This window comes from Tyto alba, unplaced genomic scaffold, assembly GCF_018691265.1.
Source record: "Tyto alba isolate M040663 unplaced genomic scaffold, T.alba_DEE_v4.0 Super-Scaffold_45, whole genome shotgun sequence".
Lineage (NCBI taxonomy): Eukaryota > Metazoa > Chordata > Aves > Strigiformes > Tytonidae > Tyto > Tyto alba.
In genome coordinates, this window is record NW_024881321.1 from 24543672 (window position 1) to 24615760 (window position 72089).

The 72089-nt window shown below is 37.6% G+C and overlaps 1 long non-coding RNA gene across 1 annotated transcript; it reads right to left on the bottom strand.

Moving 5' to 3' along the window:
- Window positions 1-19366: 19366 nt before the first annotated feature.
- On the bottom strand, window positions 19367-39100 carry LOC116963268. The gene is made up of 3 exons (XR_004408057.2): window positions 39089-39100; window positions 37002-37010; window positions 19367-19480 (listed from the first exon to the last, which is right to left on the bottom strand). It is a non-coding gene; the product is annotated as an uncharacterized LOC116963268 (long non-coding RNA).
- Between the last annotated feature and the right edge of the window lie 32989 nt (window positions 39101-72089).

A 72089-nucleotide genomic window follows, 5' to 3' on the forward strand; every position in this document is an offset into this window, starting at 1 on the left:
TAAGAGATAGAAATTCCCACTTTAAGATGTTTCATCTATTGCACAAATTTTACCATTCTCAGTTCCCCTCAGTTTTTCAACATACATTTTTAAACATAAAAATAAAAATATTGCATTCAGAATTTGAAATGTAACAGTGTCTACACCATAGTACATAGATAAAATCTCTGCACTGATTATGGTTGTTTCCTATCTTACATTCAAGGGTAGCGCTAGCCAGAGATTTCTTAAGACTTCTCAGCTGTATAGCTGAAATTGATTTTTTTTTTATTATTTTTTTTTTCATCCCAACAATTATTTTGATGTTTCTGTAAGTCTCAGGAAAGTTTTAGAAATCATGGATGAGAGTGAGGGTCTGCCTCCTTTTGTCTTTCACTTAACTTTAGTCTTTCACTCTTAGATGTAGATCCCCATAGTGCCCTACAGACCAGTCCTCCTTCTCACAAGACCTACTAATAGCCTTTTTCCTATTTGTAAATGCTTCTCTCACTTTCCTATATGATGCTTTGCTTTACCTTGCAACAGTGGATAATCTCACTGTTGTGTTTCTCAAGCAACTGGAAAGAGAGAAGTGAAAGAAAGATAATACAAATAAAAATATGAATGGGAAAAGACAGGAAAACATGTCAAGCTACTATGATGTGCAGAGCTAATTTTTCCAGTTGTAATGAGGAGGAGGGACCATCTATCTTGCCTAAATTATACTCACACTGAGTACAGCAGATGATTACTTGAAGTGTGAGATAGTGATGAGATTTTGGGTTGCAGCTAACCCTAGAAAAACCCACCACTGTGTCCTCTGCCATAAAAATATGTTCATCAGCAAAGGCCCTTCCATCCCACCACTGATTTTCTGAACAGTCTCTATTATGTAGGCATTAACTTGTTTTTGGATGTGTGTCTTTGATTTTAGCTACATTAAATTGCATTTTCTTTGAATGGACTTAGCTCACCAAATGATCCAGTTATCTGCCTTTGATTGATTTGATAGTTATTACTCCTCACTGTAACAGCCCCTTTTACATGTGGAAGTGTTATCAGTAGTGATTTATATTTCTGTCCAATTTTTTAATTAACAGCATTGCAGGTAGCAGAACACCACTGAAAAATCCCCATCAGGTGATGATCCTTTTTAAATAGTTTGAGCTATCCCTGTTAACTGTTCTAAATTATTTTAACATATACTTTTTTATACTAGACAGTGTTATCAATCAAATTACTGTGAGGTACTCAGTCACCTGCTTAACAAAAATATTGTGCATCTACAATGTTTCTGCATAATTTCTATTATTAACCAAACCTGTAAACTCATCAATGAGAAAAAAAACAAACAAACAAACAAACAGATGTTTATCTCTTTTTTTTTTTTTTTTGTCTATAAAGCTAAATTGACTGGTAGCATTTACATTCATATTGCTTAACTCTGTCAGATGAATCAATGAGTCTCATCTGACAAATTGAAATTGCTTTCATAGTTCTTCATTAAGCAAAAACAGAGCCGTATCCTGGCTCATCACTGTATTCATGTTATCCTTTGTAAAACTACCTGGAAAATTCAATTTTCCTGTTCTTTTTACTATTTCAGCTGCACTGTGCTTTTCAGAAAAGTGTATTTTGAGGTCAGGGATTTATTATGTAGTACAGGACAGACTGTGTGTTTGTGGATAAGGAACAACAAAGCAGTCAGGGTGCTGGGGTGGTCAGGGGCCCCCCAAGGTCTGTTAAGGCAGGACCTGACAGCCAGGAGCAGGGCAGCTGAGGGGTACAGGGGCAACCTCACCTCCAACCACAGTCACAGTCACTGGGCACCTACCAGGGGGTGGGGATGGGCTGATGCCTAAGCTGGGACATGGGTGTTGCAGAAACTCACAAATAAGCAATAAAAAATAAAATTTATTTTTATGCACAATTCATCAACACTCCGTAGACATACAAACAGCAGGTTCAGATGTCTGCAAGAGGAGAACAAACTATCACCACACAAACTCCTGGGATTTAATGGCAACCCAAAGCGCCATCCAGGGTCTTAATAACAACCCAAAATGCTCGATCACTCACCTAATAAAATAAAAGGACTGTCAGCCACAAGGAACATGTTAGGGCAGTGTCCTAACCCATAGGAACCCCGAGAAGTTTCCTTGGGTGGCATCCCAACCCAAGGGGAGAGTCCTTACTTGCAGCACACTGCTGCAGGCGGGACTAGCTCAAAATGGCTCCCCCCAGGGACTCCATTTATACCAAGCTGAATCTGACCTGTGGTCAACACCAGCCCTATTATCCAAGGACCCCAACTGCCGTAACGCCCTGAGAACAAGGGTACAGGAAAGGTTCATCAGCCAGGAAGCCCTATTTTCATCGGGCGGGTACACCTGCCACAATGGGCCTGCAGTTGGGGGTCACGATTGGGGGTGGTGAGGATAGCCTGGTAAGGCCATGGAGATGGCGACAGAGATGTGTCAAGGCCAGGCTGGGATGCCAGCCCAGGAGTGAGGCTTTGGATCCAGTTCAGTGGGACCACAGACAAGCAAAGTCAGGGTGAGAGACCCAACTGAAATGAAGGTTCCAAATTAAGAACGAGAGCTCATGGAAAAGCTTTTTCCAGCCCTTTTTCCAACAACTCTTCATACCAGCTTCAGGCCAGATGGTTCTGTATCAGGCTGCTTATCCAAACCCAAGGAAGGGTGCTCAGGGCCCCAACACAAGCTCATCTCTTAGCTGTGTTTACCCAGAAACACTGTCTGTTGAAGAGATGTCTCTCCCTTCTGTTCTGGGATGTCAAAAGCAGGAGAGAGATTGTGTTTGTAAAAGAAAGGGTGGTGGAAGGAAATCACCAATGGGAATGACTGTCTACAAGCACAAGCAATTGGTCCTTCTAATAGGACAAAGCTTGTTCAGAACCATTCTAAAATTTCCCCATGTGCATTTCCTGGGTGCCAGGCCCTGTTGTATCATAGATGAGATATGTGGTGAAACTCCAAGAAGCTGAGAGTAAGGGATCACATAGTGTTATAATTAAGTGTAGAATGTTTATCAAGAATACCAAGTACTTTCATTACATGATAGAAATGGAAGGTACTGATTAATATACTCCTATACTCTGGTCACAAAATCACTTCAGATTAAATGGTTATGACATTGGAATGTAAAACACACACAAGAAAAAGTTGCCTCTATTTGTTAGAATATTTTCTAACAGTTAAACATCTTTGGAGAAACTTCACTGTCTATTTTTCGTATAACTCCTTGCAGTAAACAGATGTTCTGGTGATGTGCAGTTATTTGAAAGGTATCTAATCTCATGAGATTCTTGATGAATTTGGTCATCCCAAAATATCTTCTCTCTCATAGAAATTTCCTCTCCTCACTTGTTTGAGATTCACAAATTCATCATTAAAATAATTAAATTCTGTGCTTTAGCAGGTTCTCTGGCAAACAATCCCACATGATAATCTGCAGAGATTTTAGGATGACAACCAAGTCATATTCTTTTGTGTGTGCCAATATAATCATACAGACAATGAGCACACATGAAAATACAAAAACACATTCATGCAAACTAATATAGCTTTTCCAACAAACTTCTGCCTTTGAAGAATGTGAATTCCTAACTGTACTGGAACTTGTTGCAAAACTGTAGAAAACTTTTAGATAGGTTATCATAAACATGATTTATGTCTATGTTTAGGTAGTTTACTTGGTGTTCCTTGTCTATAATGTTATTTGATCAAGACTCCATTTGCTTTAAGGGTAGTTATCATGAAACTATCTTTCAACAAGCTCCTCTTGCTTTAGGCAACACTAAGACTGTTTTATTTATAATTGTTACTAATTTTATTGCTCTTGAAACACTGCTGAAATAAAGAGCACCCTCTAGTATTATTTTCTTAGCTCTGTGTCAAAATGCTGAACAGTACTTGCAAACCAATTAGTATTCTAATTATGCAACTTGAGAATGACCTTGTAAGGTTGGGATCTTGCCAGTATTTTAAAGGATTTATGTAAACCCTTTCCATATATGAGGCTAGAGAAAATTAGACACTTGGTAACAAAAGCATCTTGTATATACAGAAATACAAATTAACCTCTGAAGTGTCTCAAGAAAATAAAATAACTCTTTCAGAGAAGTGTTTCATTTATTATGCATAAATAACTAATAATAATAATAATAATTTTAAAAAAAATAACATTGAACAGAGAACTTCTCTTTTGTTGCTGCTTTTTAAATCTGGAAAAAAAAGATTTTGTTCTATTTCATGAAAGCTCCATTTAAACCTATTTGATAGAGTGTGTATGATTCACATGTGTGTTCACCATGTTAGGCTATTCTCCTTTTAGAATGAATGGGTAATGTGAATTTTCTAGAAGAGACTGCTACTTCCCTGGTGCATAACTGAGCCTTCTGAGTAAAAGGCAGATCCAAAGATTGCAGTATATGGCAGTAGCAATTAAAAGTCCCTGCAAGGATCTGCAAGACTGCAGCTCAAATGAATGCTGATAAGACCAGGAAACAGAAAGTAAAATGTCAGAAGGAATGGAAGAAATCCTCCTATGAACAAGAATTGTACAGTTAGCTCCAAGATAGTCACTGACTTGACTGAAAGCAATTCTGAAGTTAGAGACCTGTTTGCAAAAATGCAATAGGCAGGGCAAGAATTCTCTCCAAGCCCTTTTTTTACTTTTTCTGTTTTATTTCTGTGCTGTCTTCTTTGGTCATGTCAAGTTTTATCATATAAAATACAATTTCCTGTGACATATTTTGCTATTTACTGTTCTGGTTTGAGCTCAGAGTGCAACTGAGCACCATGCAGCTGCTCACTTCCCCTTTCCTACCCCCTAGTTCTGGGAAGGAGAAAATGAAGCAAAAGGCTTGGGAATTGAGCTAAGGACAGAGAGGGATGAATCACCCATTACAGTCACAGGGAAAAGTCAAACTCATTAGGGAAAGAAAAAAAAACATCACTTTAACTCAAACAATAACAACACTAACAGAGTAAGACAGTGAGAAGCATTACCACATCTTAAAAACACCTTCCCCCACCCCTCCCTTCTTCCTGGGCTCAGTTTTGATCCCAGTTTCTCTACCTCCTCCCCCCCAGCCATGCAGAGGACAGGTAATGGGGGATGTGGTCAGTCCTACTGTTTTTTCCATCTCAGAGTGGGGGAACTTCTATCATTCTTCCACTGCTCCAGTGTGATCCCCTACTCACAGGAGACAGTCCTCCAAAACTTTTCTCCAACAGGAGTCCCTCTCAAAGGCTGTAGTGTTTCCCAAGCTGTTCCAGTGTGAGGCACCCCTGCGTGTTGCAATCCTCTCAGTGCTGAACTGCAACACCTGTTCTGGTGTGAGGTCCTCCACAGGCTGCAGGTTTGCATCTGTTCAACTGTTGACCTCTGTAGGTGGCAGGGGGGTGGCCCTGTCATCTCACCACAGGCTGAAGGGAGCTCTACACTGGCGCACCTCCCCCTCCTTTCCCCTCCTCAGTGTTCACACAGATGTTCTCCTCGCAATTCCTCACAAGTCCAACTCCTTCTCCCAGGTCCCCTTCTTAAATAACTTATCACAGAGGTGCAGCTAATTGTCTCAGCCTTGGCACAGAGGTGGGTCTGACTTGGTGCCAGGGGAGCTTTGAGAAGCTTCTCACCAGGGGGCCAGCGCTGTGGCCCCTCTTCCACTACCAAAACTCCCTGCCACTCACACAAATCCAGCACATTTATTTTAAGTTTCTGAGGTTTGAAGAGCTCACTAGGAAGAAAAGGTCTGGGATGATCCACCTTAAAGATATGGCTGACATATCTGTGTTTCAAGTGCCTCTTCTCATTGTTCATCTAATTCTTTATACCCTTCAAAATACTGCTCTGAAGGGGCTGCATCAAATCTTTTTTTTCTCCTGACAGGGAGCCTGTTGTTGTTGATATTGTCAAAATTGTACTAAGTAACTGGATTCACTCTCCATCTTTCTGACCCATATGGCTGTATTTTCTCAGAAATTGTTCTTATTGATCTTCATCTCATCACACTCTGGTCTGAAACTGAGCAGACAATTTAGGACTGGGGCTAGATCTGCTGCAGAAAAATCTGAAAATTCACAAGGAGATTTCATTAGACTAAATACATATATTAAAACACTAAATTGCCTTGGAAGAGCCTCACATAATTCAGGTTTTGCATTCTCAGAAGACATTTGTGTCTACAAAGGTATTAAAACCCAGGGATTAATTATGGATGTGGTTTCAACCAAGAAAGTTCAGACGGGAGGAAAAGGAAAAGCAAACAAATTTAGTGCTGAGACATTGTTGTTTCTCAGAAATGCAGAAGCTGACAGATGGGCCCCAGAAGTGAAAATGAAGAGTGGGATATAGTTCACCTTCTTATACTAATCAGAAAATTGTCTAAATTAGCTGCATTTATTCCCTCTGTTGTCAGGTGAGAAACAAGTACTCCTTGTGCCACATGCACAGGTGACTAATCTTGTGAGGTTTATAAAAAATAATGAATAAGTAGATTTTTACTCTTTTTAAAGGAAAGGGGAGAGGGCATTTAACTTTTTAAATATCATTAACAGTCCAGATTTTCATATTGTACATGCTGAAACTTCCAGTGAATTAAGATGTTATGCAAATATTGTGTGTGTTATCAGAAGTCAAAGTAGAAACTTTTTTTTTAAAGGGGAGATTAATCCTTTTTAAAATTAATTATGTTGAAGCATCTAAATGTATATTTGTTTGTACAGACATATAACAAAGGTACATCTTAAATATAGAATGTTTTATTACATTACAAGATGCTCAAATTACAGTCTAAACAGCAGTTTGTAAGAGGTGGGATGTGCACACTGGGTTCTTGAAATGGAAGGATGATACACATTGCTTCCAAGTTAATATATTTATAAATGCTGGTGGTGAAAAGCAGTCTCTCAAACCAGATAAAATGAAAAAGAATGAGGAAATATCTTTGTGGAACTTTAAGACAGATAGTCAAGGTGGTATAAGAGAAACATTCACCCTGCTTCCCTTCTGAGCAGCTATTAGACATAAGAAAATACAGATGTGTACAAGTATTTGAGAGATGGACTTGCTTCAGGTCCTGCTGAGGTCTAGGTCAGGTCAGAAGGCTCATGCTTGCAGAGATTAGGAAGGACATCATATTGAAAACTTACCATGGAAGACAAAACTCCTCAGTGGACCTCCTACTTCTGGGGACTCACACTGTTCACAAAATACACAATCATTAACATAAGAGGTCAGGCTGGTTTAGATAGATTTTTACCTACTTCTAAAATGCTGTGGAGTCTATATCTGTTGTTTTCATCTTGGCAATGTGAATCAGATATCACATCAATAAAGACTCTGTGATCTACATTATCTGGTCTTTCTTAGGTATAAGGCTCTCTGTGAGTTTATGTAATGATTTTCAGCAGATCTTCAGAAATGTGTTGTTGGCCAAACCAGATAAAACACCTTTTAAACTTAAGCAAAGCCCATAGGCTGAATAACAGTAATGAGTTCAATCTCAGTGATTTTTGTATGTTTTAGGACAAATTATCAAGATACCCTCAATGTTAAATTTTATGCTATAACATAAGTCTTCAGCTAGTTCTTTTAGAATATCAAAATGAACAAGAGTAACTATATTTAAAAAAATAAATCAAAAGTTTTAATCAAAAGTTTATGGAGTTTATAAACTGCACAGTGTAGAAATCAGAGATTCAGGAAGAAAACATTCCTTGTCCTGGTGTTCTTAAAACAGCATTTATGATAAATCTAATGCCTGTATATTTATTAGAACATTTACAATAAAAACCGGCACCCATCTGCCGTGCCAAGTTTATAACTACCCTTATTTAAACTGATAATTTCTTCAAAAGTGCTTATCGTGACATTGTATTTAAAACACAACTTTGCAACCAGGATGCTTGTTTTAGTATCTAATAAAATCATATTTATTCTGCATATTTTGTAAGTTCTCAGGGCACTTTAGAGAAAAGTGTTTCTTTCCCTAGTTCAGAATTAAACTATGTTGCATCATCACCACCCTCAAAATTTTAGCTCAATCAATTTAGTAATTTCCAGTATATAATAATAGTCCAGGTGCATACTTTTTATGTATTTTTACTCCTAAATTACAACACTAGTAACATCCAGTTGACTATATTTAGAGCTCCCTTTCATGGATGAATCCAAGTGAAACTGATTTCTGTTTACTTTTTATATATTTGAGATCATCACCAACACCTCGTCCATTGTGTGTTATTTATCATTCACTATTTTATTGCATAAAATCTCACACCTCTTTATTTACAGCATCCCAGCCACAGTAGTCAAGGATCTGACTGACTTTATAACTTTTTGTGTTGTTTTGGAAGAACTATGGAGGTATGCCAAATGGCTTCACACAGATAATAAACTTGAACAAACTTTAATTTGTAACCAAACCCAAACAGCCAAAAACAATGAGCAAATGTGGGTAAATGAAGTAACGCTCCAATAACATTTAATAAGCTTTAGGTTCAGTGTATCAGTTTGTGAATCTGTTACTACACAGCAACACAGATGAATGAAGACACATAAGAATGATTACTCCAAACTGTGCACACACTCATTCACTGAAGGGGAAACCTCTCACTCAAGGGTACCCAGAAGATGGAATCGCTCACCCAAAGGGGGTGAGGGCTCACTCAGGGGTATCCAGAAGTATTACCTCAGCAAGAAGGAGATGAGGGCACTCAATCCTGGGAGGTTTCCTTGTGTGGAGTCCCAGTGCCAAGGGGAGGGCTTCCAATCACAGGGCTGATCCAAGGAGAACCACACAAAGTGAGTCTCTGGTGGGGATCCCATTTTATAGCCTAGTTGGAACTGAACTGTGGTCATATATGGTCAGCATTCTAGAAACTTCTCTGCACTGAGGTGTTTTATTGGCTGAGGGCCTTTTCTCCATTTTCCTGCCATGAAGAGGGAGTGTATGCTGCTCTGCACCCAGACAGGGTGTGTACGTGACAGCAACCATGGTGTGCATGTGACAGCAACCGTGGTGTGCTGTCAGAGGCATGAAAACAAGGGCTCGAAAGAGCCACCAGCCACAATATTAAAAGCCCTAGCCCCTTCAGGGAGGAGGGGCGTGTGTTTCTGCCACAGAAGGAAACTGAAAAATGAGGTATCTAAGCAGAAAATACCTAATCTAAGGAAAATGTGTGCTACGTATGTAAAATGTTATAATTTCATGTGTATTCAGAGCCAGAAGAAATATGATTACTTCTGTTTTGAATTAATGATTCAATGATTTCAATGTCTTGTACTCTCTCTGTCTTTTAATGATACTGTTCTCCCTTCTCGTGATGGTTATTATTCCATTTATGTATACATTATGTGTTTCTAGCTTTCTGTTTTTTACATGCTTGTGCTATGAATATTTAATTAGTCCAACTTTAAAAGTTAGTTTCAGGTTCAAGATTATTGGAAAACTGAATTAGGAACTTTGTACCCTATTTGTAAAATTCTAACAAATTAGGCTGTATGGTCATCCCACCTCAATTATCTGAGATGGATATGGGGCTTTCCTATGTCAGATTCCTATGAATATTGATATGCTATATGTTGCAAAAATCTCTCCTATTTAGATAGTAGGTTTCATAAAGTCTAGTTTGAAATCCTTTGTACTTTGCTTGTTATTTGCAGCTACTCAGATTCTTTTGAATGTCTGTGGAACAGAAGGACAACTTTTCCAATGCTTTTGCAGATCTGAAGAAGACTGCATACTTTTGAAAGCATTGGGCAGTTTGATCAAAACCACATGTATTGTTTTGGAAGGGGAAGGCTGTTCTAAAACCAGTAAAATAACAGTACTGTTAAATATAAATAAAAATATGGAAAGATGTGAATGTAATTGCTCAGAAGATAAAATTTGAGACTTGTCATCTATATATCTAAGGTTGTTTCTGATATTACGTGTAAAAACTGCTTTGTAGAAAATCTAGAATTTGAAAAACTGTTAGTGATAGTAGCTTCCATATCACAATAAATATCAGGTCATGTATATAATATGGGATATAGAGAAAAAGTATCACTTCCTCCACACCCAAAACAAAGCAAAGAAAGAAAGCCTTCACACCCAGAGGTATATCAGTGCTTCTTACACAGGAAGAAGTTGCAGATCCATAAGTATTACTTTTTTAATACCTGTGATGAATGCAGTCATAATTGAATTTTGTGTAACTTCATATAGAAAGAAGTTACATTTCTGTCTTTCATTAAGCTGAATTTTATATGATGTCTGTTTAATATGATGGTTGAGAGAAATGAGATGGCAGGCCAGATATCAAGGCTAACAATGTTCTCACCTTGTCTTGTCTCCCCCCTCTAAGAATCTTAGACTTGTGCAGACCTAATCTGTGAAATGTGCAAGATTATGCCACCTAGATTACATGTATTTAAGGAATTTAGGATATTACATAGCAGTTATTTGAATCGGTATTTCTGAGAAATGTGTTGTAACAACTACAGACTGCATTGCCATATCATGCTTGCATCTCAGTGGGAGGGAATACCTTGTTACTCTGAACATGAGGTTTATATCTATTATAAGGTCCAGGTTCAAAACTAAGCAAGATTGGCCCATTTATTTTGTTATTTCCTCTCAGCTTGTCTTTTTTTCTCTTTTTGCCTCCAAGTACATCATAGAAAATAAAATAAATACAGTTATTTGTTATGTGTGTAGGTACCGGAAATGTAGGAATAATTTAATAATAGGAAAAACGTTGCTTAAATTTCCTCCTCCATATTGCTCTCATGCAGCATCCTGTATGGCTGTTGCCTTATGCCCTTCACTGCTTAGAAGCTGTTGCAGTTTTATGATATTCTCTGTACATAATTTGGGAAGTGTTTTGGGATGAAAAGTGCTGTAAAAATGTAGGGTATTATTATAGCTTTACTGGAGAAGCTGCAACAGGAAGATTGTTTTATTGGGTTGTCTCCTAGGTAACTGTGATTCACTGTAATGATAGTGACTAGTACTCTTTAAATGGGACAGCAGTGGCACAACTACATTCTAATGGGGATAAAATTAGACAGTGCCAAGTTGGGTAATGTGATTAACCATATAGTAAATGGATATGAAATTGTAAGCTCTGGCTTCTTAATACACATACATTTCCAATTCAATATTAAAGGCTATATTTTCCAAGTTTCTCGGGAGGTTTTGGTAACAATAAGAAGTTATTGTACTATCATATTTAAACCTCTACATTTAAACTGTGTCTTAGCATATTGAAGTCATTGTGCCATTTCTAAGTTAAATGTCACAGTAAAACACTTTGTTGTGTATATGTTATATATATAGTTGTAGCAATTTCATGGTAATTAAGGCTTAGATTCAGCAAAGCAAATTAGGAAAACCCCACTTTTCTTGTTATTTCTGGAGGACAATTCACACATTTTAAGTTCATATTTGCATATTATGATGAGAAGCCTTGGAATAATCAAATGCCGTATTCCTTCTCCCACTGAACTAATACACCAACACAAACTTCTACTTTCTCTCTCTTGTGCATAACACCCCTTCTTCATCATTATTGTAACAACTCATTTTAAAAGTCCTTAGCTGTACAGAATCTCTCTCTTTTCTGACTTCCACATATGATGCTTACGAAACAGATCCCTGAAAACAGAAAACAGATTGTACCATGTATTCTCTGGGATACTGGACCAAAGCCAAACAACTTTTCACTGGTTACTATTGCCTGTACTTATCAGCACCAGGGAACAAAAGTCTCTTATTACCTTCCAGACTACAGCAACAGGGCCGTGTTCTGGTAAATGCTTGACTTTTTTCTATTGCTGGAAAAACATAAAGATATCTAGGCAAGAGAAGTAATTCTCCACTTGGCACAATGGAAAAAGATTCCTGTGTTGAGAGTGAGGAAGTTGAGAAATGTGTCAGTAAAATGTAGGCTGTAGCCACAAATGCAGCCATACTACAAGATCTATTTACAGATGAAAGAAATAATTTATCTGGAGAGATTTCTAACAATCATGTGACAGCATCCTGGAAAGCTTCTCATCTAGTGCAAGACTCTCATGATGAACTTGTTTGTCCCCACCACTATACAGAATTTGAAACATGCATTTCAGGTGCTCTCCTGGAGTATCTATTAATTCTCACAGTTACTTGTCTGGAAAAAAAAAAAAAAAAAAAAAAAAAAAAAAAAAAGGCCCTAGATTTGAAACAAAGTTTAAATCTTAAATTGGTGATGGAGAAATTTAAATAATCAAGGCATCTAGAAACAGCTATTTATCTACCAGTATGCAATCTGGATTAACAGAATTTTATGTTTATGACATATTAATACATAGGAAGAGGAAAGCAAGGTGGCTTGCAAAGAGAATCTTATGGTAGAATTCAGCTGCCCAAATTTAAAGTTTTAAAGGTTTAAATCTAATCTTGTGTTAGTCAATTTACATATTCTTCAGTAAATAGAGAGTAAAGAGAAATAGGCATTTCTAAGGACACTAAATTTCACCATGTTAAAAGGGTATTTAGATTAATAAAATTAGATAAGAAAAATAGTAGTGTTAATTCCCTGATATCATTCTAATCAGTTCAGAGGATCCAAATCCAACTTCAAATAAATAGATAAGAATACAATCAGCAATGGAAAATCTAATTGCAACACTCAAACATTCATTTTTTAATATATATCCTTACTGAGAATGTTTCAAAAAATATTAATTGTTCTTTGAAAATAAAATGATTATAAAAAGGATTACATAAATACACATATTCATCTGTAATTAGTAATAATATAGAATGCATATATACCTCCATGACTTGTCTCAGTTATTTTTACAGTTTTTATAAAGAGGGTGTCTCAGATCTGGGGATTCATTTATATGATAAGATATAATAGGCAGACTGTGAAGGCTTACAGCACCTGATGGAACTGATATATATTTGACCTTTGCTTGCTTACATACTGGGTCTGGCTGGGGTGGAGTTGACAGTCTACATAGCAGCCCATATGGTGCTGTGTTTCTGATTTGTGATGAAAACAGTGTTGATAACACACCAGTGTGCTGGTTGTGGATGCACAGTGTTTGCACAGCATCAAAGTTTCTCCTTTTCCCACTCTGTCTGTTTGTCCCTGTCCATTCCCCCTCTACCAGCAAGTAGGTTGGGGGTTGGCAAGAGGCTGGAAGGAGGTACAGCTGAGACAGCTGACTCCAACTGGCCAAAGGGGTAACCCATGCCACAAAACATCATGCTCAGGAATAAAAGCAGACTGAAAGGAGGAGGAAGGGGAAGTATTCATGGTTATAGCTTTTGTCTTCCTAAACAACTGTTATGTGTTGTGAGGCTTTGCTATCCAGGAAACGGCTAAACATCTGTCTGATAATGGGAAGCAGGGAATAAAGTCCTTCTTTGCTCTAATGGATTGCACAGATCTCGATTTCCCTACTCAGATGTCTTTATCTCAATCCATGAGTTCTCTTGTCTTCCTTCTATTTTATCCTCATTGCACAGGAGAGGGGATTGAGTGAATGGCTGTGTGGGTAATGGATGTTAGTTGCGGTTGACCCACCACAACTTACTATCACACTTTCTACAAAACCTAACAAAGAAATGGTGACAGTTTTATAATAAACTTTTTTTTTTTCCCTTGACAAACTTTATGTGAAAATAAAAGTATAACTCATTGAAGCAGAATATTAAGTATAGATACTGACAAGAGCCTCTGGCAGTACAGTTTGACAGGCCTTGACAGCAAGTAATAGAGCTTTGCCAATTTGTTATAGCTGAGAATCTGGCCCTTCATAGCCTTCTCTTAAGGAAGCTGCATTGTGATTACTTTAGTCTCTGCAGGAGAAACAGAGGAAGTATTTTGTGACATGTAAAAAGAATTGATGAACTGAAGACTCAGCCACTCAGATGTAGCTTGAGATCAGAATGATTTACCAAATTACTGTTGCTTTGCTATCACTAAATATAAAGAAGCAGACACTGGCCTCTTGTAAATCTTATGTATTTTCAGGTGCAGAGCGGCAGAGGAACGAAGTGCCGAGACAGACTCAATGTGGGTGATAGAGCATCGTATCATTTATTAGTCCAGGGTACATATATTTATACAGACAACGATAATTATTATGACTACTAGTCACTAGCTGGTTGGCTTAAGCTCTAAAGGTCTATTTGCACGGTCCACCTACTTGCAGTTAGCTAACAGCACAAGCTTCTCATAACACTAAGTTTCTCAGGCCACTATTTCAAATTCCTCTTAACTTGTTTTCAATACACAACGGTACCATAACACTAAGTTTCTCAGGCCAACTATTTCTAATTCCTCTTAACCTGTTTTCGACACACCACGGTACACAAGGCAGAAGCATCCTTGACATCCTTCATGTATCAGCAGCTGCGAGCAGCTGCCGGCAAGCCCTAGTGAGGCCCAGCATCAGCAGGGCCCAGCATCAGCCCCTAGAACAGGCTCTGATTGTACAACTGCTCAGTGGACTCATGACCCTTGTCTCTGAGCCATTCTCCTACATTCAGGGAAAAATTGGAGCTAAGCTCGGGGCTCTAGTTTTGTCTGAGAATAATGCAACAAAAATATTTCTGAAGCTGCATCATGTTTTCCCAAAGTATGATTAAAAAAAGCTCTTTTAAACATGAAGCAGTGTCCTGGTTTCATCTGGGATAGAGTTTGTCTTCTCAGTGGCTAAAATAGTGCTGTGTTTTGGATTCAGTATGGAATTTAGTATGAGAAGAATGCTGATATTTTCAGTTGTTGCTGAGAAATCAAGGACTCTCCAACTCCCCATGTCCTGTCTGTGTTCAGGTGCACAAGAAGCTGGGAGGGATCACGACCAGAGCACTGGACCCAAATTGTGCAATGAGATATTCCATATCATGTAAGGTCATACTCAGTATATAGAGGAGGAGAAGCCAGGAGGGAGGGGTTTCCTTCTCACTGCCGGGATTGCAGTTGTGGGATCTTGGTATTTCAGGATTTGCTAGCTGGCAATGGTCTAGGTATCAACTGGCGAGTAGTGAGCTATCGCATTGTGTGTTACCCATTTGTACTTGCTATTATTGTTATTGTTTTATTTTATTTCAATTATTAAACTATTTTTATCTTAACCTACAAACATTTCTTTACTGCTTCAGTTCCCTTCATCATCCCCCAGGTGGGGGCAGGATGAGTGAGCAGCTGCGTGGTGTTTGTCTGCCAGCTGGGTTTAAATCATGAGAGTCAGTTTTTAAATGTGCTTGATCTGATTTCATTTGTTTTATGGGAATGAACAAGGACAAATTTATCTGTAGCAGAGCCATTCTCATTGAAATTTTAACTCACTAGCAGAAATATTATTGTTATTGCACTAATATTTGAACTAATATTTTGTTCAGATATTGACCAGATTTTAGGGGGAGTTAGCTTTATATTTTTTTATTATTTTATGGAGGATATCACAAAATAAATATAGAAATATATAATTCTGTAACTCTATGCATGAGGTTCATAACTCTGTTTTTAGAATTGACATAATAGTTATAGTTGAAGACAAAATCAGACAAAAATAGAGTCCCTCTTGGTATAGTACATTTTTGTTTATTTCTATTTTTTCATACTTTTTTTTATGTAACTCCAAAGGTTCAAATTATTTGCTAAGTATTCTTTTGTCACCTTACTCGAATAAGGGTACAATGCATCCTGTAGCAACAACATGTAACAGCTGTAGTAAAACTACCTCACAGTAATAGTAATCTAATGCTAGAGCTGTGTAGGTAAAAGCAAAGAGGTGAGCAAATAGCATGATTATGCTATTGGTTTTGTTAGTATTCTATGCAGAAGAATAGTTTTGAACAAGACATATGCTCTTTTTCCTTAAGCAGTAACTCAAAAAACTTGTATGTCAGAAGGCAGTGTCATAGCAAGAGTTATTGCTTTATAACATCAAAGCCACAAAAAAGAGCGGTGAGGACACTACGGATCTTTGCTACTGAACACATATTGTATATAAATATACCAAAATGCAATAAACTTTAAGTAGTTTGATATCTGATTATTACCCATTGGTAATTACTTTACCCACTGCACCACCTGAAATGAACAATTTGCTAGCAAGATGCTGTTCTTTGTGGTGGGAGATGAAATCTTGGTGCATGTTTTCTCTTTCTCTCTTTTTAAGGGAAGTTACTGTATTTCAGAATATGAGTACAACAGGTCTAGGAATTGAACTCCACCACCTTCTACATACACATGGGAAATACATTATAGACTTTATTGAAATATGTATATTTGGTAAGACAGTGAAGTCATCCTAGTTTCAGATCATCTAGTCCTGTTTTTGAATCAAAACTTTTTATATCAACAGCAGTTTCACTTCAGTAAGATAAATAAGTACCCCTAAAAATACTGTGTGCATCAGCAGGAAAACATTATCTATACCTGAAACTATCAGCAAAATAAGATTTTAACAGTTTATGCTGAATTTTTCTGAGTGATGAGGAAGTCTCTATGTCATCTCAGGCTGAAACATGGGTCTGTGTTAGTCTAAGCAGTCTTGTGGCAAGATTTTGGCACATCTTCAGATCACTTTGACAGGTTTTGTAGCTGAGTTATCAGGAGTGATAAGTCAGGGATGAAAAGTAGATTTTTTAATAATACACCTGCACAACTAATATAGGTTGGATAAATAAATCATGTGAACAAGACTTTGGCTGATTCCACAAATAAAGGAAAAGAGAAAAAAGAATCAGATTCTAAATGACTCAATATTGTCCTTAAGCTTTCCTAAAAGCTGTTTGGTGCAAGCCTATAAACTAAAATGAAAGCCAAATGCTATTTGCAAGAATGAATGCAAGTTAAATTCACTTCAAGTGCTTAAATATTTTTCTTAAGGTGAATAATTTCCAACAGTATATTTTGTTTTGTTCTGGGTTCATAATACAACTTTGACTTGTACCCAAATACTATCAATTGTCCACTACTACTGGAAGTCTTCTGAGGAGGAAAAATATGCCAGTTTTTAACACAGAAATTACAATTGGACCATCTGCAGAGGCACAAGATGAACAGTTATGAGCAAAGTGATATGTTTGTTTATTATGTGAATAAAGTAATAAAAGGTTTCCTAATATTCAGTTTTTCACATAAAAGTGCAGGAGGACTTGAAGGAATTATTTAAACTGGTTTACATTCTTAAATATAGAGAAAAGAACATAGAGAAGTAAAATCAGAATTAGTTAAGAGTGAATGGAATAGGAGAGGTTGCAAAGAGCTAGGATATAATATTTCCCATCACTTACGGTTTCTGTTTTTTTTTTTTTGGTTTTTTTTTTTTTAATTCTTGTACATGTGTCAGTTAAGGGTGCAGGGTCTTTCCTGGAAACAGTGGTGGTCTTTTTCTTTCCCTTTTCTTCTGGTCCTGGGTAGTGTCCTGTAGTTGAATCTACTTGAGCAGCGGTGATGGAATAGATAACAACTTCATCAATAATGTGATTCTGTGAACTTTCTTATTACTTGATCTCTGATCAACAGTACTAGCAGCAAAGGGAAGTTGCATCCGTTATATGTGAAATACATGTTTTCATTTAGGAATAATTTAATGATAATATAGAACTGTAGAGAGTAACCTGATAATAAATATGTTGGCAGTGGAAGTAAATAGGCAGAGCTCATTTGTTATGTAGTCTTTCAGCTTTTTTAGTTATTATATATGGTCTACCTAAAGCATCTGTGAAGTTTATTGATGACAACAGGTTCAGTTATGGTTTTGTTTTTCTTTTTTTCTCTGAAATAAATTTGAACGAGAAAATGAAAGTGCGCTTTCATGTGTTTTCTTGAACTGGATCTTAGGTAGGGTGAAAAATGAAGGGCAAGAAATATTGGATGATGGAGAGGCCAGATAACATTATCTCAATTAATTCTCCCCACAATGGTGTGGGAATACTTAAAGGAATTTTTGTAGCTTGTTCTTAGCTTTATTATTGAGAGATTAAGAATCTTTGTTTATTTAAATCAGGTTGCCTCCGTTGCAAGTTATGTTGGATATTATTTCCCCAAAAAATAATCTGAAAATGAATATACTATTAATATCCTGGAGGGAAAAAAAAAAAAAAAAAAAAACAAACAAAAAAACCCCAACAACAACAACAAAAAACCAACAACAACAAAAAAAAAAAAAAAAAACAAAAACAAAAACAAAGAAGAGCTGGATAATGTTGAACTAAGTGAGTATATGTGGCTACAATATGTCCTTTGTTAAATAAAAAAAATTTAAATTCACAGGTCTAATTCAGATATGATATACTACCTAGAATTTGTTCTCAAATGAAAACTATTTTAACTGAAAACAATAATTAAATTAATCAAACACAAAAATATCTAAAATATATTTTTCTTGTCTATAATTATCTGGAGATCATCTTCATATTCTTCATAGGCTGAAATATTTAATTGTATTTAAATCAATCAGTTAAACTAATACTTTAAATCATTACATTTCATCTAGATAATTCTTCTGGAATATAGAAAAATCTTTCTTGTCATGGTATATACTGAAACATTAGACTGTTTACCCTTTTCCATACATGGTTGTTAAATAATCTTACAGCTACAGGATTTCAACACTTGTGAGAATCTGTCCATCAGAACTGCTTTGGGGATTTTTACTACATATATATCAATATTATACCAAAAAAAAAAAAAATCCAACAAAAATACCCACAACACATTTCTCTTTATCATTATTATTTATACAAAAATTTCTATTACTTTCTTACAGTATAGATGATCTCTAGACCCACTGTTTTTTGTTTCTTTCTTTTTTTTTTTTTTTTTTTTTTTTTTTTCTGATTCTATTGAATAATAGGAAATGTGTGTCAGGATTTTGTATCTGTGGTTCTAGAGCACTTTAGTCTTTCTGTTGTTGTTTGAGCTCAGAGGGTGACCGAACACCACGCAGCTGCTCATTCCCCCTTCTCCACAGCGCTGAAAAGGAGAAAATGAAGCTAAAAAGGCTCAGGGATCAAGATAAGGACAGGAAGAGTCAAATGACCCATTATGGTCACAGGAAAAAGCAGAATTGGTAGAGGAAGAAAATAAAGAACATAGATTTAATACAGACATTAACAACAGCAACACTTAGCAGACAATGGGGGGACAGTGAGAAATGTTACCACATCTTGAAAACACCTTCCTTCCACCCCTCCCTTCTTCTCGGGCTGAGGTCTGCTCCCAATATCTCTACCTCCTTCCCATAGCAGCACAGGGGCAGGGAATGGGAGGTGCAGTCAGTGCTGCCGTTTCTTCCATCTTCAGTTGGGGGAGCTTCTGGAACTTCTTCCCACTGCTCCAGCGTGGCCCCCTTCTCACAGCAGACAGTCCTCCACAACTTTTCTCCAACTTGAGTCCCTCTCACAGGCTACAGCCCTTCCCAAGCTGCTTTAGTTTGGGACACCCCCACATTCTGCAATCCTCTCAGCACCAAACTCAACAGTGGGGGCTGCTTCTTTCCACAGGGTCCCAGATTGCTTTGGGTACCATCACCTGAAACAGTGTGGGGCCCCCCACAGACCACAGGTTAGCATCTGCTCCACTGTAGACCTCCATGTGTGTCAGGGGGGGCCATCCTGTCATCTCATCATAGGATATAATGAGATCTCTGCTCCGGCACACCTCCTCCCTCCTTTCTTCCTTGTTCCTCCACTGACCTTGGTGTTAATACAGATGTTGCTACTCCTCCTCACAAGTCTGACTCCTCCTCCCAGATCCCTTCTTAAATATTTTATTGCAGAGCCACAGCAGATTGGCTTGGCCTTGGTGCAGAGGTGGGTCCAACTTGGGGCTGTGGGAGCTTTGAGAAGCTTCTTACAGGCGACCACAGCTATAGCCCCCTGCACCACTACCAAAAACCTCACCACTCACTCAAATCCAGGACACTAACAATGAACGATATTCTCTAAACCATTTCAGTGTTTTACTATCTTCTCATATTTCTTAACTCTGATTGAAGTGACATGCTACATACTGAGACTGATGTCTAAGAATCTTAATTATTCAAAGACATACAGAACTACACAATTTACAGCATTCACATGCTTGTTGCTTTGCTTCAACTTATGCTTAAACAGAGGGCTCTTAATTTACCAATGTTACAGATTCTGTGCAATTCAGGGGAAGAAGATAGAACAGAAGTATTCTTTATTGATCAAAATATAAAAGTTTTACATATTTAGGAATCCCTTTAGAACTCAATTATGTAGCAAAAATTAATGACAAACAACATCAGTGGAGTTAGACATTTGAAAATAAAGGTTAACTTCATAACTCATGTGAATCTGTTATCATCGCAATTTATTCTGTAATAATGTGCTACTGAAAATGAAAAATATTCTGAATAATTTGTAGCAAATTTACAGTTCTTCTTGATACTTGAAATATTATAATGCTAATAATAATGCTAATGCTAATGCTAATGCTAATGCTAATGTTAATAATAATAATAATAATAATAATAATAATAATAATAATAATAATAATAATAATAATAATAATAATAATAATAATAATAATAATAATAATTTTTTTTTAAACAAAACCAAAGCATTCAGAACCTGACCTATTTTGTTTTATTTTATATAAGAATTCTGAAAGATGTTGCTATAATACAATAGCAGAAGGTGCACAAGGAAAAAATTCTGGGTTTTTTTACATTTATCAGTAACTCTTTCAGAGGGCCAAGTCCATCTAAGATTCTGCCAAAATATGTATATTGACCATCTGTCCAGATTTGTCAGTAACATCTTTAGTTTAATATAGAGTCCCAAGGTGATAGTACAATTTAAAAATGAAGTAAAATCAGGATTTTGATACAGCTAGGTCAGGTTTTGCCTCTGAATTGAAAACATTTCCCTTGATTCTATTTTATCTGATGTGTAAAACAGCAAATGGTATGAATTGTCAAAACTGCCTATTAAATGAGTAAAAAGAAGAATCCACAGTGCTAACATCTTTTCAAATGTTTAAAGTATCTCTGATCAAGAAAGAAAGAAAGATCCATGCTATACACCTTTAGAATTCAAATCTTAATTTACAGTCAATTTTGATGTGAAATTGGTCTAGTCCAGCTCATTATGCTACCAGCTGGAAGACCCTATTTTGTCAGTGAGGCATAGAAAATTGAGGTTGATGCAGTGAAGAATTAAGCTTAATATCCAGAAAATGTTCCACTTCTGTTTTGTGCTGTATTGCCTGGTGCAGAATTCATGTTGACTATGCAAGTAGTTGTTAACCTGTCATCTTAGTACTACATGAGAAGCTATTAACCTGTCCTTCTTGTAGCAGGATGGATAATATTTTAATTCAGATACTGTAGTGCAAACAGGGAAGAAATGATAGATTTAGTTAAGGTTAAGCCTGGGATTTACATTAAAAAAATGAGGGGAAAAAATAAAAAAAAAAAAGAATTTAAATTACGCAGTACTGAATATACCTTTTATAAAATTCTTTACCTACCTTTGTATTTATATTTGCGGTAATAAGATGGTGATCTCAGATGTCCTGTGAAGAATGCTATGTATTTAAATCTAGGAAGCAGCCAAAGTCAAAATTCTCCACGCCTCATTTGCCCCACAGAGGTATCAATCATTGCAGGTCCATAAAAAATACAGGTGAAAATTGAACTATTTTGGAAACTATATGTGAAAGGAGAAACCAACACATAGTGGGGCACTTATAATATTCTTGTTAGGCAAGTTTCAGAAACCTAATGTTCATTTTACACAGTGGTGAAAACATGTAAAGCAGAAAGTTCATCTTTGGTTACCTATGTTTTTCCTGTGTTTATTACTCAAACACACCTACTTAATGCAACGCAGTTACTGTGGATTTTGAAGATACTTTGTTGTCTGTCATGGAGCTTCATCAGGGGTTTTGGCTGGGTTAGTTACTTTTCTTCATAGTAGCAGGTATGATGCTGAGTTTTGGATATGTGACGAAAAGAACATTGATGATACGCCAGTGTTTTAGTTATTGCTGAACAGTGCTTGCACAGCATCAAGGACTTTTCTGTTTCTCATGCTCCCCCTGTAATGAGACAAAAAGAATTTGGGACTAGCCAGGACGTTGGGAGGGGACACAAGCAGGAGAGGTGACCCCAACTGACCAAAGTCTGTTGACCCAAACTCCATACTATATGATGTGCTCATCAGTAAAAGCTAGGGGGGGAAGATGGAGGAAGTGGGGGACAGCTGAGGTTGTGGCATCTGTCTTCTCAAGTAACTGTTACATACGATGAAGCCTTGCTTTGCCTGGAAATGGCTAAATATGCCTGCTGATTGGAAGTAGTGAACGAATTTCTTATTTTGCTTTGCTGGCATGTACAGTTTTTGCTTTAACCTCTTAAAATGGCTTTACCTTAACCCATGTGTTGTCTCACTTTTACCCTTCATATTCTCTTTCCCATCCTGGAGAGGGGACTGTATAAGCAGCTGTGTGGTGATCAACTGCATACCAGGGTTAAATCACAACAACTTCCAAAAAAGAGGTAATTAAGTCCTTAATGTTTCAGTGTCTTAAATGTGTGAGAATAAAATATTATGTGGAAATCATCACTTTACTACTACAAAATGTAAGACAAACTCTTCTACAGCACACCATCAAGGACATAGATTTCAATTGCTATAGTTACTCTTTTCTTCATGCAGTTACCTTGTTGGAGATTGGAAATACCATCAATTTGCCTCTGGGACAAAATAAAAATATAACTGTTAGTGGGAAAATTATGTCTTAAGTACTTGGAATTAATTTAAATAATCAGTATGAACAGTACAGTGGTGTTTAAATGGTAACAAAATGGTGATAAATTGGAATTATTGTTGAGTGTTAAAAGTGGAGTCACAATATTAATTACTTTAACACTTCATTGTGAAAGTGTTATGGAGAAAAGGTAACAAACTTTCAACTAGTTAGTCATTTAAATGTATGAAAAAAACTATAATAATGTTATTATATTAATGTTTCAGATGGGCCACTGGAATACATGGGAAATCCATTTCAGATTTCAGAACTGTAGTCTTAGAACTCCTTGTTTATTATTTCCAGTTGCAAGCACCTATTCAAATTATCATAATGTAGTGAAATATCATTTCTGGTACTCCTGGTTGAAGCAACAATCCCAGATTATATGAATTACATGGTACCAGAACCATTAATTCAGGGTGCTACACTTCATTAGCTGTGAAAGACCAGAAGACATTATTGACCCTTTTTTCTGCTGATCTTGGACAGAAGATTTGATGGCTGAACCATTAAGCTATGCTGTAATAATGTCTTGGGGCATACCAAAATGCATATCAAAACTACTGTCCCTTTTTTTCTTGTCATTGAAACTACCCTGTGGAGGCAGACTTCTTGTATTCAGAAGCAGGGGTTGTGGTTTCACAAGATATTGACACAATCCTACTGCATCTACAAGATCCATCACGTCAAAATAATTAAAATTATACTGAATTTTACGCATAAGAATAGCCTAATTGATTTCAGTACTTGCTGAAACAACCCTCACTGGGAGACTGCAATGATTTTCAGTGTTTTAATCATTTCTTAAACTACAGAGTGGAAGAGTCTATGTACTTATCCACAGTGTCAAACTTTAGTCATTAATATTTTTAAATCCTTTGAAAATACAGAGTTTAAAGGTGGATCAGGAATATTCTTCTGACTTGAAACTTTTGTCAATACTTATAATTTATTTGCTTATTTAAATATATACTCTTTTACTGTACTTTTACATCTAAATTGATGAGCTAATCTAGTCTTACTGAACCTAGTTATTTTTAAAATATGTATATGCATTTTGAATTAAGGGAAAGTTTTTGTGCCTTATTTAGTCTACTTTTACCTAAAATAAATACTGGAAGAACAAATTCTAAATCAAATACTGCAATAACATATTCTTCACATATTCTATAATATAAAATTCATCACAATATCCTTCTTTCATGCATGAAATTAATTTAGACCAGTGTCAGTAATGTAACCTTTGATTACAGGTGTAATACTAGTAATTTGTATGAAATTGATATTTAACATTTTGTTTAATGTTCTGAGGTATCCAGTATAATAAAAAGTTACCTTAGGGAAGGAAGTAAATCCATCTATTGTGATCACATTGAACTCTAAACCAGGTTAAAGTCTGTGCTAACAAATTAGAGAAAAGCAATTACAGGAAAGTTAGATTAAATCTCATTTTACACTATGTATAGTCTGTTGCTACATTTTAGAAAAATGACTGTTACCTCATTCAGACTACTTGTTACACATATTTGGAACATAATGTTTTTCTTTTTAAGTGAGCTTTTTTCAAAATACTGTTTATACCAGGGGCTTATTAAAATTTTGCCCATAAATGACACTTAGAGAGTTTTAGAAGTTTCATCTACAGTCAGATTTGTAATATTTAGTTTTATGTTAGGAATATGGATTTAAATAGTGTATAATTTCTGAAAAAAAAAAAAAAAAAAAAAGTAGAGGAAACTGATGGTAGAGTTTAAAAAGAAAATGGACCAGTTTATACATCAGTGAGATTTTCTCTATTAAATGATGAAAACAGAATCTTTAATTCTGTTAAGTCAACATTGCTCTGTCAGTAATTTATATTTAATACAAAATGGAATAAAACCAAAAGGGTTGAAAAGGTCAAGGCAGGTAGCAAACACTGGGTTGACACAGCTGTACAGATAGTCAGCATTCAACATCTGGGATAGCCCCAAAATCACTGGGATTTGATCATATTTAATTTAGTTAGTCTGCTTAAGCTTCAACTGTTCTAGGTTTTCACTGCTGTTGCAAACATCATTTTAAGATATAGTTAAGTTTAGATATTCCAGTTATGCAGTGATGTAATATTTTCTGTGTGTTATCAGAAACAATGACCAGTGACTACTAGGGTGTCTAACGTTAAAAAAAAAAAAAAAAAAAAAAAAAAAAAAGCAGCAAAACCAAACAACAAAGTATTTTGAAGTGTACCAAACAAACTCACTGTATTAAAAGCTAACAACTTAACAAATAAATAATATCCATTTGGATTATTATTTGCTTTAATAATTACATAAAGTTGTATTTATTTTATCTAGTGTATTTAGATAAAATGTATAAATGTATCTAAAATAGCAGCTGGAAGCTCAGAAGTATATTTTAGAGTATACAAAATGATGCTATCTATCCACGTGTTTCTCCATAACTTAATTGCATCCTTAGCTCACATGCAGACACATTGTCACACAAATTTAGATATATATCTGAATCCCACCACCAATAAAAATGCTAGAAATTCTATATCTATAATGACATACATTCCTTAAAATTCAATTGGTTATAACTGATGTTTTGGACCTATTCAACTCAACTAAAATCTTAGTTTTCTTCTGGAAATTTCATATTGTGTTGGCTAGGTATTTATAAGTGCCTAAAGTTAGTTGGGACTGTAAAGATCTGGTGCAAGTGCTTGTTATGGATCACAGTAAGAAAGACACTCAGACTTTATAAGTAATGAGTAAAATACCATTTACAGGAGATAGCACAAAATGGAAAAATGGGATAGAGTAGATAGTGTTACATCCCTTCAGATGCTGGGAACCTCAAGTTCTGCAGCACTGGATGAGCCCCAACCAGGGCATAGCATGCAGTACAAACACCATCCAGGGAGAGGGTCGTGAGCATTTTAGTCTTTAGAGCTTTTATATGATGCTCTTAGAAATAAACAGATCTATTCAGTATTTCTACTGTCAAGCAAAAGGATATTACATAAAGACTTCCTGCTTCACTTCGAGATAAGGTTAGACCTGCAGGTGACTTAACAGCCAGATGCCAAGTGGGAGACACATACAGGCTCCTCTGTTGCAGACAGCTATGTTCATCCACTGGCCAGAAAATAAGAACAATGCAGCACATGCCTCTATTTACTCAGGTTAATTGCATATGGATCACTAACTCCTTGATGTGCAATAGTCTTCTGGTTAGAACCACTATAGGGAAGAATCCAATGACTACCACTGAAATGATTCTTCTTGTCTACACATCTTTCATTTTGTTTTAAGAATATTTAATATTTTATTTTACTGCAAGTACTGCTTTTCTTAATTTCGTAAGGAGCCATGACTGCTCAACAAGCAAAAGTTCTGCAGACTTTTAGTTATTTCTCTTCTTTTTCTTTTTTTAATCTCTGAGTCCTGAAAAAAATGATAGTGAGCATTCATGAGAAACTCTAAATCCAGCCAATTCTACACCTGATTATGCTACAGACATATATTTCCAATATCTTTGTTCCATTTCTTTAATCATGATGCAATCTTATTTTTCCCTCTCTTTCTACAGTTGACTGTTTTAAGCTACATGCAGTTCTTCCTTTAGAATCTATGACAACTGAAGTGGTGTTGAAAACAGCTTCAGTCACTGTATAATTATAATTAATTTCTATAGTGTTATCCATGCCATGCACTAAATTAAATCAGAATTTATTTCAGGGTTAATAGTTTAACATTCTGTGATGCATACATAAGGACTAATAAAGATTGAAACAGTAGAAAGTTAGACATACTAGAATAACCAGAACAGTCAAATGAGTGCCACAGTTGTTAAACCATGAATACTCATTAACTGTACTGCTGCCTGTCTCAATATATATCTATTTATATATATTTAATTATCTCCAAGGTGAGTTTTTTCTTAGTTGAAACACATTTCTTACCTCACCCAGCACCTGGATCTGAAGTTCTCTCATTCTAACAGAGCAGTCTGAACTCTAGGCTATCATTGTCTTTTATAGGGGAGGTGTGGCTTTTCCATTGTTTTCTATACAGAAAGAACCTATAAATGACTGCTTTGCCCTCCTTATACAGCTTCATCAGTCACAAGTCCAAATAATCAAAGGTCATGGTTTTGAAATATTCAAGATATTTATTGAATTCTCAATTTCTTTTGCATATTCCTTACCTACACTACTTTTTACCCTTTGAGCTAGTATACAAGTAGTCTGTGCACAGATGCACTCATGACTAGTACACATTAGATTACAGGGGCAGTCACAGCTAGTACAGACTGAAATACAAAGTGCATTCATTGCTGACACACATTACATTACTTTGCATGGTGCTGACCCACTGAGAAATGTCAGTTACAGACATTACTAACCATTAACAAAAAATTACCGAAAATAAAATCCTACTCATGATTTTCCTCCAGAAACCAAGAGGTTTCTCTTCACCTCTTTATGATTTTTGGAAATAATTGGTAGTGGCTCAATAGGCTTTGAGATGAAGGAAGACAGTTAATCTAGGTACCGTGTTTCATTTAAGAGTATTGTACTCCCTCAACAGCTTCTTATCAAACTGTATATTGACAAAGCCTTTACTGCTTTGGAATTATGTGTACCTTTCTAATTTATCTTTTCTTGTTAAATACTGATTTAATAAAGCACTTCATTAGCTTGGGCATTTCAGAAACACATTGATTTTATATCCCTCTTCATTTCTTATAGGTTTGTTATTTCTTTAGTGTTTCCTCTTGATACAAATTAAAAATCCTTTGATTTCTACTAACCTTGTAAACCTCCCACCCTGGGCTTTTTTCAGCAAATTCTATTTCGGGCAAAGTCTCTACTAAGAGGCTGTGTGAATAGGTTATGAACAAATTAAAAATAAAAAGCAAATTACTTATTGGCTACATATGTAGTTGGGACAAATGAGCTAGAAGATTCAGTACTGCTATGATCACCAACCCAGTGAGAGCTATGGTGACTGCTGGCTAGGCAGCTGTCACACAGGGAAAGAAGGTCCTTGAAACAGTTTGATCATGAATGCTGCTGCATTGTGACCCTTCTAGTTTTTCTCTTTCTATGTCACTGGTTTTTGTTTTGAAACCTAGACCTTCCCGTGATCTTCATGTCAACAATCTTACCTTTCTCTGCAATTTTACCATTCCTATCTTGCAAATATGTAATTTAAATACTTTGTGACAGATTCTTTTCACAACTTAACACTTTTTCCAGGAATTTGAGTCAAGATTACGCAGCTATGCAGCAATGTTGCTAGGCATTGGATTACAGTCAACAGTAGCACAGGAAGGAGGTATATAATCGCTCTGACTAGTGTCAAATTAATTTGGGGAGATGGGTTGTCTGGGAAGGATAAATAGTTTCCTGCAATCCAGACTCAATATTGTACATGTTTTCATTTCTTTTACTTTCTATACTTCTAATGTGGTTTGAAGGAACAGAACAATTTATTGAAACTGCAGGACAGATAAATCTTTCAGGACTTTTCAGTTTTATAAATAAAGACATGAGAAGTAAAGGACGGGTGATATAGAGAGGGAAGAAAGAAGGGGGAAAATATCTTGAAATTGTTAAAACATTTCACATAGATCTGTAAGAATAGCCTTCACTTCTATGTGTTTCTTTATGTAACACCTTCAAGAGGACATGAAAAATAATTTTGAGAATATTCACATTAATATTTTCAGTGTAAATGAATTATTGGATTGAATTATAATCTTTAAACTTTAGATTATGATTAATAATCACAACATGCACTGAACAACAAATATTCTAGATTTGAACTACATATCTGATATATTTGAGCTGAATGAGGAAATGATTGAAGTGGACACTCCCCACTTCAACCCCAGGGAGACATGTCTACCAGAGGAGAGAAAGTAGAGCTATTGTTCATCACTGAACTGGTTAATTCAGCTTTCAGTTCATGACTCAGACATCAAAGCAGCTCCACCTGGTTTGAAAGTCTCTCTCAATACTCTGAAGAAAACATTGGCTGACTCTTGGAAGAACTCTTTCAAGAGGTGAGCTAGAATTTTGAATGGATAAAAAGTCGCTCTCATCATTAGTCCAGGAGAGTTTTTCCTTTTTATACTATGAAACACTACATGATCTGGAATATTTGAACTAATCCTATTATTGTTGCTATTAATCAATGTATTCTTCTACTGAAATACATGCCAACTTCATTGAATCTTTCAAAGTTAAAGAACAAGTTATGCCAGTAACATGTTCCTGTGAAAGTTTTTGAATCTTCCATTCTGAAAAAGCAAAAGATTTCATATTTTAGTGATTCTCCGAGTGCTTCACGAATAAAGTTTTCCTTTGCGGTGAATTCTTAGTGTCACTGAAGGTTTAATTAGCATTATTAAAGAGTAATTTACTTCTAAGCAACATTTTCAAAGGCCCTTTTCATGCTATCAGGTATAAATTAATGCACTTTTAGTATACAGATGTGTATAGTCTTTCCCTTTTCCCTAAAGGAACAATGCTAGAATGGCAAGGATGTTATCTTTTTAGTGAAGACCAATAGATAAATTCTGATAACTTATTCAGTCTTTCTGAAAATACTTAAAACATTCATTCAGAAGAAAAGAAGGGGGTTATAGATAGCTATTCATTGGAGACATTTGCATCCTTTGTTGAAGAGATGTGAGTAAACAGCATTTGCTTTTTGTAACCGTAATAAACTGATAAGATCCTGTGGCAAAGCATCATTATGAGAAATGCCTTTCCTCATTTCTATCCATTATGGAAATGTAACTGTGTTTATCCTAAGGGAAGATGTAGAAAAAATGTTTCTCTAAGTCCTAGCAGATTTATTCTTTCTTTCTATGCCTGGAAAAGAATGATTTTGACTGCTGTGCTCTGTCTACGAATGGACCCACCAGGAGTACCTTATCGTTGTGCTCAATTCATTCATGGTCTTCCTGTTCACTTCACTGGATCCCAGCAAGGAGCATGGGCATAACAAAGGCAGTAAGATCTCTGCAGTACAGCCCCACTGTTTATGGAATTTCTGGAGGGAGATGGCATTCTGTGGACATGAGAAAAAAAAAACTGTTCTGAGGTTTCTTACCATATTTTATTTTGGGGTTGAAAGAAAATGGGCCAGTTCTTTCTCTAAAATTATATTCTCTAGCCACGTCTTTTTCTCTAAGGATGAAAGAACTAAATAGCATTCAGCTTATGACTTGCTTTTGTAGATTTAATTTATAAATCTTGGTGATGCACATAATAAAAATCCTGGAATCATACATATAGTTTATCATATTCCCCATTGTCTACTACAGTCAAAAGTGAGGTAGCAAGTGGGAGAAGGTTGTATAAAAAGAAGGTTTTTGACAGCATCAGCAGTATAAGTGTTAGAGGTTGCTGAATACAGTAACCTGATGAGCATGAGGCTTCTGTGGCTCCATATCCCCAGGTCCAGCCAGTGGCAAGGGTGAGCACTAATTCCTGACAGGCACACATGCATGAACATGCACACACATGCAATATACATACACATGACTAGCCACATGGATCAACACAGACAGAAAACACAACATTCACATAAACATGGATGAGTTGATAGCTTTCTACTCTCCACTGATCAAGGTTGAAGTCTGCTGGCAGAGTACCTAACATATCCATATCCATGTATACATATTTATACACAATATAAATTGTAGACATGCAGCCTACCCAGTGGTTGGCCCCAGATCCCAGATTCTCTCAGGTTGCTGTCATGGAAACATACAAAGCTCTGAGATTCACAGCCCCATTCCATTATTGAGTTCCCAGAACTAGTCTAGCCAGTATCTGGCTGGTAGACATTCTTGTCAGCTACTTGCTAACTACTCTGACTTGCAGTTCACTAGTGAATTACTGTCATGGTTTGAGCTCACAGGGTGCCACCCCTATAGCCCCCTCACCTGCTACCAAAAAACCCCACCACTCACTCAAACCCAGGACATTTACGTACATACAAAAGCACAAGGATGATGTTTCCTAGGGAAATATACAGTCCAGCTCTCCAGTTGTTCATACCCAGATCTATGGGCCATTAAGACCCATGGCCTTTCCACCAGTGGCAAAGACATTGAGACTTCCACTTATACTCATTGTATTGGTTTTGTCTAGGATAGAGTTAATTTTCTTCATAGTAGCTTGTATGGTACTGTGTTTTGTATTTGTGACCAAAACAGTGTTGATAACACACCCAAGTTTTTGTTATTGCTGAGCAGTGCTTGAACAGCTTCAAGGTCTTTTCTGCTTCTTACACTGCCCTGACAGTGAGTAAGCTGGGGGTGGCCAAGAGGTTAGGAGGGGACATAGCTAGGACAGCTGGCCCCAGCTGACCAGAGGGATATCCCGTACCATATCACATTGTACTCACCTATAAAAGCAGGGGGAAGGAGGCAAAAGAGGGGGGAATTTGGAGTTATGTTATCTGTCTTCCCAAATAATCATCATGTGTGATAATGCCTTGTTTTCCTGAAGATGACTAAATATCTGCCTGCAAATGGGAAGTAGGAAATGAATTCTTTATTTTGCTTTATTTGCACATGCAGTTTTTGCTTTACTTGTTAAACTGTCTTTATCTCAATGCACAAGTTGTCTCACTTTTACCCTGCTGATTCTCTCCCTTGCCCCACCAGAAGTGGTGGGGGAGTGAACAAGTGACTGGGTGGTGCTTAGTTGACGACTGGGATTAAACCACAACGCATACGCACAAAAAACAGAGTGCCCCATCAACCAGGGAAAAAGAAAGAAAACAATACAGTTTAATAAGAAAACCAGATATACTGTTGTGATCAGGTACAGGGCATGGTTACACAACGGTACTGACCAGCAACCCATTTACGTATGAGCCACTGTGTTTATCCTTTTCTCTCTGTTTTCCCATGCTTCTTCATCTCTGATCCACCTTGATCATTCCCCTTCCCTGCCTTCCTCTGAACACCCCATAATGTTTCCCACATTCCCACAGTCTGCATAAAAACATCCCATAATAAGTTTTACACAATCTCTAAATACCCTTTTCACTGAATCCTATTCTCCTGTAGGCAATAACCCTTCCAATCTGCAAGGTGATCCTTTAAGATAACATTTTCTTTGACTCCTCTCGGGACTTGTGTGTGGGCTGCCTAATAGAAGTAGGAATTGTTCATTGTTCTCCCTGGAGGCCCTGGGAGCAGCCAGGTCAGGGTCCTCCCTGTTCTCTGTGAAACATGGGTTACTGGGACTCCTCTGCCCATCCTTATTTGTCTAATCCTTACCAGGCCTGAGTTTATGGTGACTGACCTTTAATCACATAATCTAATGATAAACATAAAAGACAAGAAGAGGACAGTCTTGGAAATGGAGATCTGCTGAATTAATAATGCTTAAGAAAGAAAAGACTCAGACAAAGATACCCTGTGCTTTGGGACCTTCTTTTCTGGAAGTGCATGGGGTCTCTGTTTATCCTTTATTAAACCTCTAGAGGATTAAAAAACAGGTATATTTACCAGGTAGATAATTTTCACCATTAGCAAATGCTTGAGGACAAGGTACTTGAGGAAATAATTTAGTGGTGGTGTTGCTGATGAAACAGAACAGAAATCTGAACAGAAAGGCCTGCTAGACACCTCTGAGTTATATGTCATAAACTGAAAGACATGTGTTCATCCTTTCTATTTAGCAATACAGAACTACTGAGGATTTCTTAGCCAGTGGATTTTCTTCTAATGAAAGCAGTAACTTAAGTTCCATCATAAGTTATATTCAAATGTCACACAGAGGATAAATTTTTTTCCACATCTTGTATAACAACTAAATGGAGATATATTTTACTTTCACTGTGAGTTAATATCATGGTTCAGAGCAAAGCATGTACCTACTTTCAAAAAACTGTGGTCCAAACTGTTCTATTATTCATGGAACATAACTTTCTGTGTGTCCCAACCCTGTTCTGATTTTGAAAATGCAACATTATTATTGAATTAAGACAGAAGAATACTTTCCTTAAGTTCTAGGTTTTTGTTCAAAGCAAAAAAAAATAAATGTAATTGCAAAAAAAAAAAACCAACCTGTATGCAAACTCAATAGAGTTTCATGTGGGTTCACTGGCCTTTTTGATTCAAAACAGAATCAATTTTATGTTTTATATATGTACTGTATTTTTCATAATATGTCTAAATTGTGAAATGGCTCCTTGATATGAAACAGATGCTTCATGAATTCATTAAGATTTAATTTACGTCATGATGTATTTAGCACAGCATAAACAACTGCATGTAACACAGGTTTTGATCATTGATATTTGTTTGTTTATTTGGTCTTAGATTATTTTTGTAGTACCGGTAGCATCTATATGAAAATGCAGGCCTGAATTCTTAGGTTTGTATTTATACAGGCTGACTAAATAATCTAACTGAATAAAGCAGGCATGCTGTCATGCTCAACACATTAATGTAGACATGGAAAGCAATGTGCAAAAGATATTCTATCTACTGTATGAATCAACCTCTGAAAATATCTCCTGTTACTACACAGGGAACCTAAGATGGCTACTCTTGCTTATTGAGGGACAACATGTAATAACTGAAAAGAATACTTCATTCTACTTAAAGAACAAACTAGAAGAGCTTGAATTTCTTTCTTCAGAAAACACAGTTATTTTTCATTTATTTATCTGTTTTATATGAAAAACTGAAGAGAAAATTTACTTATGGAAACTTACACATTCACCTAGTTTGTCATCTGTATTTGAAAACAAATCATGTGTGAGCAGCTGCTAGACCAAAACACATCAAATCTTAATTTAGAAAAATTCTACTCTTACTTATAAAATATATAATCATAGAATCAGAGAACCACACAATCAAGGAAAAGACTTTTAAGATCATCAAGTACAACTGTAAATGTAACACCACCAACTTCACTATGTCCTTATGTGCCACATCTACAGGTCCTTGAAGTATCTACAGGCATGGTGACTCAACCATTTCCCTGGGAAATCTGTTCTAATGCTCAACAACCTTGTCAGTGAAGAAATACTTCCTAATATCCAATCTAAACCTCCCCTGATGCAAATTGAAGCCATTTACTCTTCTCCTACTGCTTGTTACTTGGTAGAAGAGACTGACACCCACCTTGCTACAGTCTCCTTTCAGGTAGATGTAGAGAACTATATGGTCTCCCCTCAGCCTCCTTTTCTCCAGGTTCTTAAACAACCCCAGTTCCCTTAGCCAATCCTCAAAAGACTTAGACTCTAGACCCTTCACGAGCTTCATTGCCCTTCTTTGGACACACTCCAGCACCTCCATGTCTTTCTTGTAGTGAGGGGCCTAAAACTGAACACACTATCTGAGGTGTGGCTTCACCAGTGCTGAGTACAGGGGGAAAATCTCTTCCCTAGTCCTGCTGAGCATGCTATTTCTGATACCAGTTAGGATGTGATTGACTTTCTTGGCCACCTGGGCACACTGCTGGCTCATAGTCAGCTGGCTGTTGACCAACGTTCTCAGGTCCTTTTCCACTGGGCAGCTTTCCAGCCATTCTTCCCTAAGCCTGTAACATTACATGGGGTTGTTGTGACCCAAATGCAGAACCTGGCACTTAGTCTTGTTGAAGTGAATACCCCTCCAAGCCAGTTTCTCCAGGAGACAACTATGCGAAATAGTGTCAAAGGCTTTACTAAAGTCTAGGTGGACAACATCCACAGCCTTTCCCTCACTCACTAAATAAGTCACCTTGTCATAGAAGGAGATCAGATTAGTCAAGCAAGACCTACCTTTCATAAACTTGTGCTGAGTGGTCCTGATCACCTGGTTGTCATGTAGATGCTGTGTGATGGCACACCGAATGATCTGCTCTATAACTTTCCTCAGCACCAAGGTCAGGCTGACAGACCTGTAGTTCCCCAGACCCTCCTTGTGGCCCTTCTTGTAGATGGGCATCATATTGAGTAACTTCCAGTCGACTGGGACCTCCCTGATTATCCAGGACTGCTGATACATGATTGAAAGTGGCTTGGTGAGCACTTCCTCCAGGTCCTTCAGTACCCTTGGGTGGATCCCATCCAGCCCCATAAGCTTGTGTGTGTCTAAGTGGTATAACAAATTGCTAACCATTTCCCCTTTGATTACGGGGACTTCATTCTGCTCCCCATCCCTGTCTTCCAATGGAGGGAGATGAGTACCTGGAGAACAACTGGTCCTACTATTAAAGACTGAGACAAAGAAGGTATTAAGTACCTGAGCCTTTGTCACTATGTTTCCTCCCACATCCAATAAAAGATGGAGATTCTCCTTAGCCCTCCTTTTGTTGCTGATTTATAGAAACACTTTTTACTGTCTTTCACGGCAGAAGACAGATTAAGTTCTAGATGGGCTTTGGCCTTTCTAATTTTCTGCCTACATAACCTCACAATATCCTTGTAGTCCTGAGTTGCCTGTCCCTTCTTCCAAAGGTCATAAACTCTCTTTTTTGCCCTGAGTTCCAGCCAAAGCTCTCTGTTCATCCAGGCTGGTCTTCTTCCCTGCTGGCTCATCTTTCGGCACATGGGGACAACCTGCTCTTGTGTCTTTAAGATTTTCTTCTGGAAGCATGTCCAGCCTTTCTGGACTCCTTTGCTCTTCACAACTTCCTCCCAAGGGACTGTCAACCAGGCCTCAAAACAGGCCAAAGTCTGTCCTCTGGAAGTCCAAGGTTGCAGTTCTCTAATCCCTCTCCTTAATTCCTTGAGATTTGAAAACTCTAATTTCATGACTGCTATGCCCAAGATGGTCTCCAACCATCACATCACCCAAAAATCCTTCTCTGTTCACAAACAACAGATCCAGTGGGCGACTTCCTTAGTTAGCTCCCTCACCATCTGTGTCAGGAAGTTATCTTCCACACACTCCGGCAACCTCTTAGACAGTTTACTCTCTGCTATATTGTATTTCCAGCAGATATCTGGTAAATTGAAGTCTCCCACAAGAACAAGGGCTAGTAGTTGTGAGATTCTCCCAGCTGCTTATAAAATATTTTGTCTGTCTATTTATTCTGGTTGGGTAGTCTATAGCAGACTCTGACCCTGATATCTGCCTTATTACCCTTCCCCCTGATTCTTACCCATAAACACTCAACCCTTACATCACCATTATCAAGCTCCAAACAGTCAAAGCACTGCTACCTCACCACCTCTTCTTCCTTGTCTATCCCTTCTGAAGAGTTTATAGCCATCCACTGCAGCACTCTAGTTGTGTGAGTCATCCTACCATGTTTCTGTGATTGCAACTATATCATAGTTTTCCAGCTACCCAATGTCTTCCAACTCCTCTTGTCTGTTGACCATGCTGGTTGCATTGGTGTAGATGCACTTCATTTGGGCTATTGATCCCAATAACTTTCTGAAGCCCTAATTCCTATGTGACCTTTCTTAGGCACTTTCGTGGGTTCTATCACATCAATAACCCTCGTGTCTTTGATGCTGCATGGATCTGCATCTCCTACCTCCACTGAGATGGCAGACCAAAGGATGTCACTAGCACACAGTCTCTCAGACTTTGGTGTGCTGCCCCCAGGCTTATCTCTAGCAAAACTGGTTTTATCCTTTTCCCTCTTAAAATCTAGTTTAAAGCCCTTTGAATGATCCCTGCTATCTCCTGCACAAAGATCCTCTTCCCCTTTCGAGATGGGTGTACTTCATCAGTTTCCAGCAGGCCTGATGTGTAGACTGACCCATGATCAAAACCACAAAATTTTGCTGGTGACACCAGTCTTGGAGCCAGGTGTTGATCTGCTGGCTCTTCCTGTTTCTTCCCCCGTCATTCCCTACAAGTGGAAGGATAGAGAAGAACATCACTTGTGCTCCTGATCCCTTAACCAGTCATCCCAAGTCCCTGAAGTCTCTCTTGATTGGCCTCAGACTTCTTGTTTGAACTGCATTACTACCTATGTGAAAAATCAATAATGGATAATAATCCAAAGGCCGTACCAGAGTAGGATGCTTTCTCTTCACATCTTTAACCCAGGCTCCAGGGAGGCAGCAGACTTCCCTAAGAAGTGGGTCTGGTCTGTATATTAGGCCTTCTGTTCCCCTTAGGAGAGAGTCTCCTATCACAATGACCTGTCTTTTTTCTTTATGGAAGCTGTTTTGATGCAGGGTGTAGACCGACTTAGCCTTGGGGACAACCATCGTCGTTGTTATTGTTCAATTCCACTTGCAGAGCCTTGTACCTATTATGCAAGGGCACCTGGGAAGGTGAGGTAGTCACACAGGAGATGTGCCTGCTGCACCAGGCAGGAACCTGTCACTATTTCCCCCTATCCTTTGAGTCACTGTATCATCCAGGTGGAGAGAGTATAGGGAATCCTCTATGTCTTGCATTCTGTCTGCCTGACAGGCCTGTCCCAGGGAAGGTAGGGTGCAATTCCAGTAGTCTATCTCTCTCTTGCACTTCTTGATACTCAACCTTGTCACCTCCTCCCAGAGCTCTGTCACTAAGCAGAGGAATTCCTCTCCCTGACCTCACCTCCCACAGGTGCACTCGCTGCTGCTGTCTGGTGCTGGTATAAGAGCAGGGCTCACCCTGCAGCCTGAAACCCAGATGGCAGCGTGTTCCCACCAGAGTGATGTCTGGGAAGCTGCATCAGTCACAGTGGGTGCAGTTTAGAGAGGACATGGCCTTCTGCTGGGTGGAAACCATTGCTCCCTGGTTGAGCCCACAGAGCTCCAGCACCCTTCCTGCATGTCCTTCCATGCAAATTGCTGTGCCATGCCCTTGCTAACCCACCATTCCCTGTTTTCCCACCCTGTTCACAGTGCTCTTGGTCTCTAGCACTCCTCAGGGGAATCTTTTATACATTGGAGGTGGCACTTGGCCACCACTGCTTCTCACCCCACCCAGGTCTTCTCAGTCACTGTAGCATAAGCTGCTGGCTCCCAGTGGCTGTTTCTGTTCCGCCCTGAGGTTCCCCTGGTTCAGGAAACCCCCACTCTGCACCACGCTAGTGTGCTCTGCTGTTCATCATGCTGGCACCAGTGCTGCTTGTTGCATTACATATAATGTAACTCGATTCATATCAGCTTCACTGAGAACAAATTTTTATCACAGATCTTCATAATCACATCAAAACAAATTAAACACTTTTCTATAGATCGCTGGACTGCTGGAAGCAAACTGGTTATTCCCCAAGAAATTAACTCCATTTAACACCACTCTGACATTTAGAAGCAGAATTTAATTCATACATCAAAACATTTCCCTTCAATTTTATAAAAAACCCTTTTCACTTAATGCCATGTAGAACCTCAAATTCTCAAGAAGGTAAATAATAACATCATTTGGTTTCCATTTCCTTTGAGGTACTGAAAATAAACGATTAACTCAGATTCTTAGTGGAGGATTAATCTCATCAAACAAACTTAAATTGATAAGGTGGAGTAATCTCCCTTAATAGATATCCACAGCACAGAATCTGTATCTGAACTAGTCATACTAAACTCTTGTATAGTCAATGGACAGAACAGGTGCTTACAGGGTCTGATTCATCTGACCTATTTTAGATACTTATATTTGAACAAATACCTATTTCTCTCCGGTGACTAAGAAAGGAGCTTAGAGTGACTAACTCTGACATCAAGCAAACATACTTCTAACGAACCGTAGAATTTAATGGACTAGGACCAAATTAGGATTTGATTTATTCCCACTACAGAATAAAAGCAGATCTTCAGACTCCTTTAGAACCAGAGAACATTAGTGTTACAAAACACATTAACTTTTTCCCAGATGTAATTTTCACACTTCTTCCTAACAATTTTGAGCTACATGTAGTTTAATCCTGACCTGCCCTCATTTAAGTCGTTTTTTTCATATGATTGACACAAATGTCATAGATAAACTCAGATCTTATGCATTTTAGTTTCACAGGATTTTTTTTTCCAGGTTTCAGCTCTAGAGTCATACATTTAATTTTAGGGGTCTACAGTGTTAGAGGTTCAGCTCCAGACTATATACAGGTACATTTGCACATATGTGTGAGCATAGGATTCAAATTGGTTACTTAATCAGTTCAGAACAAATACATCTACTGTCATTTGAGATACCTGAACAAATCTGAGACATACAGCTAGGTCTAATAGTTGTGCCACCAGGCATAAATAACTCTGTCCTTGTGAAGCAGACCTGAAGTCAGCTGTGACATCTTCCTTAGATTAGATGTCTGTGCATTGGCAATTAAATAAACCTCCTACTATCTTGGTTTCAGCGGGGACAGAATTAAATTTCTTCCTACTAGCTGGTACAGTGCTGCCTTTCAAATTTAGTACGAGAATAATGTTGATAGCACACTGGTGTTTTAGTTGTTGCTAAATAGTGTTTACCTTAAATCAAGGATTTTTCAGTTTCCCATGCTCTGCAAGTGAGGAGGTGCACAACAAGCTGTGAGGGAGCATGGACAGGACAGCTGACCTGCACTAGCAAAAGGGATATTCTATACCATAGGATGTCATGCTCAGGATATAAAGTGGGGGGAGTGGGTCAGGAGGTCCCAATTACTGCTCAGGGACTGGCTGGACATCAGTCAGCAGGTGGTGAGCATTTGAAATGTGCATCACTTGTCTTTTCCTGAGTTTATTTCTCTCTCTTTTTGTTATATTCATTTTCATTACTGTAATCATCATCATCATTATATTATATTTTAATTTATTTCAATTTTTTTTTTTTTTTATCTCAACTCACAAGTTTTACTTCCTTTCCTTTCCAATTCTCTTCCCCATCCCACCTGAGGGGAGGGAGGAGTTAGCGAGTGGCTGCATGGTGTTTAGTTGTCAGTTGGGGTTAAACCACGACACCTACACAATGCACTCATTGGAGTCTGAAGAAATATTTTGCTGAGCCAAATGTTGACAACCTGAATAGACAAGTCATTAGGTGTGTTCTGCTTTTGCTTTTTTCTGAAAGAATGAAGACTGGAAAATTTCTTGGTGCTTTATAACTGTTTTAATAAAATTACCTATTTAATTATTTTATGCAAAAGAATTCACTAAGCCAAATGAAAAATTATTTAAAAACCCAAAATATATTGCATATTTTGAGGTACTATCTTGGAAACGGAGACAACAAGCTAGCACAGAACACTTCTGCAAAGCGAAGACAATTTGGGAAATGAGGAAAGCAAGCTGTCCAACAGAAACTGTCCTGGTAAACACAGTGTACAATGCTGAATTTCTGTTCTTCTTTGAAGGGATATCTGTATCATAAATTGATGTAAAATTACTGCATACTAATTCTTTATTTTATGGCATATTGATCAGTAAGTGTTTCATCTTATACACAGATGCAGAAAATGTATGCTACATTTGTACATATTTTTTTGCTTGAAAAAGGAAGGAGCATTAGTTGCAGTTATTAAATCATTGTCATCAAGAGGAAAAATAAAACATTTTGCAATTACATAGACTTTTTCTGGACACAGATAAGTGGTTGTGCTTTATATGCATGTTTTACAGAAAAATGCAAGCAGTTTCTTCTGTTCCTTGAGTGACATTTTAATTGAAAGTCATTACTTTAGGTGCTCCCACTTTTGGGATATCAAAACTTTGGGATATTTGTACTTTGACTATTTAATTTAGCTCTAGCTATCAAACTTGAAAATCATTAGGTTTAGAATATCACCCTGCAATAAGCCAGTGATGAAGGGAAGAATAACTCTTCTCTCCCAGTTACAACTTGAAGTCTGCTAAATAGAACATGTGCAATAGACAGATATACAGACCTCTTAAGTCAGATGGCATATAGAATAATAGAATCATTTAGGTTGGAAAAGACCTTTAAGATCATTTTCTGGTTTTGGTTGAGATAGAGCCAATTTTCTTCATAGTGCTGTCCTGGGTTTGAGTGAGTGGTGGGGTTTTTTGGTAGCAGGGGAGGGGGCTACAGGGGTGGTCCCCAGTGAGAAGCTTCTCAAAGCTCCCCCAGCTCCAAGTCAGACCCACCTCTACAAGAAAACTGAGACAATCAACTGCACCTCTGTGGTAACATATTTAAGAAGGGGCATAGTGACGAGCAGTCGGAATTGTGAGGAGGAGTTGCAGCAGCTGCGTGAACACCAAGGTCAGTGGAAGAACGGAGGAAGAAAGGAGGGGGGAGGTGTGCTGGAGCAGAGACCCCTCTGTATCCTGTGGTGAGACGGCAGGGTGCCCCCCCCCGCCATCCATGGAGATCTATGGTGGAACAGACATTGATTTATGGCCTGTGTTTTTCTCCTGGTTGATCAAGGTGCTGTGCCCAAAGAAGGACGGGGTCTTGTGGGAAAAGGTAGACCCTGCTGCTGTAGTTCAGCACTGGGAGGATTGCAGCATGCGGGGGTGTCCCATGCCAGAGCAGCTCGGGAAGGGCTGCAGCAATGGGAGGGACTCCAGCTGGAGAAAGTTGGTGACCCACAACAGAGCAGTGTGGGGAACGCCGCGGCCCATGGGAGGGACTCACATTGGAGAAGGTTTGTGGAGGACTGTCTCCTGTGAGAGGGGGACCATGATGGAGCAGGAGGAACAAGTTCCAGAAGCTCCCCCCACTGAAGATGGAAGAAGTGGCAGCACTTACTGCACCCCCCATTCCCTGCCCCTGCGCTGCTGCGGGGAGGAGGTAGAGATATCAGGAGCAGAGCTGAGCCTGGGAAGAAGGGAGGGGTGGGGGGAAGGTGTTCTCAAGATGTGGCAATGCTTCTCACTCTCCTACTCTGTTACTTGTTGTTAGTGTCTGTAATTAATGTATGTTCTTTTTTTTCATCCCTTAACGAGTCTGCCTTTAGCTCGTGCCCATAAAGGGTGATTTTTTCCCCATCCCAGTCCTATCTTGAACCCCATGCCTGGCTCTCTGTGCCTTCTTATTTCTGGAAGAGAAGGGAGAGAGAGTGGCTGCATGGTAGTTGGTTGCCGACCAGGCTCAAACCACAACAAGTACCTAGTATTGGGCTATGTTTTGGATTTTTGTTGAAAACAATGTTGGTAACACACCCATGTTTTAGCTACTGCTGAGCAGTGCTTCCACAATGTCAAGGGATTTTTTGCTTCTCACACCACCCCACCAGTGAGTGGGCTGGGAGTGCACAAGAAGTTGAGAAGGAACACAGCTGGGACAGCTGGCCAGAACCAACCAAAGGGCTATTCCATACCATATGATGTCATGCTCATCAGTAAAAACCTGGGGGAAGAAGAAGGAAAGGGAGGATGTTTGGAGTGATGGTGTTTCTCTTTCTCAGTAACGGTTATGTGTGATGGAGCCCTGCTTTCTTGGAGTTGGCTGAACATCTGCCTGCCAATGGGAAGTAGCGAATGAATTCCTTGTTTTGCTTTGCTTGAGTGTGTGGCTTTTTCTTTACCTGTTAAACTGTCTTCAACTCAACCCATGAGTTTTATTGCTTCCACTGTTCTGATTCTCTCCCTTATCCTACTGGGGAAGAGTGAGTGAGAGTCTGGGTGGTGTTCAGTTGCCAGATAGGGTTAAACCACGACAGATTGAGTTAACCTAGCACTGCCAAGTCCACCACAAAAATATGTCCCTAATCCTATAACGTGTCCCTAAATCATTTATACAAGTTTATACTTCCTCATGGGACTGCTTTTCCTTTCCGTGAAGACTGAATAATTTCCTAAACACTCCACTACACATAGGAAGAAGCAGGCTGCATTATCCCCAGGCTATTGCCAGGAATAGAAAATAAACCCAACCCTTCCATTTTAAAGATTTTTGGTATGGTGGTGGGGAAATGTACCTCTCTGAGTAGAATTATCATTGCTTTTACATTTAGTACCAACTGTCCCTGAACTTTATTTGGTTGAAGGGTGGTTCTTCACAGAAAGTCTACACGGAAAGGAGGAGTAATAGCAGCAAAACAAAAATGCAGGACAAAACCTGTATCTTAATTAATTAAAAAAAAAAAAAAAAATAAAAAGGAAAGGAAAACTTTTTGCTAGTTTGTCTTCCCAGATATTCTTTGGAAGAGTAACTGTCTGATTATTCTGTAAGATTAAGGGATGAATTTTTAATACTAGTTTCTTCCAAAGTATGAGACATTATACTTAACAAAGCTGGGAAATATGAGGATTTTTCTTACTAAAATAGTATAATTTACTATCAGAAATACCTGCCACATTACATAGATTATTGTATCTGTTGAGATCAATCAGTGATGGAATATTATTGTTATCATTTTAATGAATGCAGGAAAATAGTTTCCATTAGAAGTCTATCAGAACTTCAGGAGTAAAGACGTCTCTGAGAATTTTACTTTTTTAGAAGAAGAATATGTCCTTGATTCTCTCAGGCTGATACATCTGTAATGGATGTCGCTGGATCTATCCTGAACCCCATTAAATCACTTTGCTGGATATATAAGTACATCTATATGAATCAGCCTGTTGATCAGGCCCTATGTTCTGGCAAAGATCATCAGAGTGATGCATAGCCAGTCTTGAAGTCTCATTTAAACACTTCAGATAGACTGTAAGTGGGAGTTAAATGCTTTATAGGTTTCTGATGGCTTTTCACAGGGAGAATTACACCCTAAGTGAATGTACAGGCTGCCTACATCTTTTATACAGTGTCAAGAATTCATAAGATGCCTTTGTTCAGAGAATTTCTGTATCCTTTCTACACTGTAGACTTCTCATAGGAATTGTTTTGTGTCACTAATACTCATAGCCTATAAACATTAAAACACATGGATTTTTTTAAAAACAGTAGTTATCAATTTACCATTGTCAGAGTCAGAGGGTTATCTTTTTGGAGTATTTTTCATTGTTTAAAACCCTTATCAGTCCAATAGAAAGATTAAGACAAAGTTATTTGTTAGCTTTTTTTTCCCCTAGAAACTGAGGAGAGGTTTATGATTTTAATATCACTTGACTCTTACTTCTCTCTGCCTTCATTTACCCTAGTTATTTAATAAAACCCCCCATTGTTATTTAACTGCAATAGAGAGATCACAGAATCACACAGAATCACAGAATCATTCAGGGTGAAAGGGACCTCCTGAAATCATCTACTTCAATGTCCTGATCAAGTAGGGTGACCTACAGAATGTTGCCTGGGACCATATTCAGTTGGGTTTTTAATATCTCCAGAGATGGAGATTCCACAACCTCTGGACAACTTGTTCCAGTGTTTGAGCACCCTCATATTAAAGAATTGTTTTCCTGTGTTCAGATGGAATTTCATGTGTTTCAGTTTTCGTACATTGCCTCTAGTCTTGCCAGAAGGCGCCACTGAAAAAACTCTGTCTCCCTTGTCTTCATTACATCCCATATGTGTTTATACACATTGATAAAATCTCCTGAGCCTTCTTCTCTCCAGGCTGAACAGTCCCAGCTTTCTCAGCCTCTTCTCATATGACAGATGCTTCAGTTCCTTAATTATCTTTGTGGCTCTTGTCTGGACTCACTCCAGTAAGGCTACATCTCTCTTGTACTGGGAAGCCCAAAAGTAGGCCCAGTACTCCAGATGTAGCCTTACCAATGCTGAGTAGATCACGTGATACAAGATTTATGTTGTAAAGGCAGTAGGAAATCTTGAAAAATTTAGAAATGCATGGAGTACTTCAGATCTGGTTGTCATTGCTTATTTCTTATGGCTATATATTAAATAGTTATAGATGTTGGATGTGCTTTTTGTAAGCTTTTACTTATCTAATTACTTTTTTGAGAAATACTAATTCTGATAACTTTGATCCCGAAATCCCTGATTCCTTCCTGATTCCTTCATTCTACTTACTTGGCATATATGCTATTAGAGGAGACAGACAAGAGTCTGAATTCACTTTTACCTGTTTGTGCCCAATTTTAAGTAGTAATTATATCCCTGGCAGATTTATTCCATTTAATGAGACAATTCTTAGTAGGAAATTACTCAGATGTTCAGATTCTGACAGAATATCGATCCACAGACCAATATAGATCCACAAGCCTTTGTAGAAGAAACCATTATTACATATTTTTATAGATAATAAAGTTTCTGAAACACAGATAAAATGTAGGACGGTGGGGTTTGTACCTATAATTTCTATCTTACAACTTTTACAAATTTTTTTCCTGGTTGAATTTGTTAAGGTTTTTAGAGTTTTTTTTTTCTAGTCCACAGCCATTGTACATCACAGGACGTTACAAAAATTAACTTTTACTTTTAATTGTTTAGATAAAATTACCTTTATTGATGAGATCTTATATGCAAGGATTCTAAGACTTATTATTTGTCAAGTTGCCTTTGACAAAATTAGAAAAATAGAAGAAATCAGTGCTTTCTGATGGGTCCAAATCTTCATGGTTAACACCTTATTTCATCAAGAGATGCATTAATTTATGTAAAATACAAATAAATACTTCTGTTTCAGCTTTAATCAAAAACATATCAACAAATAAATGTGGGACTTATGTCTTGGTTTAATGAATCTACACGTATCTCTTCATGTACTTAACAAGTCATCTACACTGTGAATTAAAAAAAAAACAACTGTCTTGAAGGGACTTACAAAAATTCAGGTATCAAAAATTTTCCAGAAACCTTAGCCCATGCATGCGAACCCATTATTAAAATGCACTTTAATTGCAAAGGCCAAAGTGTTGATAAGCAGAGAAGTGGAAAACAAGTCAATTTTTTCTATAAGAAGAAAGAGAAAGGGTTCCTTGCTTAAAGTGAATGGAAGTACATAGCTGTTTAATTGTTCGCAATATTAGCTTTCAAAATCCATTAATGGATTATCTGATGGGAATACTAGTAGGCTCAAATGAACACAAGTATATCAGTATGAAATGTGACATCTTTCATTTTCAGTTAATAATGATTCCAGCCATAGATAAACCTTCTATTCACCGCTGGTAGACTGTGATTGGAAATGTGTGTGCCTTGTCTGACATACTTCTAGTATGAAGTGACTCAACATCATAGAGTCCAGAGGAGCAAATAAGAAATGATAATCAGTCCCTAGGATTTAGCTGAGAAGAAAAGATGACTGTCACATTTATTCTTGCAGTCCTCTTTTTTTCTTTTTTTTTCTTACAATAATTTTCAAATTTAAAAATCAAAATTGAAGGTATCCTTTATGTGGATTACAGAGTATAATGGCATACAGCCCTATAGAAGATTCCACTTAGATATTAAATACAACTTTCTAATGGTAAGAACAGTTAAGCACTAGTATGATTGTTTAGGTAGGCTGCAAAATCTCCTTTGCTGATTTTTTTTTTTTTTTTTTTTAAGATGCAATCTTGATATAAATAGTACTTAGGGTAAATTGGATCCTAGAGTTGATATATCAGAAAGAAAGTCTGTGAATTTTCAAGGTTTTGTTGCTCTATTTTCTTCCATGCTGTTTGCTAATACATTGGCAACGATGTTAGTGTTTTCTATTAGTTAAATTATTATCTGTTAATCTGTGGGAGGTGCACCCGCCCGACAAAAATGGGTTTTCCTGGTTGTTGAACCTTTCCTGCACCCTTGTTCTCAGGGCTTTGTGGTAATTGGGGTTTTCAGTCAATAGGGGCTGATACTGACCACAGATCAGATTTGGCTTGCGTATAAATCAAATCCCTTGGGGGATCTATTTTGAGTTATTCTCTCCTGGAAGAGTGTGTTATGGGTGATGACTCCCCTATTGGGTTGAGACGGTGCCCAAGGAAACTCCTTGCAGTTCCTATGGGTTGGGATGCTGCCCTAACAAATTCCTTGAGGTTGAGAGCTCTCATTTTATTTATTTTTTTTTTTTTAGGTGAGTGATTGAGCATTTTTAGTTGTTAAGCTAATGAGTTTGTGTGGTGAAGGTTTTTTTCTCCTCTTAAGGGCATTTGAACATGCTGTTTCTATGTTTGTGGAATGTTTGTTAATTGTGTAGAAAACAACTTTTGTTTATTTGAGAGGTTCTGCAGTGTAGTTATAGAATCATAAAACATTTTGGGTTAAAAAAGACCTTTAAGATATTCCAGTTCCAACCATCCCTGCCACAAGCAGGATATCTTTTACTGGACCAGGATGCTCAAAGACCAATCCAACCTGATCTTGAATGCTTGTAATATTGGGGCATCCACAACTTTTTTGGGAAGCCTGTTCCAGTGTTTTTCCACTCTCACCATAAAAAAATTTCTTCCTTATGTGCAGTCTGAACCTACCCTATTTCAGTTTAAAATTATTGTCCCTTGTCCTGTCACTACAGACCTTGGTCAAATGTCTTTCTCCATCTTTCTTATAAGCCTCCTTTAAGTATTGAAAGGCTGCAATAATGTTTTCCCAGACCCTTCTCTTCTCCAGGCTGAGTAACCCCAACTCTCACAGCCTTTCTTCATATCAGACACAAGCCTAGACTTTTAAGTCCCTTGCTCCTCTTGGGCTGACAGATGCAGAAGGTCACTAGTGCAGCACACACCACATTCTCCAGGTTGACAAGCACACATACATTTATGAATCTCCTGAGCACTGGAAAAGACACTCTGTCTGCCTGGCACCCCTGCCTAGATCCCAGCCAGGCAGGTGTACTGATGGGCCCCATTTTACACATGACCTTTTATACCCCTTTTTGCCTCTTTTCCACTTTGTTCCTCCCTGATCACCTTCCCTTAAACACTGGGTGCCCTTATCTACTTTCAGTTGAGACCCCTGCTCATTCCAGTTGCTGGCACCACAGGCTAAGTACACCTATACTCCTGGTCTGATGCCAGCAGCTGGTACCAAATCCCCTAATTGGTGATGCCAGCAGCTGGTACTGAGTCCTTGCAGCACTTACACACATGAGACGGAGAGTGAGATTACACACAGAGAGAGTTCAGAAAAGATAGAATAAAACAGTACAGACTGGTTTTCAGGCAGAGGGCTCAGCCAGACATGTGTGCTGACTGTTTATGAGACCATCCTCTTCTATATCCTTTTCTGTCTTTCCCCCGCTTTGTTACCCACAGATCCCCTTCTTCTCCACCTCACCAGTTGGCACAGCCCCACTGACCCCTTCCAACACCTTGGGCTCTCCTTATTAGTTACAAAGTCCCAGTTGGCCTGTAGTTTCTTGATAGTCCATCAATTAGTGTGACTGATGAGGTTTCTTGTGTTTGTTTCCATCATGTTTGTCAGTTTTGTTTATGACTTCTTCCTTTTCCATAGTATACCACTTGACAAGGTCCTCCACCAGTTAATTTTACTGAAATGATTGTTCCCCTGTTCCACGTATAATTTAATTAGTGTTACTGAGCAGTTTTTGTTCTTGTTAGTGCCCATTCATGCCTCTCTTGTTCTTGGTCAGTCAGGTTTGTGCCCCTGTATGTTCATGTTTATGTCTTCCTCCTTTTCTCATTATCTCTTTTTTTCATTTAAACCACCCTTGATGACATATCCTTAAAGGAATGTATGCTCTCTCCTTCCACATACCCTTCCAAGTATCACAGTAACTGTCTTACTTACTAATTTTATTATGTGTTGGTTACACTTTGTTTAAATTAACAAAAAATTCTTGACTTTATATATGAAGTGGGTTCCACTTCTTGTCCATAACAAGATTTTGAGTGTAAAAGTGTTAGTATGCAAGGGATAATGGTGAATATCTATTGTGCCTTTCCTCCTTTCTCCGTCCCTTGACACTGAAGATAATTATATTTATTTTACATCTAAATAGATGTTAGAAATATTCATTTTTTTTTCTTGCCTCACAAAGGGTTTTTCCAGATATAATCTTTACTTAGCTTATTGTAATTATCTAACTATTAATTACATCAAAAGTAAATGAAACATAAAAATCTAATTTACCAAAACTCTACGAATTAAAGTTCCTCTGGAAAGGGATGCTTTTCTCTTTTGAGCAACATTCTGATTCATAGAGTTTAAAACAAATCCAAATAAGCTTTCATACTTAGGGGAAGTAAAGAAGAGCAATCAAGTTTAGAAACTGACTGGTTTTTAATGACATTTTTCAAAGCTTTGATAACAGTATTTCAAAATGTAACTTCAATTTTAACCAGATATTCTACACTGACTTTAATTCTATTCATCACATTTTCAGCCTGTCTGTTATAAGGAAGAAAAAGAGAAAAATCATTGGAAAACATTAATGTAGGACTTCTTCCATAAAGGGTAAAGCTCCTTTTTGTTATTTTTTCTGCTTTTTTGACAAGACCCGAGGTGTCACAGTCTTGCTTAGTGAAGAGCTGAGTAACTGAGTGTAGTGAACAGTGGATGACAGGACAGTGCAAGCAAGGAGGTAACCCATGATATCATCATGGAGTGATTTGGTCAGTGGCCTTTCTGACATCTGGTTATAAACCTACCCAGTCACAGAGACCATATTGTCATGCTGTCCTCCAACATACACTGAAGCTGAACACTCGAGGCCTCGGTGCTGAGCCTTGCCCAGAACCTGACTCAGAGACTGGCTGGAGTAAGTGTCACATCTCCTCAGTACAGGCTGGTGTGGTGGCTGGGGCAGGTCTCAGTTACCTGTAACAGTTGTCTCTGCTTGTGTGTGAGCATCTGTGTAAGTGAAATGCTTTTCCTCACCCAGTCTAGCCCTTGTTTGGTCTACTTCATAAATTGATCTTGGCAGTGCTCTTCTAGTGACAGACCAGTGCTCTTTTCTTCCAGTGACAGATAATAATAAATTAACATAATTTGGCTATCCAGGTCTTGACATCTTTTAAGTGATTAACTGAATTTGAGCTAATCTTAATTATAATACTATCTTAATTACAGATAAAAAATAAGTAGTTGTCCAACTTGAGACTTAGAAACAGAGACAGCAGCACTAATAAAAGTGGTCAGGTACAGAAAACCTTTCATAACTAAAGAATAGATGGTCCACACTTCCAACATTTTGTGGAAAAATTATCAGGTTTTGTCACTACAAACAGAAAAACATAGTAGAAATAAGTAAACTGTGATTCAAAAGGTAAATGAATAGCTTTATTAAAATCAATAGCTGTCTCTAAATTAAAGGACAATCTGCAGTCTATCTCTTTTTTTTTTTTTTCTCGCTTTCTTTATACTGGTAAATTACACAAACCTTAAACTATTCTCTGATACTGACACTAACCAGTATGAATCAGCACACAATACTGTTAAATTCTCTTTCCCTCTAAAATAATGCAACCGCTACAAATTGTGTTTCAGAAATGGTTACTGACTTTTGCTTGTTCCTGAAATACGTCAAGGAGTTGTTTGAAAAAATGTTGGCCAGTTTGAGATGAAAGCATACGAGCAACTGTTCCAGCAAATAATCAGGATAGATAGTTTAGTCCAAGTGCCTGGGGACTGGTGCTGTTTGTTTCATTAGTAGTTACAGGAAGATCAAGGTACCTGCTGGATGATGCCAAGACTCCCTTCCGGACCACGTGCTTGGGTGTCTTTCTCTGCCTCATCTCCAGCAGAATTAGAATTATCAAGCCTCTATTATAAGTAGAGGCAGGAGTTCATTAATATAACTCAAAAAATTATTTATATATGTACTAACAAAGTTTTATTAATAAAAGTAAACTTTTTACATAATTTCTGTTTTCAAAAATAAAACTTCCAGTGCTTTCAGAACTTTTAAAGTTTATGTCCAGATTTTCCAGAGAATCAAAATATCTATTCTGCTATTGGTTTATTTTTTCAGCATAATGGCTGTCACACAGTTTTTCTGAGTATATATTTTTTTAATACTTTGCTTTTTGCTGGTAACAAATGTGATATGTTGATTAAGGATGGCTTCAGTATGTATTTATAGTAAGATCTTAATGTCCAACATCATTATCACTGCTAACATTGGGTTGACTGGAATCTGTTTGGGTATAATTCTGGAAAATTCTGGAAAAGCTACCAATTTTTAAAAGAAATTTAGATAGAATCTATAAATTCTTGGTAAATTAACCAGAATACTTAAATTCATTATTATTTCATTTTTTTTTAATATTTTCTGAAAACTGTCAAGATGACAAACTGATTTTACTGAACTTTTTTCACAAAGAACAGTGGAAAAAAATGGTAATTTGATTAAATTTTAGTGTGGAATGAATATTTATTGGTTTTGCAGGATTTTTTTTTTTTTTACAACCAGTATTCCTTTTTTTTTAAAAAAAAAAAAAAAAAAAAAAGCTCAATATTTATTTAGCAGGCTTTATTTAATAAATGGTTAAAATATTTCAGATCTCAAATCAATAAACATACTAATTACATGCCTCAACCTTGAACATATGATTTACCTCTCTAGTGAACCAATTTATGTATTTGAAGTGTAATTTATGTTCAAGTGATTCTTTTTTTTTTTCCCCTTTGGCTTCAAACAAAGGAAGAAAGAATAATCCCAACAAAGCTGTTTCTGTCATCATTCAGTTGTTAATTACATCAAATTTCAGAAGACAGTTACCTTTTGCATTCTCACTCTTTCTCCTTGTATAAATTAAATACATATGATCATTGAAATTTTCCTTTAATCTCCAAACAATTCAGATGTCATTCTTTTACTTGATTCCATTAAAATGGAGAAGAAAAATTAAATAAAAGGAAATCTTCAGGTAGTTGCATGAATGGGACAATGAACATATTGTCTCTTTTCTCAGACTTCCCATCACCCTTATTAGTACAGCTTTTGTTACATTTTATTAGGGACAGGTACCATTTTAAAAGTGTGTGTTATCTTCTACTAAAAACAAGATTTAAAAAAAGAAGAAACCACCACCACATCCTTTAATTTAGAATGACCCTGTAGCACATCAGAGTATATTATGGAAATAGTGTTGTAAAAGAATACAGAAGATTTTTTTTATTTACTGTTAGGGAAATTTCTTAAGAACGTTACACATAGATGAATGGAATTTGTCCGCTTGTGACTTAGGTGATATGCAGCTCACTTACTTTTCATTGTCTGGTCTGAAGCATACAAAAAAATAATCTTACTTTTCTGTGTCAACAAATCATTTAATTCATTTTAAATTTCTCTTATTCTGTCATTTAGAAGTTCATGGTAAGCATTTTTTTTTTAAAATTAGAGCACCTCCAAACATGAAAAACTGATTTTATGTTTTTTATGACAGTTTAGACTAGCTTTACTGTTGAAGAAAAATGAGGAAAAGAAATAAGAATGAATCCATGCAAACAAGATGAAGACCCTGTGGCCCATACAGTGGATAATAGCTTTTCCATTCCCTCCATCATTCTTAAGTGTGAATAGATTATCCAAATTACTGTGTAGTTGTATGGAAACTGCTTCTTATTAATATAATCAGACACTTTTGTGTGGAGAGTGATGATGGCACAGTATACAACCAGAATTTGCAGAATGTAGCTGTCAGTGCTGTATCTAAGCTTCTTTTCAAAGGAACTGGTGTTTAAAATTTGAATCTGAACTTCTACTTGGAGGAATGGAAGTGCAGTGAACCTTGTACTGTAAAACAATATCAAAGAAATGCTGATTAGGAAAGCACATAGTCTACAGAACTGCACAATGTAGATCAGGAAAACCAGTTCCAAGCCAATAAAATCTTTGCTTCTGCAAGATCAAAGCTCAGAACTATTCAGTTTTCCACACCTTTCCTTCATTCTTAATCTAGCTCTTTGCTGTACATTCTGTTCAGCCTTAAGAAAAAAAAAAAAAAAAAAAAAAAAAAAAAAGAAATCCATCTTCCTCTGTTGTTCATTCTTGCATTACCAAGAAGGTTTGATTCTGAGGTCTTATATTTTTTTATTTAAATAGATTCTGAGAGGAGTATCATTTCCACTGCAATATGTGTAGGTTTATTATTTGCTTTGAATTCCTGTGAGGGAGCCAAGGTGACTCTGAGCTGTTTCATCATCTGTCCTTAACTTTCTTATTTTTCAAACCTATTCTTTGTTGAACTTTTGTTTGCCCATACAGATAGGAAAAGAGGTAGCGGGTTATTGTCTTTCCAAGCTACTGTAAGTGCTATTGTTTAAAGCTTCTAAATGACTGAAGGTTAATTTCTATGTAATACACTGAAAAAAGAAACTGGTATAAAATAATACCTTTTTTTCTCATTTGTTTTAACTTTAGACTTCTTAAAGTATTATTGTTTCTCTGATATGGGAACAGCTGAGACTCTGAAACATATTTTCATTGAATGAAAATATTCCTCAGTTACTAAATTGGGTAAGACAATTTGTAAGAAGCACTTCCAAATTAGCTAATACTTACCTTCTTATTTACGAGGGAGAGTTTCTTGCTCATTAAAGAATTCTGTGCTTACAATATAGTTTGGCTAATTATCCTCAGAGAAAAATTATAAATTATTCTTACTTCAGGAATTTAAAATAGAGTTGTATGTTGCCAGTGAAAAAGCCTGATATGCTCAAAGATGCTCTTGACCATTAGAACTGCATTAATAATTCCATGCTTCACTAAAGTCTCATGAGAGGTGCACAGAGAAGAGAAAAACACTGTATGTTATTGTCTATATAGTTGCTTTTAGCAGACTGTGAGCAAATACTGGAGTCTTTGTGGATAATTATCCAAAAGCATCTGTTAAATGGTCATTACTAGTCTACTTGGCAAATAATGTGAGGGTGTCTTAGAAAAGGGAATGAAATAGAAAACATAATGCTGTTACCATAGAGATCTATGAGGCATACAGTCCTTGGAAATTGCTTAAGTTCTTACCATAGCAAAGCAAATATAGAATAGATACAAAGAAAACCAAGGGTGATCAGAGGTACGGAATGACTTCCACAAGAAGAAAAATACGTAAACTAGGATCCATCAGCTTGGAAATCTGTAGCTAGCAGAGGATATGTTAGTGGTCTAAACTCATGGATGGGTAGAAAAGGCAAATAAGGAATAATTATTCTCTATTTCTCATTATCTTAAAACCCAATAATAAATAAATAAATAGATAGATAGATAGATAGATAGATAGATAGATAGATAGATAGATAGATAGATAGATAGATAGATAGATAGATAGATAGATAGATAGATAAATAGATAAATAAATAAATAAATCTGACAATCAGTCAATAAATTAATAAATAAATAAACCCAAACACAAAAACATTCCTACTAAATAATAAAGTAGGAGTCTTAAAACCAACATTTTTATATATAACATGATTAATTTATGAAATGCACTGGCAAATAACTGTGAAAGTAGGAGTGGGTTCAAAAATAAAGCATGCAAATTCAGAGTTAATATCTTTAGGCTATTAAATATAAAATCCCAGCAAGGTTTTAATAACTATAAGCTTGGAGGATGTCCCAAAGGGAATTTTACTTGTCTTTTTTTCTTATATTTTTGTTGTAAGAATCCTTAGATCCCTGTTAGGAAGAGAATGCTGGTCTGTATGAAGCATTTGTTTTGCCCTAATATGATTGTTCTTGTGTTTTTAACTCCCTTGTAACCCTATACTTAAGCCTGTTGTGTATAAAACTTACACTATTCTACTCAATTGGATTTACTGTATGAAGAATAATGCCTCTAAAATTTCCTTTTAATCATCTCTCCATAACCATCTACTCAGAAACTGCAATATATATCAAAAGTCAATACACATTTGTGGTAATGGTTAACTAATATGCACAGTTGACTTAAACCCACAATACTTACCAAATATTTGAGACCTTGCTGGGGTACTTTTCTTAGGAAAATAAAAGAATTGTATGAGTTAAGTATTTGATTGTACAATAATGTTAATTGTGATATTAGAAAAAAAAAATAATGTTTTCCTGATTACAGTGTAAGCAAACACAACCGATTTCCTTATAAATTATTTCCGGGCTTACATTTTCCAGGAAGTGTTTAAAAAAAGTATAGTTCTCATCTTCCTCCTGGCCCTACCCAGTGTTTACTACCAGTGCTTCCCCATTGTCTGCCTGAGGGTTTTTTTTATTTCCAGGATTTATAGCTGCAATCAAAACAAAACTTCAATACATTTGAATTTAATTACCTCCTGTTCTTTCCAAACTGTAACATCTCCTCTACCAAAATCTTCCTGAGTTAGCACTTGCTTTGGTCTGATGCATATTTAGTGTTTTGGAAAGTTGTTTCTGTGATTGCATTTACACAGAGAAACTGATCTGCTCCAGCCCACTTACTAGTTTCAAACTAAATGGTGTACCATGGCTTATGTTTAGATTGTTTTTGAATAGCCTCCTCAAGAGCCTCTACACTACATGTCACTTGCCTCTTGGTTTCCTTTGAATCTTATGTAATACCTTTGGAATCATATATCTCTTGTTAGGGAGTCCAAATTTGTGGGGATGTGAGTGTTTACAAAATTGAAAAAAATATTTTCTTTTTTTTTAATTTTGAAGCCAAACTTTACTGCATTCATTCACTAACAACACATCGCTCAGGATCAATTTACACACCTTGGTTATCATTGTTGCACTATATACAGAAGACTTCAACTATCTTTCCTTAGGCTAGCTGTGAGTACACAATGACATGGAGCTCATGTTGTAACATTACTGCTGATGGCTGCAGTCCTTGGTGGCTCCTCCCCAGGGTAGATGTGATCAGGTCTGAGAGCTCATCAGCGACACAAGTTGAGACTGAAGTAGACTGGTGGCCATGTTTTTTTCTTTTCCAATTTTCCTTGATTATGCCTAATAGTATTGCTTCCAACCACCAAACAGGGTTTTCTCTGCTCCCTAGACTGTTAATCTTGTCCTATGCCTGGCAACAACATTAACTGTTCAGCACACACTCACAGTAGAAAAAGGGAAAGCAAGTGATTTAAAATTTGCCTTGAAAGAAGCTGTTGATTTTGGATTAACATAGTGTTTGCTGCATAAGTACAAATATTATTTTAGCATTGTTCTGAAATCTACATTTTTTGTGCCATTTAGGTTTTATTTCTGGTTAATACATAATTACTGTTGTGTCGTATTAAACCTAGCACCGGCACCAAACTCAGTAAACTTTAATTAGCTGTTCTCCTATTGTTATTTTTTATAAATATCTCACTGGTCTGAGAAAAAGCCATTTAAAAATTAAGGTACTGATATGCAGAAATTACACTGTAATCAGAGGTAGCCACTGAAATTTTATGTTTATTATTCCAGTGACAAACACCAACAATCATCTATTGTCTTTGTCTCTGGTGTATGCAATAAAAGTGGGAGGAAAGCAAAGATGTTCTAACAGTAAGGACACATGCATTTAGTACTATTAGTGAGATAAAGAGCTATTTTTTGAGGGTACATTCTGATATATGTTTCAAGTGTTCTTCTAAGGTGGCTTAATTTATACTGAACTCATACATATGGTAAAGCATGTCACATTCCAGTATAAACTCACGAAAGCTAAAAAACTAACATGTAATTTGACTTGTTCAATGTAGGTTAACTTCCTATAAGAACTGCCTGATTACCAAGTATTATCTCTCCCAGAAATTCTGTCAGATTGATCGTCAAGAAAAGAAGCTGTGACCATTGCTTCACATGATATTTGACTAAGCTAATATATATCTTAGTTTATGAGCTAAGAAAATATATTAGACTACATTTATCTACCGCTTACATGAAACAAAGTTTATAATCCTACTAAAAATAGAAATATCATAATTCTGACAGAGGGAGAAGAAAAAGAAAAGAAAATTACTTCTCTGTACTATTCCGATATAGTTTCTCTGCTGAATAGTTAAGTTTTGCAATTTTTTTTTGTGTGTGTTGGAATGTTTTGGGTTTTGTCTTTTTTTCAAATCTAGGAACTCATAATGAATTTCTAAACTAATCTTTTAGTGCTCAAATGGCATCTTTTTCCAGTGGAAGACCTGCAGAGTCTTTTTCATTAATTTAAAAAGGATTTGTCATTATCTGTCAATTCTTGAAAATGTAGTCAATGGTATTTAAATTCCTAAGCATGGTTCAAATGATGCATGCATACACTGAACTATGCAGCATATTGTACAAAATTATAAGGTAGATCAGTGAAGTTCTATAAATTTACATGCCAGTTTGTAATAAACTGTAGGACTTTCAGTTGAAGCCTCAAGAAAACTCCTTCTAAAACTAGCTAAGCTGTTGTGGTGTACAGCCTTAATGTATAATTAATATAAAGTGTGAAGGGACAAATATTCAACATCATAATATTTTCATTTATTTATATTTAATCACCAAACTCACAGTTTTCTCTCAAATATCTATCAAAAATTGTTTTTCAATACATCAAAACATCAAACTCTCATAGGATCCACAGAAACATCTATCTTATTGGGTTTAAATGTGTTGTTTTTTGTTTGTTTGTTTGTTTGTTTGTTTGTTTGTTTTTTAAATTAAATACTTATAATTCAATTTACTATTCCACTTCTGTGTCTAACTGTGAATTCTAATACATACCTGAATATGAGCTTCTCATGTTGGATTCCCACTTAGCGGTAACTGAAGTACTCCCACAGGGAGTTTACATTTAGCATGTAGATTGTTTAGACATACATATGTACTGGTAAATTAACAGGAAATATTTCCAGGTATGGGAATGAGTAATCTCTACTGTTAAATGATTAGGATGTTTCCTGACATGTTTATCTCTGGCCAGTTAGAATTCCTCCAAACAGTTCCTGGAGAGTTTTAAAGTTAGCATCATCCGATAAATATTCCTGACAAGCAGATGCAATCAGATAATTTCACAGAATAAGAGTTATGTTGTATGGACGTGGGCTGTTAGTGCTGGAGAGCAGTGGTGGGCCCTTTTATTTTAGTAATATAGGTGCATCCTAAGAATGTCAAGGCTTTTTATTGGATTCTAATGGCTTATATATATATGCTATTTTCTGTAAATGTCCTCCATTTTGAACAATTGATCTTACTTTAATTAATCAGCAATTTATAGTAACAACTCTATCTAAACCAAAAGAAAAAAAGATTTGGTCAACCTAAAGTTTGCTTAAAAAATTGTAATTGTCATCTTCTATTTTCAGACAAAGAATGAACTAAGGGCAAATAGAGAATATCTGTAAAGTATTAGAACAAAGCAGTAGTTGACTAGCTCTAGCTAAAACAGACTTTAAATGCAACAAACCTAATGGTTAAGTAAAAAAAAAAAAAATATATATATATATATAGATAGATAGTTAAGACTGAACTTAGGTGAGAAATAAACACTTAATTTGAAAACTGTGAATCACAATTGCAGTCTTCTCTCTTTTCAGTTGCTGCCTAGCCTTTGAGCTGTTACCAAGTTGTTGTACCAAAGTTACAGAATAGATCGAGTGGATTCCCACCAGTATGATATACTCAAATCCTATCACAGGCAAAAGGAGTATGCTGTACATGCCAAGCTACGAATTTTTATTAGTTTAGTTTAACTATAACCTATATAGTCTAACAAATAATTATTATTAATTTAGTTACAATGATGCAGACACACATTTCAAACTATATACAATTAAAATGACATACATATATATATATATATAAACTTTCAGGTATTCTCCTTTTTCCAGTATCATCCCAGGCCTGTACTCACCTATACTGCATTTCACTACAGGGTCATCAATAGTTCCTTCTACACAGAATAACTGCTTGTTATTACTATTAGTTATAAAATATATGTAATAGTCATTATACTACAAAACTGTAGAAAGTTAAGCAACAGTTGTAACAAAGCAGATAACTGTTCAAGAAACAAACTACTCAGCTCAGGATCAAAGTGTTTTCTTGATTTATTAAAGATGTAATCAGTCAGTAACCAGTGAACCATATGTTCAGGATCAATATCAGCTATAAAAGAGATAAACCACTACCTTAGATATTTCAAACTGTTAATAAATTCTTGTACAATTCTAAACACTCTTCTGTAACTAATGCCAAGAAGTGATGATATACATACGCACAATTATACCATTACATGCTCACTCCTTTCGCACTGTGCACACCGCAGATACAGAGATCACCATCACCCCTCCCACAGCTGCGGGGGCTCCTCTGGGAGCACGACTCTCCTGCAAGAGATATGGCTGAGTCAGATTTGTATGCCCTCTGTGTTGCTCCTGAAAATCCCACTGACACACCCACCATCAGGAAGGCACCCAGGAAGTTGTCCTGTGCACTGAGATGGGGTACATGTGTGTTGTCCCCACTCTGCCAGTCCACTTCTGGGTGCTGGTGGCTCCTGGCATTCCATGGCAGAGGCTACACTGCTCAGCCTGGGCAGGGGCCAGGGTGTCCCAGGGACACTGTCGGCAGGGATAGACCCCCTCTGATGACTGCTTCTGCATTTCTGTGTAACACATGTCCATTATCCCTTTGAATTTCTTTTCAGGATGACTTCTTCTTTGTAATTCCCTTGTTGTTATTTAATCCTGCTGATGGCCATCTTCCTTGTTTAACATGATCAGTTTTGGGCAAGTGGCCCACCAGAGACTTTTGCATATTTCACACACACACAAACAAAAAATTTACACTCACCTTCATACCTCAAAAAATGTTGTTGTCCAGCTCTTATGCCAAAGAAAAGCTGAGTGAGCACTTGCAAAGCTAAAAGTCACCTAGTCAATAGATAAATTGCTGTTATAAGCTCAAATAATTCTCCAAACAGGACAAGATGAGTTCAGACAAAGTGACAAGTCCCAACATTTGTGTTATGAGTTTAACATGTAGCCTGTGACCATTCATAGGCAATGGCATTACCACATTTACAGAGCTGCATGGCAAAAGAAGGGACCAATTCCAAGGAATGCAATGCAGTGTCCTGGAATGGGTAAAAAGATCTTCCTTAGTCTTCGCATTTCAAAATTATGGGAATAGAACTCCTCTGCCTCCTTTCCTTCCTATGAAAACACACAAAAAAAAACTACAGTTCACAGAAAATAAGGCATATAACTTCATCCACTTAAAATTCTTTCTTTATACGAATAACTCTTTTCACTCCTTTTAAAATCTTCCCCCCTCCCTTTAACCCCTGCCCTTTTTTCTTCCAGAGAAATAAGGTAATACAGTCTAAGACCTTCAGAACAACAAAAAAAAAAATTCACAAGGCACAATACCTATCCATTTAACTTCTCTCAAGCCTGTAAGGCCTCAGAACAACATCAATTAGTTTTGGTTTATTTTAATTTTAACACAAATCTGTTTTCAGAGTAGTGCATATACATTTCCCTGTAAGAGTATCAGAATTAAACCTCTCAAGTAACAATGGCCTGCGACCTACTTCCTCCATGAAAATTTGAGCTATTTATAAAGTACAACTGAAGGATTCTTCTGCAACTTTTTTTCTTCTTTCCCAGTTGTTACCTGATGTAACTAACTCCACATTTTAATGCCAGGTAAACAGAGGTGACTGCTATGAGTTTCAGACAGACTTTTGTGCCCAGTGCTCCTGGCCTTTTCATTGTCTTGAAGAAGCGCTGCAGGGGATCTCAGGAGTCAAATGTCGACTTCAAAGAGAAAGGTAGATGCCTGACTCCCCTCTATTAACTGAATAAGAACCCCTGATAACCAAGTTGTTTATCACTATACTAAGCTGGACACTTACTTATGTGTGATAGACCCTGATTTATGCATTTGTGGCAAGCAATCTAATGTTATGTTTTAAAGTTTGCACTTGACCTTTCTTTCCTACATGTAATCCAAAACATGTTTTGTATTCCTTTGCACCTTAGTTGACTAAGCACAGGTTCCTAATGCTTTCTGGGCTTCCTCAAGTTAGATGGTCTGGCTTCCCACAGCCAGGCTGAAAGGGCACAGGTTTCCCACAGCTCCAATATCACATTCATCAGCTCTTAGGCTATCAGATAAAACTTGACAAAAGTGTTCAGACTCTTAAATCTAGTTCCCAAGTTTCCATTTTTCTACTGTAATATAATATTCTTGCGGTTAGAGCACCCACTCAGGAAGCAGGGCACGATCAATCTTTTCTTTCTGAAGAAACCATATAGTCCTGTTTTCTTAGATAGGTCTGTCACTAAATAATAAGGATGTCTTATGTAGCTACCATCTTAGGTTCTGACTTTTAATTATTATCTTGTATCCAATTAAATTTAGTTTCACTGTATTTATTTATTATTTTTTACTAGCAGCAGATGAACAGTACAGTGCTCCTGCTTTGAAGTAACTCTTCAGAGATTAGGTTTAAAGAACTGTCTTTTACTTCTTGGTAACACTTGTTGTATCAGTACCACTCTCTGATCTCACATTTCCCACAGTCCTTTGCAGAACTTATCTCAAGCTGCACCCTCTGACTTGAGTGCTTCAGAAAAAAAGAAGAAAAAAGAAAGAAGAAAAAATCAATATGTGCATGTGTGTGTGTTTACATTTCAGTTTTTAAGAAAAGTGCTTAAAGTCATGCAGACAGTCCAAGGGGTTACAGACACCACTGAGCCAGAAATAACAGAGCTATATTGTGCAATTTTATTACTACTGTTGAGTACTTAGTAACTTAAATAAAGCAATTAACTTCAACAAGATTACTTGCTCAACTGAGAGGTCAGTAAGGAGATTGAACCATTTTACAGTCTAGTATGTACCACCTTTAGAATTACAAGGTTCAGGTTTTGTAGGTGGTAAAATTATTTGTCTTAGTAGAAAATGATAGTATTTTGCTTTAAAAAAAAAAAAAAATATGACCCAGGCTAGTTAAATCAATCTGGACATCAGTGTAAATAATGTTTTCTTTTATATGTATAAGGAAGGTGTTCTTTTGTATTAAAAAGCAATTAAAAATTATTTTTTTACTGCATATCAGTCCTGCGTACAAAAACATGTTCCACAAGATGAGTTGAAAAAAAATCTGAGTATTTTCTTCTATTTCCAGACTGCTGCAGCAGCAGCTTTGTAGCATTCATTAGGTTAGTAGAAATATACTCTGATGAATTTTTAGGAATTTCTTTAATTCTTGTTGTGCTGGCTAAAATGTTAACAATAGGTGCCAAATTATATTTGTTTACAGTTACTTTTTAAATTATTACTGGCACTTCATACTGTAATTGTATAACCTTTTATATTCCCAGAACACGTTCTGATGCCCAAATACATCAGGGCAATTCCAACACATTTTTCTATTTTTTTTTCATTACTTTTCTTTTTTTTCCTTTCACATTCCATACATTTGAGTTGGGATCAAATATATTCTGTGACTGAATTTAATTTACATTTTACAGAGCTTTACAAAGTGTGTTTCCTCATCTCTGTGGTTTTACAGAACTCTTTGCGTTGGCACTTCTTGTCTTCTTGATTACAGTGCTATTTTGCAGCTGTGCTCTCTCGAAGAGCTGCTTGCATGAAGCAGAGCAGATAGCAAACCAGATTTTTCTTCTGTGAAGACTTTCTTGCTTAAGAAGGGTAAATCCATCTGCCTCTTTTAAACAGCTGATGGTGTCTGAGCATAAACAAGTTACCCCCTGCAATGTGTTTTCTGTCTCCATTTTGCAGAGTTGGCAGTTCTAACTCAATTTGTCAAACTGTAGCAAGCAGCTAGTATAAATGGCATATTTTGTAATCAGCTGAAAAAAGTAATGACTTCTGTGATACTGTATTGTATGACACTGATGTCTTGTTGATCAAAACTATACTGGTTGAAATTAGTTCAAATAGAAGCCCTCTAAAGCTTGGGGCCAGAGCAGGGGGTTGGGGGTGGGGTGTGAGGAGACAACCCCACAATAATTAAATGTAGTTTTTAGATGTTATCCTGATAATTTAGTCAGAATTGGCATGGTCTTGGTAGGAGAGATGTGCATTTCTTGTGGCCTGAAGCATGTGCCTATATGTTGGATATTGCTAATAAAGTGAAGAGTGTGGGCAGGTGACCTGCTCTCCCTCCCATACCTGAGTTCGTGCTTGCCTTTAGCTGAAGAGAATAACAAGCAGCCCTTTTCATAGACAGTTAGATGAATTGCAAAATTATTGTGCCATGGGCAGATGATGTATGAAGTCCATTTTAAACAGAACTTTTAATATAGCTTTTATAACTTAACTGAATTTATTTAAAATATATCATGTTTCTATGCAGGGAGAGGGACACAGAGGAAGCCTGAACTTTTTATTAGTGTAGATGTCTTTCTTAAAAGTGAGCCAGGAATCAAATTCCATTTTTATTTATACCTACACTAATTTTATTGAGTTCATCAATAGTGTGATGTTTAGTAAGATTAAAATGTTTACTGACCACAATAAGTGAAGTCTGAACCTCAGAGTGCCATCAGAAGTAACTAGGCACAGCATAAAAGACCGTCTTACAGGAAGATTATACTTTCAGCTTTTATTAAGAGCACTTTTGTTGACAAAATGACATAAAAGATGTCCATAATTATTAAGACATCTTCAGGCATCATGAAGTAAGTGTGATACATTTAATTTGCTAATAATTTTGACAAACTTCCAGCCTAAGCAAATTCATACAAGGCACAACTGCTTGCTTGCAGGGGAAAACAAACAAACAAAAAAACTCCAAGTGAGTATCTACAATACAATATCACTAAATCCAGTATTACCTTCCTGAGGTTTGCTTGAGTAGTAGCTTGTTATCAGGATTGTAATACATATCACCTACACAAGGAACTCAAAGATCTGTTCTTGTTTGAAGTAGTCCACACATAGCCACACTTCATTTTTATCTCTTTGTTGAGATTTGGATTAAATAGTACATGGTGTGCAGGCTGGGTAGTGTTAACAAAACTTTTCTACACTATTCAGTGAATTAGATACACTACAGATACAGTGAGATAAGATGTTGCCACTGATGCCAAGACTACATAATTTTAGAGTAATCGCAATATAAACAATGATCTATAAACAGCTGTATTGGGTTTGCTTGGCAAGGTTTCAGTAGCATGGGAGTGTGGGTAGAAGAGGAAAAGGAAAGAAAGAGAAGGAGGATGAGGAGTTATGGGGGTAGGTTCTGTAAGAAGCTGCTAGAAGCTTCCACCATATCTGATAAAGCCAGTGCCAGCCGGCTCCATAATGGACCCACCACTGGGCAAGGCTGAGCCCACCACCGATGGTGATAACACATCTGATAACATATTTAAGAAGGGGAAAATGTTGTTATACAACTTGGTAACTGTAACCAACGAGAGGAGTGAGAATATGTAAGAGAAACAGCCCTGCGGACACCAAGGTCAGTGAAGAAGGAGGGGGAGGAGGCACTCTGGGTACCAGAGCAGAGATTCCCATGCAGCCCATGGTGAAGACCATAGTGAGGCAGGCTGTTGTTCTGTATGGAGGTTAATGGTGGAGCAGATATCCACCTGCAGGAGGACCCCACACTGGAGCAGGTGGATGTGCTTGAAGGAGTCTGTGACCCCATGGGAAGCCTGTGCTGGAGCAGGCTCCTGGCAGGACCTGTGAAGAGTTGCAACAGGTTTTCTGTCAGGACTTGTGACCCTGTGGGGGACCCATGCTGGAACAGTCTGCTCCTGAAAGACTGCATCCTGTGGAAAGGATCCATGCTGGAGCAGTTTGTGAAGAGCTGAAGCCCATGGGAAGCATCCATGTAAGAGAAGTTCATGGAGGACTGTTTCCTGTGGCAGGGATCCCACGCTGGAGCAGGGGAAGAGTGAGGAGTCTTTCTCCTGAGGAGGAAGGAGCAGCAGAGACAACATGTGATAAACTGACCATAACCCCTTTTGTCTTTCTCCTTGTGCCTGTGTGGGGGAGGAGGCAGACAAAATCAGGGGTAAAGTTAAGTCTGGGAAGAAGGGAGGGGTGGGGGGAAGGTGTTTATAAGATTTGGGTTTATTTCTCATTATCGTACTCCAATTTGACTGATAATAAATTAGACCAATTTTCCTAAATTGAGTCTGGCTTGCCCATGACAACAATTGTTGAGTAATGTCCTTGTCCTTATCTTAACCCATGAGCTTTTTATTACATTTTCTTTCTCCTGTTCAGCTAAAGAGGGGAATAATAGAGTGGTTTTGATGGACACCTGACATCTAGCCAGGGTCAACCCATCTGTGCAGGATTTCTGTGGCGTGTTTTTTGGTAGCAGGGGGCTACAACAGTACCCACTGTGAGAAGCTTCTCAAAGCTTCCTCAGCTCCAAGCCAGACCAAGCCAATCAACTGCGGCTCTGCAATAAGGTATTTAAGAAGGAGAACCTGAGAGGGGTGGGGACTTGTGAGGAGGAGTTGCTAGAAGGATGGACACCCAGGTCAGTGGAAGGAAGAGGTACGTGGGAGAGCTGTGCTGGAGCAGAGACTCCTGTATCCTGTGGTGAGACTGCAGGGCCGCTCACCCTGCCACCCATGGAGGTCCACGGTGGAGTAGAGGCTGAACTGAAGCCTGAGGAAAAAGCCACTCCAGGACAGGCAGCTGCACTCGAAATAGTCTGGGACCCTGAGGGGAGAAGTGTACTGTAACCCACATCCCTTGCCCCCTGCGCTGCTGGGGGAGGAGGTAGATCAGGAGCAGAGCTGAGTCCAGGAGGAAGGGAGGGGTGGGGAAGCTGTTTTGTTTGGGTGTGGTGGCGCTTCCCACTGTCCCCACCTTGTCTGTTAAGTGTTGTCTATGTTAGCACTTGAATTAGTGATGCTTTCTTTTTTTCTTCCCCTAATGAGTCTGTCTTTTTCTTGTGACCTTAACGGGTAAGCAAATCCTCCTGGTCTTTCGATAGATTCTTTGAGCCATTCCTGTTCCATAATCTCCCCCCCATCTCTGATGGGGGAGGGAGGGAGTGAGTGAGCAGCTGCGTGGTGCTCAGTTGCCCTTTGAGCCTAAACCACAACACCATCACAGCAGCTTTTAATTTTCTCTCACATACGCCTAAGACTTCATACAGCCACTACTGCAAAGACGCAACAATGGTTTCATTAAAATGTAAAACTGTCTCTGTTTTGTTATATACATTTTATGTACATTTGTTATTAAGAGAAGATAGAGATGGGAGCCTTCAAAAGAGGATCAGATTTTCTGTATTCTGTCTATAAGTAGGCTTAGCTGTGAATCTCTGGGGGAGAGTATGCTCAGTTATGAAATATACCAACTGATCATACAGGCCTTTGGCAAAATTGTCCTACTTCATTTTATATGTTGACAAAACAGAAATGTGAAATAATAGCTTTCTCATAGGCTATAAATGGCTTTTTGAAAATTTTCCTGGGTTCATACCTTATTTCCATCAAAACACACTAAGTTACTCACTTCAGACTATGATACTAGTTCCCTCTCTCTTTCCTGCTTCCCCCTCTTTCTCCTCTCTTTCCTCCCTCTCCCCCTCTTTCTCCTTCCCCCTCCCCCCCCCCCCCCCCCTTTTTATGTTTCAGGGGGGTTTTTTGCTTTTTTTTCTTTCTCTTCCCTTTGCTTTTTCTCTTTTTATGGGTCTCTGACACCAAGTCAGTTACTTTAGATTCAACAGGACATACAGTCTTGACAAGGTAGAATTTGGACATTAATGTATATATCGTATCAAATTATTCAAATGTAGATAATTGGGGTAAAATGGACTTTGAAAAGTGTCAATACTAATGTACATTATATTTTCACAGATTAGACATTCACCTTCTTACTAGTGGTTAAATCTCATCAATATCCCAATAAAGGCAATTTTGAAAATGTTTAACTGAACTTTTTCTGTACAGTTTGGACATGTGTAAGCAGAAACCACAAAATGAGTCTCAAAAATTATAAATCTAACTCAGAAGTACATTATTTAGGCAGTCTCCTGAACAACAGACTTGTTTCTGAAAGAATCTGTAATTTTCTAAAAAGAGTTATTTTAATTTCAAAGCATATAGAATATGACAAGTGTGCTTAGGTTTTAATTTTAACTCACAGAATTTCCAAATTTCTCAGACAAATGATGTATTATGTTTTTAGATCACATTTTTATTTGCCCTTATCCCTATCTCCTCCCAGAAGCATAGCAAAAGGAAAAATAAATTATATTACTCATGTTTTGGTTTGAGTATATATCTACATTTCTCTATACACAAATCACAAAATATTGAAGACCAGATCCTCAGCCTGCATAAGCCAGCATGTTTTCAACAACCATTTGCATTTACATCAGCTGGATGTGAGTTCAGTGACTTTCCTGGGTAATACAATTATCTGCTGCTACTTTACTTCTCTGTGAAACAGACATAACATATGCAGTGATTAAAGCATCAAACTCTGATAAGTGCTGTTTGGAACTTCTGTTCACTTTCAATGTTGGCTGCCAGAAAATTCACTGAGAAACATTTTGAGTGTTGAAAAAAGAATGTATATAACAGAAAATAGTGACTGTTTTGCAACAGGATTTTTCTTCTCGTACCGCCCAGTGCCAGGGTGCTGTGTAGCTGTTTTCTTTATATCTTTCAGATACATAAGCATATTGTCCTTTCCTCATTTGTATTTATAAGCACCTCTACTCATTTGTTGAAACATCTGTGTCTTAGAGTTTGGTTGTGCTGTTTTTAATAGATGTGATATTGTTACCCTCATTACAAATTTGAAGAAAGACAGGTAAATTAGATAACTGTCATTTTATCTTCTTTAACCTGTAGTGAAGTATTTCTGTTAAACTGTAATAATATATACTGCATATTACATGTAGTTTCATGCAATCAAAGTGTCCTGGTTTGGGCTGGAATAGAGTTAATGTTCGTTTTTGGAAACTAGAATAGTGCTGTGTTTTAGGTTTGGCATTGGGTTTGGTATGAGAAGAATGCTGATAGCACACTGATGTTTTCAGCTGATACTGAGACTTCAAGGACTCTCTGACTCCCCATGTGCTGCCCATGTGCAAGGGCACAGGAAGCAGGGAGGGAGCACGGCCAGAGCACCAGACCCAAACTGGCCAGTGAAATATTCTATATCAGGGAACGTCATGCTCACTATATAGAGGAGGGGTGGTCTGGAAGGGGGCTTCTGGGATTGTGATTGCAGGATCTTGGTATTTTGGGATTGCTAGCCAGGAACGGGTTGGTAATTGGTCAGTGGGTGGTGAGCAATTGCATCGTGCATTGCCCGTTTATATTTTCTATTGCTGTCAGTGTTTTCATTTTATTACCATTATTAAACTGTTCCTATCTCAACCTGTGAGTCTCCCTTTACCCCTCCAATTCCCTCCCCCATTCCCAGGTGGGAGGGGGAGGGGGAGTGAGTGGCTGATGACCAAGCTCAAACCACAACACAAAGTAAATTTGTATACTCATAAATAGCTAACAAGATCATTATTGCTCTAATAAAACTCACTGCAGGCTTTAGCAATCAAGTTTTTTTTTTTTTTTAAATAACCAAATTAAAACTATATTTTATCCTATTCTGCTCAACTATACTTTATGACTTCCATAGAGAGATCAACAGTATATCACGTGACAATGAACATATCCTTCATTTAGTAAAACAGCCTACTATCAGAAAACTGAAAGGGAATATTCTACAGTTATGAAGAAAATGTGTTGGGGGGTGTTGGGTTTTTATTTATTTGTTTTTATGAATAACTTGATCAAGGTTGCTTAAAGTAAAGGTTTAGAGATGCAGGACCAAAATGTATGATCAGACACAGATCCAACAAATTCCATAGATCTGCACTGCATGTATTTTCACTAGTCCGTGATCTGGTTGGTTGTTTTCTGAATTCTCTAATTCTTATTTCACTTGGTGTGTTGTTCACCTTTGCAAGGAATTTTCTTATACGTAAGGATAAATTAAGCTAGCTTCATAAGAGGGCACTGGTATAAATGCTATCTTTTAGCGAAGTACAATTTTTAAACTTGTAAAGAACCAAAAATAAACTAGTTTTATACAAGGAAATTAACTATAAAAAAGAAAAATTTGAAATTCAGAGGTAAAGACACCAGAGGAAAGAAATGTCTGGAATACAATCCTCACCCCAAGAAATTTGTGTGCATTTTGCAGTAAGGAGATATGGGACAAAATATTCAAACAATATCGAGGATTTCAACAATAACCTTTCTACTGTTTCCATAGTACCAGCCTACAGTTAGCTATTGCTTTCTAGATTTCTGGACTTAATAATTTTTTATTTTTCTTCCATAAGAGAAAGACTTTTTTTTTTTTTTTTGTCCAATAATGTCCTCTGTATCCCCACGTCATATTTTGCCTGTTACTTTAATAAAAGTGTGAAGTAAATGTTTGAAACTCCTTTTGTGGAGAAAGATATGGGACTGTCTCATCCCATTGTGTCCAATGCTCATTAATTACTAAATTTTGTACTAGATAACAGCAAACATTCTTATAAATTTCTTGTAAGTACAATGGGTTTTGCTGAACTGAGTAACAGAAATATCTTCTGTGTACTCTGAGAATATTTATCAGATCAATACCCTCTAAGTCTTAGATGAGAGAGTATTTGTCCCGTGAATCCCATGTAGCCTTAGGTAATGTACAGTTTTACCATGTTTAGATATGTGGAGCAACAGATCTTTAGGAATTCAAAGGCTAGTAGCAAAACAGATGACATCTCAATCTGTGAATATCTAAAGAATTAAGTGGGATTGTTGTCATATTTAATGTCTCTCTTTCCAATCAGCTATCAGGAAAGGATACAAGTTTAATTGCCTGTATAGCCCATGCAGTCCAAAATATATTCTATTTATTTCCCATACCTACTAGAAGTTCTCAGCAATTATTCAAGATAAAATGTAGTATCGATCCAACCCACTAACGAGAAATATTTAAGGAACTGAGAACTCCTAGTTCTGGATTTCAGTTTCTATGGATATATGCATGTATGTGTGTATATTTGCACATATATATGTATGTATAAAATAACAATTATATGAAGTGGAGTTTAGATACATAACTATGTATAGAGAGACAATACATATGTGTACATGTATATCTGTATACAGATGCAGATATAAAGTATCTATTGGAATGAAGTCAGCCATTTGAGGAAATCTGTACTTCTCAGAAGGTAAGAAGTGTTTCTCCTGACATCTTCATTCAAATGACCCAATATAGTAGTGAGATTAATCTGAAACATTAACTCTGAAGATTCCTGTGCAGTGTAAGTGTCCTGGTTTTGAGTGAGTGGTGGGGTTTTTAGTAGCAGGGGAGGGGGATATAGGGGTGGCCCCCTGTGAGAAGCTTCTCAAAGCTCTTCCAGCTCCAAGTCGGACCCACCTCTGCTCGAAAACTGAGCCAATCAGCTGCACCTTTGCAATAACGTACTTAAGAAGGGACGTGGTGACGAGCAGTCGGACTTGTGAGGAGGATTTGCGACAGCTGCATGAACACCAAGGTCAGTGGAGGAACGGAGGAAGAAAGGAGGGGGGAGGTGTTCCAGAGAAGAGACCCCCCTGTATCCTTTGGTGAGACGGCAGAGTGCCCCCCGCCCCGCCGTCCATGGAGATCTACGGTGGAACAGACATTGATTTATGGCCTGTGTTTTTCGCCTGGTTGATCAAGGTGCTGTGACCGAAGAAGGCTGTGCTCTTGTGGGAAAAGGTAGACCCCGCTGTTATAATTCAGCACTGGGAGGATTGCAGCACGTGGGGGTGTCCCACACCAGTACAGCTCTGGAAGGGCTGAAGCCCGTGGGAGGGACTCCAGTTGGAGAAAGTTGGTGACCCACGACAGAGCAGTGTGGAGAATGCTGCGGCCCATGGGAGGGACTCACATTGGAGAAGGTTTGTGGAGAACTGTCTCCTGTGAGAGGGGGACCACGATGGAGCAGGGGGAAGAAGTTCTAGAAGCTCCCCTCACCGAAGATGGAAGAAGCAGCAGCACTGACTACACCCCCTATTCCCTGCCCCTGCGCCACTGTGGGGAGGAGGTAGAGATATTGGGAACCTGGGAAGAAGGGAGGGGTGGGGGGAAGGTGTTCTCAAGATGTGGCAATGCTTCTCACTGTCCTACTCTGTTACGTGTTTTTAGTGTCTGTAATAAATGTATGTTCTTTTTTAGTCCCCCTAACAAGTCTGCCTTTTGCTCATGACCATAAAGGGTGATTTTTCTATCCCAGTCCTATTTCGAACCCCAAGCCTGGCTCTCTGTCCCTTCTTATTGCCAGAAGAGAAGGGAGAGAGAGTGGCTGCGTGGTGGTTGGCTGCTGACCAGGCTCAAACCACGTCAGGAAGTATCACATTGTTACTTAAAAGTTACAAGTGACCCTCGATGTGCAGTCAGGCACATTCACAGATGACACTGTCCCATTAATTTCATCTTTTTCTGCTGATGCAAGTATTTATTAGTAGAAAAGTGTCAAGAGAACTGGAGAATATTTGAATAAGATCTGTTCCATTCAAACGTAATATAAGTTATACTCCAGTAATTTAACAGTACAACTGGGTTGATGTGGTGTTCATATTCAGAGAAAGAGGGGCCAGATGTGTCACTGTTGACATGGGTTGAGTCTATCTGACAGCAGTGTTAGCATTCAAACTTCTCTTAACCCTGTTGAGCCATATCTTGAACTTAAACCATCTGTCAATCAGTGTAAAAAACACAAACTCCCAGGAATCTCCCAGGAATCTCCCAGAGGGGAAATTGAAAGTCACAACAGCTGACTTTCCTGCTGGACCCCACCATCTTCCCTGTGGGACAGGAGGGTGATTTTTTAAGAGTTAAAAAAAAATATTTGTGATTAAATTTTCTCGGTGTCCAAGTCGATTTAGTCTCCACAGTGTTAATTTGATCTTAAATTTCACAAGTTTTGAAAAGAAATAGTTAATCACCAAATATTAGAATGTGTGAAGTATGGGAAATAGATTCCTTTCTCTTCGTACTTTCCTCTTATATACTACTGTCTTTCTTTCATTGTTCTGAAATTTCTGTTTTATCAGTTAAATGGTGGATTTCTGTATATAAGCATAAACACCAGGCTGATAATATATAACAATCAATTACAATACTTAGGGTCCTGGGTTGAGTGAATGGTGGAGTTTTTTGGTGGCAAGGGAGGGGGCTATCTGGGCGGGCCACTGTGAGAAGCTTCTCGAAGCTCCCCCAGCTCCACCTCAGCTCCACTTCTGTTTGGGAAATTGAGCCAATCGGCTGCGCCTCTGCGATAACGTATTTAAGAAGGGATGTGGTGACGGGCAGTGGGACTTGTGAGGAGGAGTCGCTGCAGCTGCATGAACACCAAGGTCAGTGGAGGAACGGAGGAAGAAAGGAGGGGGGAGGTGTGCCGGAGCAGAGACCCCCCTGTATCCTGTGGTGAGACGGCAGGGCGCCCCCCCCCCCCCCACCCATGAAGATCTACGGTGGAGCAGACATTGATTTACAGCCTGTTGTTCCTGCTCGGATAATCAAGGTTCTGTGCCTGAAGAAGGCCGGGGTCTCATGGGAAAAGGTAGCCCCGCTGCTGTAATTCAGCGCTGGGAGGATTGCAGCATGCGGCGGAGTCCCACGCCGGAGCAGCTCAGGAAGGGCTGCAGCCGTGGGAGAGAATCCAGTTGGAGAAAGTTAGTGACCCATGACGGAGCACTGTGGAGAACGCCGCAGCCCATGGGAGGAATTCA